Here is a 72,089-nt window from a genome sequence, read left to right as displayed (position 1 = left end):
TTATCACAAGCAGTTTCAGCAGTTTTAGCAGTTTCAGGTAATTTTGCACACTTTGTACTAGGAGTAGAAACATTGCCAACACCAATTATTTTACCATTGATAGTAGGAGGTGTAGCAACATGTGAATCATTAACATTACTAGTGGTGGTAATAGTCCAGACTTTAGCTACATTATTCCCTTTAGCTAGTTTTTCATTTTCTTCTCTATCCCACCTAGCACGCAATTCAGCCATCAATCTTATATTCTCATTAATTCTTACTTGGATGGCATTTGCTGTAGTAACAATATTATTTTCAATATCCTCAGTTTTAGTAGCCATTTTATTAATTAAAGAGGATTGTGACGCAGACATGTATGAGATTCGGTTTTCAGCATTTGAAATCTTAGTTTGCAAACCCGAAATCTCCATATTCAAGTTTTCAAGTTGATTTCCTACATTTTTCAACAAGGTAGATTGTTCATTCATAGTTTTAGTAAACAATTGATTTTGCTCATATTGTGATTGCATAAAGCTCTTAGTGGACCTTTCAATTTCTAGCATCTTTTCCTCATATCTACCATAAGAATTACCATAATCATTACCACTAGCAGGATATGGCCTATAGTTGTTACCCAAATTATTCCTATAAGCATTGTTGTTGAAATTATTATTTTTAATGAAATTCACATCAACATTCTCTTCTTGGGCAACCAATGAAGCTAAAGGAACATTATTTGGATCAACATTAGATCTACCATTCACAAGCATAGATATAATCACATCAATCTTATCACTCAAGGAGGAGGTTTTTTCGACAGAATTTACCTTCTTACCTTGTGGAGCTCTTTCCGTGTGCCATTCAGAGTAATTTATCATCATATCATCAAGAAGCTTTGTCGCCGCCCCCAAAGTGATGGACATAAAGGTACCTCCAGCAGCTGAATCCAATAGGTTCCGCGAAGAAAAATTCAGTCCTGCATAAAAGGTTTGGATGATCATCCAAGTAGTCAGTCCATGGGTTGGGCAATTCTTTACCAAAGATTTCATTCTCCCCCATGCTTGAGCAACATGTTCATTATCCAATTGCTTAAAATTCATTATGCTACTTCTCAAAGATATAATTTTAGCAGGAGGATAATATCTACCAATAAAAGCATCTTTACATTTAGTCCATGAATCAATACTATTCTTAGGCAAAGATAGCAACCAATCTTTAGCTCTTCCTCTTAATGAGAAAGGAAACAATTTCAATTTTATAATATCACCATCTACATCCTTATACTTTTGCATTTCACATAATTCAACAAAATTATTAAGATGGGCAGCAGCATCATCAGAACTAACACTAGAAAATTGCTCTCTCATAACAAGATTCAAGAAAGCGAGGTTTAATTTCAAAGAATTCTGTCGTAGTAGCAGTGTGTAGCAATAGGTGTGCATAGGAAATCATTATTATTAGTGTTTGTGAAGTCACACAACTTAGTGTTTTCAGGAGTATTCATTTTAGCAATAGTAAATAAGGCAAACTAGATAAAGTAAATGCAAGTAACTAATTTTTTTGTGTTTTTGATATGGAGAACAAGACAAGATAGTAAATAAAGTAAAGCTAGCAACTAATTTTTTTTGTGTTTTGATATAATGCAGCAAACAAGAAAGTAAATAAAATAAAGCAAGACAAAAACAAAGTAAAGAGATTGGAAGTGGAGACTCCCCTTGCAGCGTGTCTTGATCTCTCCGGCAACGGCGCCAGAAAAAGAGCTTGATGCGTGCAATTAACACACGTCCGTTGGGAACCCCAAGAGGAAGGTGTGATGCGAACGATAGCAAGTTTTCCCTCAGAAAGAAACCAAGGTTTATCGAACCAGGAGGAGCCAAGAAGCACGTTGAAGGTTGATGGCGGCGAAGTATAGTGCGGCGCAACACCAGGGATTTCGGCGCCAACGTGGAACCTGCACAACACAACCAAAGTACTTTGCCCCAACGTAACATTGAGGTTGTCAATCTCACCGGCTTGCTGTGAACAAAGGATTAACCGTATTGTGTGGAAGATGATTGTTTGCGAAGAACAGTAAAACAAGTATTGCAGCAGATTGTATTCAATGTAAAAGAATAGGACCGGGGTCCACAGTTCACTAGAGGTGTCTCTCCCATAAGATAAATAGCATGTTGGGTGAACAAATTACAGTCGGGCAATTGACAAATAGAGAGGGCATGACAATGCACATACATGATATGATGAGTATAGTGAGATTTAATTGGGCATTACGACAAAGTACATAGACCGCTATCCAGCATGCATCTATGCCTAAAAAGTCCACCTTCAGGTTATCATCCGAACCCCTTCCGGTATTAAGTTGCAAACAACGGACAATTGCATTAAGTATGGTGCGTAATGTAATCAATAACTACATCCTCGGACATAGCATCAATGTTTTATCCCTAGTGGCAACAGCACATCCACAACCTTAGAACTTTCCGTCACCTGTCCCGATTTAATGGAGGCATGAACCCACTATCGAGCATAAATACTCCCTCTTGGAGTTAAGAGTAAAAACTTGGCCAGAGCCTCTACTAATAACGGAGAGCATGCAAGATCATAAACAACACATATATGATAGATTGATAATCAACTTGACATAGTATTCAATATCCATCGGATCCCAACAAACACAACATGTAGGATTACAAAGAAACGATCTTGATCATGATAGGCAGCTCACAAGATCGAGCATGATAGCACAATTAGGAGAAGACGACCATCTAGCTACTGCTATGGACCCATGGTCCAGGGGTGAACTACTCACACATCAATCCGGAGGCGATCATGGCGATGAAGAGTCCTCCGGGAGATGATTCCCCTCTCCGGCAGGGTACCGGAGGTGATCTCCTGAATCCCCCGAGATGGGATTGGCGGCGACGGCGTCTCTGTAAGGTTTTCCGTATCGTGGCTCTCGGTACTGGGGGTTTCGCGACGGAGGCTTTAAGTAGGCGGAAGGGCAGGTCAGGGGGCCACACGAGGGCCCCACACAACAGGCCGGCGCGGCCAAGGCCCAGGCCGCGCCGCCTTAGTATGTGGCCGCCTCGTGGCCCCACTTCTTATCCTCTTCGGTCTTCTGGAAGCTTTGTGCAAAAATAGGCCCCTGGGCATTGATTTCGTCCAATTCCGAGAATATTTCCTTACTAGGATTTCTGAAACCAAAAACAGCAACTGGCTCTTCGACATCTCATCAATAGGCCAGTGCCGGAAAATGCATAATAAGGACATATAATGTGTATAAAACATGTGAGTATCATCATAAAAGTAGCATGGAACATAAGAAATTATAGATACGTTTGGGACGTATCAGTTGTGGAGCTTGTTAACTCCGGCATTGAGGTGCTCTTGTAGCCCTACACAATGAATGGTGTTCACCATCCAACAAGAGAGTGTAGAGTGGTTTTATTATGTGATCATTGTTGAGAGTGTCCACTAGTGAAAGTATGATCCCTAGGCCTTGTTTCCAAGCACTGAAACTCCGTTTATTTACTATTCTGTTGCATGTTTACTCGCTGCCATATTTTATTCAGATTGCTATTACCACTCACATTCATCCATATTACTTGTATTTCACTATCTCTTCGCCGAACTAGTGCACATATACATCTGACAAGTGTATTAGGTGTGTTGGGGACACAAGAGACTTCTTGTATGGTGATTGCAGGGTTGCTTGAGAGGGATATCTTTGACCTCTTCCTCCCTGAGTTCGATAAACCTTGGGTGATCCACTTAAGAGAAACTTGCTGCTGTTCTACAAACCTCTGCTCTTGGAGGCCCAACACTGTCTACAAGAATAGAAGCACCCGTAGACATCAAGCACTTTTCTGGCGCCGTTGCCGGGGAGGTAAGGTAAAGGGTATTCACATCCTCCGACTACTAAGCTATTTCCTAGCACTGTTGCCGGTGTGTGAGTGCTCGAAGATATTTCCTTTAGATCCTGCAATTGCATCTTTTTTGTTTCTTGTTTTACACTAGTAAGGCATAATGGAAAGCAACAGTGAGCTTTTTATTCTATTTCCTGAGTTAAGACATGAATTGTTTGATGCGAAAATTAAAAAACCTATGGAACCTTATTTGCATGCTAGTAGCAATGTTATTAGTATGAATGCAATTAGTGCTAATGCTATGGAGAAGTCTAAGCTTGGGGAAGCTAGTTTTTGTGATATTTTTAGCTTCCCATCTTTAGGGGAGAAAATTTGCTCTGACAATACTTTATCTCCCATATGCGATAACTCTAATGATGCTTGTGATATTTTAAATCCACCTACTGAAAGTATTCCATATAAAATACCTATGAAAATTATTGAACGTGTTATGGATAACCGCTATGAAGGGGATGGAACTGTCCATCCTGGAGATCATTTACTATTTTTGCATGAATTATGCGGGTTATTCAAGTGTGCAGGTATCTCTATGGATGAAGTGAAGAAGAAATTATTCTCTATGTCGTTGTCTGGTAAAGCGGCGCATTGGTATAAACTGCTGAAGGATGAGCATTCTCTTGATTGGAAGGATATTGTGCCTCTATTTTATTCTAAATTCTATCCTCGAAGTGAAATTCACAAAGACCGAAACCACATATATAATTTCTGGCCTCATGATGGAGAGAGTATTGCCCAAGCATGGGAGAGATTGAAGTCTTTAATGCTCAAATGCCCCAATCATGAGCTTCCTGGTAATATCATCATTGATAATTTCTATGCAAGACTTTCTTTTCAAGATAAAACTTTGCTGGATACTGCTTGTTCTGGATCATTCACGCGCAATAAAGAAGAGTTTAAATGGGACCTTCTTAATCGGATTCAGGAGAACGCTGAAGATTGGGAGAACAACAAAGGTAAAGAGTCAGGTATAAATTATGATTATGAATGCATTGAAACTTTTATGGATACTGATAAAATTCGAAATATGAGTGCTACTTATGGTCTTGACTCTCAAGTTGTTGCAAATCTTTATAAAGCTTTTGCCTCTCATTTTGAATTGCCTAGGAAGAATTTTGATAAGTATCATGAACCTTTTAAAGACGCTTGCATGAAGGATCAAATTGTTATTAATGATTGCAATAAGCATGCCCAAACTTCGAAAATACTATTTCTTATAAGCATGTTAATTTTTGTGGAATGCATAGACCTTGTGGAATTAATCAAATCGAAGATGAATATTGTATCCATCATGGGAATGAAAAACCTAGAAAGTGGTCTAGAGCTCTAGATGATCTTGGTAAAAAAAATTGTGCCAGCTATCCTTTTATTTGTGAACTTTGTCATAAAGTGGGTCATTTTAATTTTCAATGCTCCTCCAATGATAATTCGAACCCCATGAGTGCTGCAAATTTGTATTGTGATGATGAAATTACTCCTAATCAGCATGATGAACTTACTTTATTTTTTAGGCGTGAAGAGTTATCAAGAAAAATTTCTTTGTTAGATATTAATGATCTAGATATTGATGATGTCCTGCATGGGTGTCTTTCTTATTGCATTGATAATTGCCATACAAATACTTACATACAAAATATTTTAGAAGATGACACTTTGCCAAAATATGATAGGACCGCTGTGTGCTTTGAACTTATTAATGAAAAGGAGGAATCCTCCCAAGTTTCTTCTATTGTTTCTGGAAATAAAACAGGTTATGTGGAGAAGCCTCTCATCAAGCCTCTCCCCCCTAAAGAAAGGAACGAGAAGAATGAGAAGAAGAAGAAGGGAACGAAGAAGAAGAAGAAGAAGGGGAATAAAAAGAAAGAGGTAACAGCATATCCCCGCGTGTATGAGATAACGATAGGTAACCGTAAGTATGTTGCTGCTGATGATTATTATGATAATGAATCTGAATACAATGATCTTCCTATGCCCTTTACCTACATTAGTGATCATGATTTGAAAGAGCACACTACTTTTGATATTGCAAATCTCGGGAAACTAATTCTGAAAATGATAATGTTAATAATTGCCATAGTATCGATACTATCCATGCTTCCTCCCATAATGATATAGAAAGCTCTAAGCTTGGGGATGAGGTGTTTGAAAATCCTTTTGCTACTGATCATTATATGTTTGATACCTCTCCTTCTAGTAACAATGATGGTATGGTCACAGATGAACATACTTATAAAGATAACTATTCTATTTCTTATGATGACACTATGCCTCCAATCTTTGATGATTATTATAAAGAATGCTATGATATAGGTTATAACTATCCTTATGAAACTTGTCATAGTTATGATTGGATTGCCAAAAATAATTCCCTTAGTATGCAACTTGTTTACCATGTTCAAATTCTTGATAATGATCCTGCTCCAATTACTATTAATGAGAAGAGTTTTTCTTATGCCAAAAATAATGATACTTTTATACATATGAACCATGATAAGAATGTTTTAAGTGATGGATATATTGTGGATTTCATCAATGATGCTACTGAAAGTTATTATGAGAGAGGGAAACATGGTTATATGCATCTTAATAATATTAAGTTTTCCCTCTTTATGTTGAGAATTTTGAAGTTGCGCTTGTATTGCCTTCTTATGCTTGTCACTTTGTTCTTCATGAATTTATTTGTGTACAAGATTCCTTTTCATAGGAAGTGGGTTAGACTTAAATATGTTTTGAACTTGCTTTTTGATGCTCTCTTTTGCTTCAACTCTCATCCTTGTGCGAGCATCGTTAAAATTGCTGAGCCCATCTTGATGGCTATAAAGAAAGAACTTCTTGGGAGATAACCCATGTGTTTATTTTGATACTGTTTTGTTGTGTCTTGGAAGTTGTTACTACTGTAGCAACCTCTCCTTATCTAATTTTATTGCATTGTTGTGCCAAGTAAAGTCTTTGATAGCAAGGTTGATACTAGATTTGGATTACTGCACAGAAACAGATTTCTGTCTGTCACGAATTTGGGCAGGGTTCTCTGTAGGTAACTCAGAAAAATCTGCCAATTTACGTGCGTGATCCCCAAATATGTACGCAACTTTCATTCAATTTGAGCATTTTCATCTGAGCAAGTCCAGTGCCTCTAAAAAATTCGTCTTTACGGACTGTTCTGTTTTGACAGATTCTGCCTTTTATTTCGCATTGCCTCTTTTGCTGTGTTGGATGGATTTCTTTGTTCCATTGACTTCCGGTAGCTTTGGGCAATGTCCGAAGTGTTAAGAATGATTGTGTCACCTCCGAACATGTGAATTTTTGATTATGCACTAACCCTCTAATGAGTTTGTTTTAAGTTTGGTGTGGAGGAAGTTTTCAAGGCTCAAGAGAGGAGGATGATATACTATGATCAAGAAGAGTGAAAAGTCTAAGCTTGGGGATGCCCAAGGCATCCCCTTCTTCATCAACAATTTATCAGGTTTCTTCTCTTGAAACTATATTTTTATTCGGTCACATCTTATGTGCTTTACTTGGAGCGTTTGTTTGTTTTTATTTTCGTTTTGTTATTTTCCTTCTCTGAATAAATTCATGCTCGTGTGGGAGAGAGACACGCTCCGCTTGTTCATATGAACACTGGTGTTCTTAGTTCTATCTTTAATGTTCATGGCGGAGTTGAAAACCGTTTCGTTAATTGCTATTTGGTTGGAAACAGAAAATGCTTCATGTGGTAATTGGTATAATGTCTTGAATAATTTGATACTTGGCAATTGTTGTGCTCATATGGATCATGTTTAAGCTCTTGCATCATGTACTTTGTACCCATTAATGAAGAACTACATAGAGCTTGTTAAAATTTGGTTTGCATGATTGTTCTCTAGAGTCTAGATATTTTCTCGGTTAAGGTGTTTGAACAACAAGGAGACGATGTAAAGTCTTATAATGCTTACAATATGTTCATATGTGAGTCTTGCTGCACCGTTTTATACTTGAGTTTGCTTCAAACAACCTTGCTAGCCTAGCCTTGTATTGAGAGGGAATTCTTCTCGTGCATCCAAATCCTTGAGCCAAAAACTATGCCATTTGTGTCCACCATACCTACCTACCACATGGTATTTCTCTGCCATTCCAAAGTATATTACTTGAGTGATACCTTTAAAATTCCATTCTTTATCTTTGCAATACATAGCTCATGGGAAAATAGCCTTAAAAACTATTGTGGTATTGAATATGTTGCTATGTATCTTATTTCTTATAAGTTGCTTGTTGAGCGGTAACCATGTTTTTGGGGACGCCATCAACTTTTACACCTTTGTTGAATATCATGTGAGTTGCTATGCATGTTCGTCTTGTCTGAAGTAAGGGCGATTTTCATGATCAAATGGTTTGAGTATGCATATTGTTAGAGAGGAACTTTGGGCCGCTAACTAAAGCCATGAATCATGGTGGAAGTTTCAGTTTGGACACAAATCCTCAATCTCTTATGAGAATATTATCTGTTGTTAAATGCTTAAGCATTAAAAGAGGAGTCCATTATCTGTTGTCTATGTTGTCCCGGTATGGATGTCTAAGTTGAGAATAATCAAAAACGAGAAATCCAATGCGAACTTTCTCCTTAGACCTTTGTACAGGCAGCATAGAGGTACCCCTTTGTGACACTTGGTTGAAACATATGTAATGCAATGATAATCCATGGAAATCTAAGCTAATTAGGACAAGGTGCGAGCACTATTGGTATTCTATGCATGAGGCTTGCAACTTATAGGATGTCTTATACATAACGCATATGCTTTATTACTACCGTTGACACAATTGCTTCTATGTTTTCAAAATAAAAGCTCTAGCACAAAAATAGTAATCCATGCTTCCCTCCGCGAAGGGCCTATCTTCTACTTTATTGTTGAGTCAGTTTACCTATTCCTTCTATCTTAGAAGCAAACACTTGTGTCAACTCGTGCATTGATTCTTACATGTTTACCTATTGCACTTGTTATATTGCTTTATGTTGACAACTATCCATGAGATATACATGTTACAAGTTGAAAGCAATTGCTGAAACTTAATCATCCTTTGTGTTGCTTCAATGCCTTTTACATTGAATCTATTGCTTTATGAGTTAACTCTTATGCAAGACTTATTGATGCTTGTCTTGAAAGTACTATTCATGAAAAGTCGTTGCTATATGATTCAGTTGTTTAGTCATTATCTTTACTATCACTTCATTCACTTCATATGCTTTACAATAGTATTGATCAAGAATATGTTGGTAGCATGTCACTTAAGAAATTATCATTGTTATCGTTTACCTACTCGAGGGCGAGTAGGAACTAAGCTTGGGGATGCTTGATACGTCTCAAACGTATCTATAATTTCTTATGTTCCATGCTAGTTTTATGACAATACCTACATGTTTTGTTCACACTTTATATCGTTTTGATGCGTTTTCCGGAACTAACCTATTGACGAGATGCCGAAGGGCCATTGTTGTTTTCTGTTGTTTTTGGTTCCAGAAAGGCTGTTCGGGCAATATTCTCGGAATCGGACGAAATCAATGCCCAACATCTTATTTTTCCCGGAACCTTCCAGAAAGTCAAGGGGGGACCAGAGGGGAGCCCTGGGGGCCCACACGTGTGGGCGGCGCGGCCCAAGGGGGGGCGCGCCCTGATGGCATGTAACTCACACGTTCGTTGGGAACCCCAAGAGGAAGGTATGATGCGCACAGCAGCAAGTTTTCCCTCAGAAAGAAACCAAGGTTTATCGAACCAGGAGGAGCCAAGAAGCACGTTGAAGGTTGATGGCGGCGGGATGTAGTGCGGCGCAACACCAGGGATTCCGGCGCCAACGTGGAACCCGCACAACACAACCAAAGTACTTTGCCCCAACGAAACAGAGTGAGGTTGTCAATCTCACCGGCTTGCTGTAACAAAGGATTAACCGTATTGTGTGGAAGATGATTGTTTGCAGAAAACGATAGAACAAGTATTGCGGTAGATTGTATTTCAGTAAAGAGAATTGGACCGGGGTCCACAGTTCACTAGAGGTGTCTCTCCCATAAGACAAACAGCATGTTGGGTGAACAAATTACGAGTTGGGCAATTGACAAATAAAGAGGGCATGACCATGCACATACATATCATGATGACTATAGTGAGATTTAATTGGGCATTACGACAAAGTACATAGACCGCCATCCAAGCATGCATCTATGCCTAAAAAGTCCACCTTCGAGGTTATCATCCGAACCCCTCCGAGTATTAAGTTGCAAAGCAACGGACAATTGCATTAAGTATGGTGCGTAATGTAATCAACAACTACATCCTTAGACATAGCATCAATGTTTTATCCCTAGTGGCAACAAGCACAACACAACCTTAGAACTTTTCGTCACTTGTCCCGAGTGTCAATGCAGGCATGAACCCACTATCGAGCATAAATACTCCCTCTTGGAGTTACAAGCATCTACTTGGCCAGAGCATCTACTAGTAACGGAGAGCATGCAAGATCATAAACAACACATAGATATAACTTTGATAATCAACATAACAAGTATTCTCTATTCATCGGATCCCAACAAACGCAACATATAGAATTACGGATAGATGATCTTGATCATGTTAGGCAGCTCACAAGATCCGACAATGATAGCACAATGGGGAGAAGACAACCATCTAGCTACCGCTATGGACCCATAGTCCAGGGGTAGACTACTCACACATCACTCCGGAGGCGACCATGGTGGCGTAGAGTCCTCCGGGAGATGATTCCCCTCTCCGACAGGGTGCCGGAGGCGATCTCCCGGATCCCCGAGATGGGATCGGCGTTGGCGGCGTCTCCGGAAGGTTTTCCGTATCGTGGCTCTCGGTACCGGGGGTTTCGTCACGGAGGCTTTAAGTAGGCGGAAGGGAAAGTCGAGGGGGGCACGGGGCCCCACACCACAGAGCCGGCGCGGCCAAGGGGGGGCCGCGCCGCCCTAGGGTTTGGGCACCCCGTGGCCCCACTTCATTTCGTCTTCGGACTTCCGGAAGCTTCGTGGCAAAATAGGCCCCCGGGCGTTGATTTCGTCCAATTCCGAGAATATTTCCTTACTAGGATTTCTGAAACCAAAAACAACAGAAACAAGAATCGGCGCTTCGGCATCTTGTTAATAGGTTAGTTCCGGAAAATGCACGAATATGACATAAAGTGTGCATAAAACATGTAGATAACATCAATAATGTGGCATGGAACATAAGAAATTATCGATACGTCGGAGACGTATCAGCATCCCCAAGCTTAGTTACTGCTCGTCCCGAGCGAGTAAAACGATAACACGGATAATTTCTGGAGTGACATGCCATCATAATCTTGATCATACTATTTGTAAAGCATATGTAGTGAATGCAGCGATCAAAACAATGTATATGACATGAGTAAACAAGTGAATCATATAGCAAAGACTTTTCATGAATAGCATTTCAAGACAAGCATCAATAAGTCTTGCATAAGAGTTAACTCATAAAGCAATAATTCAAAGTAAAAGCATTGAAGCAACACAAAAGAAGATTAAGTTTCAGCGGTTGCTTTCAACTTGTAACATGTATATCTCATGGATATTGTCAACATAGAGTAATATAATAAGTGCAATAAGCAAATATGTAGGAATCAATGCACAGTTCACACAAGTGTTTGCTTCTTGAGGTGGAGAAAAATAGGTGAACTCGACTCAACATTGAAAGTAAAAGAATGGTCCTCCATAGAGGAAAAGCATCGATTGCTATATTTGTGCTAGAGCTTTGATTTTGAAAACATGAAACAATTTTGTCAACGGTAGTAATAAAGCATATGTATCATGTAAATTATATCTTACAAGTTGCAAGCCTCATGCATAGTGTACTAATAGTGCCCGCACCTTGACCTAATTAGCTTGGACTACCGGATCATCACAATGCACATGTTTTGACCAAGTGTCACAAAGGGGTACCTCTATGCCGCCTCGTACAAAGGTCTAAGGAGAAAGCTCGCATTGGATTTCTCGCTATTGATTATTCTTCAACTTAGACATCCATACCGGGACAACATAGACAACGAGATAATGGACTCCTCTTTTATGCATAAGCATGTAGCAACAATTAATAATTTTCTCATTTGAGATTGAGGATATATGTCCAAAACTGAAACTTCCACCATGGATCATGGCTTTAGTTAGCGGCCCAATGTTCTTCTCTAACAATATGCATGCTTAACCATAAGGTGGTAGATCGCTCTTACTTCGGACAAGACGAACATGCATAGCAACTCACATGAAATTCAACAATGAATAGTTGATGGCGTCCCCGGTGAACATGGTTATCGCACAACAAGCAACTTATTAAGAGATAAAGTGCATAATTACATATTCAATACCACAATAGTTTTTAAGCTATTTGTCCCATGAGCTATATATTGCAAAGGTGAATGATGGAATTTTAAAGGTAGCACTCAAGCAATTTACTTTGGAATGGCGGAAAATACCATGTAGTAGGTAGGTATAGTGGACACAAATGGCATAGTGGTTGGCTCAAGTATTTTGGATGCATGAGAAGTATTCCCTCTCGATACAAGGTTTAGGCTAGCAATGCTTATTTGAAACAAACACAAGGATGAACCGGTGCAGCAAAACTCACATAAAAGACATATTGTAAACATTATAAGACTCTACACCGTCTTCCTTGTTGTTCAAACTCAATACTAGAAATTATCTAGACCTTAGAGAAACCAAATATGCAAACCAAATTTTAGCATGCTCTATGTATTTCTTCATTAATGGGTGCAAAGCATATGATGCAAGAGCTTAATCATGAGCACAACAATTGCAAAGTATCACATTACCCAAGACATTAATAGCAATTACTACATGTATCATTTTCCAATTCCAACCATATAACAATTTAACGAAGAAGAAACTTCGCCATGAATACTATGAGTAGAAACCAAGGACATACTTGTCCATATGCTACAGCGGAGCGTGTCTCTCTCTCATAAAGTGAATGCTAGGATCCATTTTATTCAAACAAAACAAAAAACAAAAACAAACCGACGCTCCAAGCAAAGCACATAAGATGTGATGGAATAAAAATATAGTTTCAGGGGAGGAACCCGATAATGTTGTCGATGAAGAAGGGGATGCCTTGGGCATCCCCAAGCTTAGACGCTTGAGTCTTCTTAGAATATGCAGGGGTGAACCACCGGGGCATCCCCAAGCTTAGAGCTTTCACTCTCCTTGATCATGTTGCATCATACTCGCTCTCTTGATCCTTGAAAACTTTCTCCACACCAAACTCGAAACAACTCATTAGAGGGTTAGTGCACAATAAAAATTAACATATTCAGAGGTGACACAATCATTCTTAACACTTCTGGACATTGCATAATGCTACTGGACATTAATGGATCAAAGAAATTCATCCAACATAGCAAAAGAGGCAATGCGAAATAAAAGGCAGAATCTGTCAAAACAGAACAGTTCGTATTGACGAATTTTATCGAGGCACCAGACTTGCTCAAATGAAAATGCTCAAATTGAATGAAAGTTGCGTACATATCTGAGGATCACTCACGTAAATTGGCATAACTTTCTGAGTTACCTACAGGGGAAAACAGCCAGATTCGTGACAGCAAAGAAATCTGTTTCTGCGCAGTAATCCAAATCTAGTATGAACTTTTCTATCAACGGCTTAACTTGGCACAATAAAACACTAAACTAAGATAAGGAGAGGTTGCTACAGTAGTAAACAACTTCCAAGACACAAAATAAAAACAAAGTACTGTAGGTAAAAACATGGGTTGTCTCCCATAAGCGCTTTTCTTTAACGCCTTTCGCCTAGGCGCGAAAGTGTGTATCAAGTATTATCGTAGAGTGGTGTATCGTTATTATGAGCTCCCCCATCCGCAGTGGTACTAAGGGCTTTGTCAATTTTAGGCCTATAATAATACTTCTTTGGTTTAGGTACTTTAGAGACATACATAAACTTTTGCTCCTTACCCACATAAGCTTTCTCCTTATATTTAAGAGAAGAAAATGTTGAACCCAAGGTTCCCATAGCCTTTTCAAGTTCATCAATCCTATTGATTTGATCATCATGGACAACACAAGTTCCTAGGACACTAATTCTTTCATCAATTCCTCCTAAGGATTTATCAAGTTCATCAGTTTTATCAAGTAACATTTCCAATTCAGCTTCAATACTTGGAAAAATTTTCTCTATGGTTTCCAATTTTTTCATAACATCTTCAAGAGAGATTTCAGTTTTAACTTTATCAACAGGGGTATTCCAAATAAACTCTCAATAATGCAACTAGCTTCTAATGCAGGAGTACTTAGGAAGTCACCTTTTGCGAGACTATCAAGAACATATCTATTCCAGACTAGAGATACCAACATAAAAATTCCTGAGTAAAATAATGGTGGAGTGTTTCTTAGTGCATCTATTATGGGCATCGCTAATTCTATACCAAGCATCTCTCAAACATTCTCCCCTCGTTGCTTAAACGTACGAACTTCAACTTCAGGATTACTCATTTTAGTAGTAGTAAATAAAGCAAACTAGATAAAGTAAATGCAAGTAACTAATTTTTTTGTGTTTTTGATATAGCAAACAAGATAGCAAATAAAGTAAAACTAGCAACTAATTTTTTTGTATTTTGATTTAGTGCAGCAAACAAAGTAGTAAATAAAACTAAGCAAGACAAAAACAAAGTAAAGAGATTGAGAAGTGGAGACTCCCCTTGCAGCGTGTCTTGATCTCCCCGGCAACGGCGCCAGAAAAAGAGCTTGATGGCGTGTAACTCACACGTTCGTTGGGAACCCCAAGAGGAAGATGATGCGCACAGCAGCAAGTTTTCCCTCAGAAAGAAACCAAGGTTTGTCGAACCAGGAGGAGCCAAGAAGCACGTTGAAGGTTTATGGCAGCGGGATGTAGTGCGGCGCAACACCAGGGATTCCGGCGCCAACGTGGAACCTGCACAACACAACCAAAGTACTTTGCCCCAACGAAACAGTGAGGTTGTCAATCTTACCGGCTTGCTGTAACAAAGGATTAACCGTATTGTGTGGAAGATGATTGTTTGCAGAAAACAGTAGAACAAGTATTGCGGTAGATTGTATTTCGAGTAAAGAGAATTGGACCAGGGTCCACAGTTCACTAGAGGTGTCTCTCCCATAAGACAAACAAGCATGTTGGGTGAACAAATTACGAGTTGGGCAATTGACAAATAAAGAGGGCATGACCATGCACATACATATCATGATGAGTATAGTGAGATTTAATTGGGCATTACGACAAAGTACATAGACCGCCATCCAGCATGCATCTATGCCTAAAAAGTCCACCTTCGAGGTTATCATCCGAACCCCTCCGGTATTAAGTTGCAAAGCAACAGACAATTGCATTAAGTATGGTGCGTAATGTAATCAACAACTACATCCTTAGACATAGCATCAATGTTTTATCCCTAGTGGCAACAAGCACAACACAACCTTAGAACTTTCGTCACTCGTCCCGGTGTCAATGCGAGCATGAACCCACTATCGAGCATAAATACTCCCTCTTGGAGTTACAAGCATCTACTTGGCCGGAGCATCTACTAGTAACGGAGAGCATGCAAGATCATAAACAACACATAGATATAACTTTGATAATCAACATAACAAGTATTCTCTATTCATCGGATCCCAACAAACGCAACATATAGAATTACGGATAGATGATCTTGATCATGTTAGGCAGCTCACAAGATCCGACAATGATAGCACAATGGGGAGAAGACAACCATCTAGCTACCGCTATGGACCCATAGTCCAGGGGTAGACTACTCACACATCACTCCGGAGGCGACCATGGCGGCGTAGAGTCCTCCGGGAGATGATTCCCCTCTCCGGCAGGGTGCCGGAGGCGATCTCCTGGATCCCCCGAGATGGGATCGGCGTTGGCGGCGTCTCCGGAAGGTTTTCCGTATCGTGGCTCTCGGTACGGGGGTTTCGTCACGGAGGCTTTAAGTAGGCGGAAGGGCAAGTCGGAGGGGGCACGGGGGCCCCACACCACGGGCCGGCGCGGCCAAGGGGGGGCCGCGCCGCCCTAGGGTTTGGGCACCCCGTGGCCCCACTTCGTTTCGTCTTCGGACTTCGGAAGCTTCGTGGCAAAATAGGCCCCCGGGCGTTGATTTCGTCCAATTCCGAGAATATTTCCTTACTAGGATTTCTGAAACCAAAAACAGCAGAAAACAAGAATCGGCACTTCGGCATCTTGTTAATAGGTTAGTTCCAGAAAATGCACGAATATGACATAAAGTGTGCATAAAACATGTAGATAACATCAATAATGTGGCATGGAACATAAGAAATTATCGATACGTCGGAGACGTATCACGCCCCCCTAGTGTGAGGAGGCCCCGTGGCCCCTCCGACTCCGACTCTTCGCCTATTTAAGCCGTCCTAACCTAAAACATCGACACCGATTGACGAAACTCCAGAAAGACTCCAGGGACGCTGCCGCCATCGCGAAACTCCAATTCGGGGGACAGAAGTCTCTGTTCCGGCACCCTGTCGGGACGGGGAAGTGCCCCCGGAAGCCATCTCCACCGCCATCTTCACCGCCATCGCTGTCTCCATGATGAGGAGGGAGTAATTCTCCCCCGAGGCTGAGGGCTCTACTGTTGCTATGTGGTTTATCTCTCTCTTTGTGATCTAGTTACTCTGGTGATGTTATTAAAGTACTCTATTCCTCCTTCATGATGTAATGGTGACAGTGTGCATGCTATGTTAGTACTTGGTATAATTGCAATGATCTATTATGCACTCTAAGGTTATTTAAATATGAACATCGAATGTTGTGGAGCTTGTTAACTCCGGCATTGAGGTGCTCTTGTAGCCCTACACAATGAATGGTGTTCATCATCCAACAAGAGAGTGTAGAGTGGTTTTATTATGTGATCAATGTTGAGAGTGTCCACTAGTGAAAGTATGATCCCTAGGCCTTGTTTCCAAGCACTGAAACTCCGTTTATTTACTGTTCTGTTGCATGTTTACTCGCTGCCATATTTTATTCAGATTGCTATTACCACTCATATTCATCCATATTACTTGTATTTCACTATCTCTTCGCCGAACTAGTGCACCTATACATCTGACAAGTGTATTAGGTGTGTTGGGGACACAAGAGACTTCTTGTATGGTGATTGCAGGGTTGCTTGAGAGGGATATCTTTGACCTCTTCCTCCCCGAGTTCGATAAACCTTGGGTGATCCACTTAAGGGAAACTTGCTGCAGTTCTACAAACCTCTGCACTTGGAGGCCCAACACTGTCTACAAGAATAGAAGCACCCGTAGACACCAGGAGACACGGAGTTGATTCCCGTAGTTCCCTTCCTTTGCAAGAAGGTATGTCTACGTTCGGAGGAGTGTGGTCGCTACGAAAGCCAGACCAACGCCAAGAAGGCTTCACTCAGGTCTCCTGTGAGCACCGCCATGAAGGCCTAGCCCACTTCCACTAAGGGATTTCCTCGAGGCGGAAACCGGGCCTTTACAAGGTTCTTGGGGCACACATCCACAACCAAATTGGAGGCTCCCAAATCTGTAACAACAACAAGAACAATATCAACTACAAACCACTAGGGTTTCTCAAAAGAGGAACACTAGCAAAGGGGCCCTCAAGCATATGAGGGGGAAATGCAAATCGCTTCGGTGAATATGTAGATCGGGGCCTTCTCCTTCAAATCTCCAAAGATCAAGAGCTTTGGTTGGGTGGAGGAGGAGATCTCGTGATTCTTGTGTTTCTTGAAGTGGCTCTAATGGTGGATGAACTTGTGCAATGATTGAGCAGCTTGTCCCAATGGAGAAGAAAGCTATTTATAGTAGGTGCTTCAGATTTGACCGTTGTGGACGTTTTTGTGTAACACAGGAAGTTCCGGTAGGGCCGGAAGTTCTGGCTGGATCCCTTCGCTGCTGAGAAGCTGATGGACTGAGTGTAGGCGGAACTAGGGCAGAACTTGCGGTGACCGGAAGTTCCGGCCAAGTTTCAGCCTACTTCCGGAATCGCGCGAAAACCATACTGGAACATACTGCGAGTAAAAACGCAGTTTTCGGAACTTGACCGGAAGTAGGGCGGAAGTTCCGCTGACCGGAACTTCCAGCCTACTTCTGCCGAGCTTCATCGTGGGAGGCACTGAGATGCTGCTGACAGGAGCATATGGGCGGAACTTCCGCCTGCAGGGGCCGGAACTTCCGCCTGGAGCAAAAAGGCAGCAATGTCTCTAGATTTGTCAATCCATTCCACCAGCCATGTATGTATAATGAAACCATGTACCTGTCTACATCAACACACATAAAAAAGGTACCTGTTGTTGACATCAAACACACAAAACCCAAAAGGGTGGGAAATGTTCTTTCAAATATACAAGATATTGATATTGAGACCGAATGCAAATATTTCTGTTTGGATGTGTAGATATTGAGAATCCAGACATGATATTGAAGTTGAATACCAAATGTTGTTTGGATGGTCAAAGTGAGGTATTACACTTGTATGAGACTTTGATCATTATACTATTTATTACAAACACAATTTTACAACTCGTTATACATAGCAGTTCGACAAACAACAACATACACACTCAACAAACATTTTGACAAGTTCATTTTACAAAACAAATTCACATCACTCTCGCAAGCAACATCACACTCACATCCAAAGTATATTCATATCAATTTAGGTCCTTAGCTTAGGCGCGAGTCAACTCTTGTTGAGCAGGGTTGGGGACTAGACGAGGGGCTGAATGGGGGGAGACCAGAGGAGCGAATGCCTAGCAATGTTTAGGTCCTGGCCTCTGTATTCTGGAGTGGGCTCCGTAGGCCAACTCTGAGAACCTCAATATTCAGCCCGATGCATCACATGAATACCTAGGCCATCCAAACACTCTGATTTCTGGATATTCGGGCCTGCGGGATGCCAATGTCTAATGCCAAGCGTGAAAGCAAACATCCAAACGAACCGTTACGGATTTGGTTTGTGCGGAATTAAACTAACGTTTATTTTACAAGCATAAACCCTAAATATGCTAGGCTCAACTAAGTGCAACAAAAAAAACTAGAGCTAAGCAAGATAGGCAAAATATATATATATGAACAACAAGTGATAGCAAGATATAATAAATACTTCAACCTCGATGGCTATCACAAGGGAAAGTTAACTCGGGCATAGAAATAACCGAGGCAACCGGAGACGAAGATGTATTTTTGTGTTCTCTTCCTTTGCAAGAAGGTACGTTACGTTTGGAGAGGTGAGGATCCCACGAAGGATTTCCTAACACCACGAAGGTTCACCTTCTTCTCCGAGCCTATCCCACGAAGGAATAGCCCCTTTCCTTATGGTTAGATTTTACTCCACTCTGGAGGTGGAAAGCTCCACAACCATTTCACAAGCTCCACGATGGAGAAGCCCGATCCCCTTCACAACCTTCCACGAAGGAGGTCACCGGGACACCAACCAAGCCAACTAGGAGGTCACCCTCCAAGAGTAACAAGCTCACGGTCTCTCACTCGAACTAATCATGGTGGAGAGCTCAACACTATGCAATGATACAAAGCAAGAACACCAAAGGTGTTCAAATCCTTCACACTCAAATCCCACCAAAGCAGCAAATACTAGGATGAGATTAGAGAGGAAGAACAATGAAGAAAATCAGCAAATAACTCTTAGAGGAGAAATGGATTGGTGGGGATTGTCGATCTAGATCCCCTCTCTTAGATCCCTCAAGAATGAGCAAGAATCATGGGGGGAAACAATAGATAGGGCAAGTTCTTCAAAGTCAACAATGGAGAAGAGAGAGTGGAAGAACTTACCCAGCCCAAGGTGGAAGAATGCCTATTTATAGTTTAGGAAAAAATAGAACCGCTGGGTGAGAAAACAGGCAGAAAAACGGCTCAGCCGGCCAGCCAGCCGGTCCACCGGGCCGGGCGCCGGACAGGCCGGCAGCGTCGGCTGACAGGACGGACTGGGGCAGGCGGGCCACGCAGCAGCCAAAAGGGCCCAACCGGGGGGAGGCCGGTTGACCGGGCCAGGCGCCAGTCAGGCCGGCACACAGGCCGGCAGCACCGGTTGACAGGCCGGACTGTCCGGCGGCAACCGGGCGGGAGCCGGCCATGGGCCGGGAAACCCCTGGAACTAGCCCGGTGTGGACGAGTGCTAGAGCCGGTGCGCACCGGATGGGCCGGTGGCAGGCTCGGTGGTGCCGGGCGGTGGGCCGGACTGCTTCAGGCTAAAACATTTCCTTTTTCTTTTAAAAACAGAAAATGCTCCCGAACTCCGATTATCATGAAACCAATTTGATAAAAAAGATAATGACAAATAGAGCCCCATCAGCTCTATCTCCCGACATTCGTTGAGTAATTCACAATGGGTATTTTCTTATGTAGTAGCTGCCCAGTGCCCATGTCCTGCAGCAACCTTGATGCAACGAACCAAGTGGCAAAATGGATGGCCATGGAACAATTCAATTTGGGCATCATTTTTTCCTATAATATTTAACTCAACATCAACCATGCCAAACACAACTAAAACAACCTTAAATAGCCACGAGGGCCAACTTTGTTTTTTTAGAATATCCCTTCTTTTTATAATACATACTCCATATATCCTGTATAGAGTATTAAGGAGTTAGACTTAAACAAACCCCACAGAGTAGTCCAGATACAACTGACAGGCATACTAGGCATATAGCAGAAAGAAAGAAAAAAGGGAAACCATAGAATCTTGACAGAACGTGTATCACACAACATACAACCATGGAAAACACACGCGTCACCGTTCAGGCATGCGCTGTCCAGCAGAGCACATATCTTGTGCATCACATTTAGAGGCGAGAACGAACATGATTGATGCATGAAGCCGCGATTATTGGCGCTGTCGAGCCTATGAAATGAGATGATAAGGATGGGATGCATGTAACCCATAGACAAATTATTAAAGGGCTCTCTATTACGGAAATCAGTTTTGGGTCGTGCGTCCAGATAGTCTCACTATCTGGACCATGCAACTGCCGCTGGATCAATGCGTATCTGTTGTATTGAAGGATGTATTCATCAGGCAGCAGGCATATTGCACAGTTCTCGGGCCCACATATGCATACAAGGTCTTGGACCAGTCAGACGGCAAAGACAAAACAGAACTAGATCCATCGTGTTATTTTGGACCGTGCCGGAGAATTCTAGACCTTGTCCTCCAACCTCATTTAATGAACTGGCCGACCATCCACCCACACATCTTCTTCCTTCGTCCTCCTCCCTCCCAGCTGTGCACATCGATCACCCAAGGAGCCTAGCAGAGCAATGGGTGGTGCTGCTCACTTTGGGAGCCATCTTCCTTCTGCTGGGTTGGGTGTAGAGCTCGAGCGTGTCAAACTGTATTTCCTTGGTGCCTAGTACCCTATCCAGCGCTACCATTTTCATAGCACAAGCCTTCTCAATTTTCCCTCCAAGAGCATTTGTTGTTCGGATTTCAAATCGGTTCCCAACCAAACGCATTGTTCATGCAGCACTACCTCACTCATTAAATTAAGAGGGTATAGGTAGTTTCCCTAAGAATCAAATTGGAATCAACTGACCATTCAGCAGAGCTCACCCACTGCTGCCCCAAAGCAGGTCTGCTTAGTTTGGCCGTCCAGTCAAAGAACTTACTTCGTATTTCTGTCTCGCATTACCCACAAAAAATAATTTGGCATGCACCTAACAGTACTGACCACGTACACAGTTTTTTCATGGGCACAGCATTCTATGCAGAAACTATGTTTACCAGCAATACGGAAAATCTAAATATTAAATATCATAGCAAATTAAAAATTCCAAACAGATACACATATGTCCCTTTTTCAGCGAGCCAACCGTAATCCCATGATTCTGCAGAAAAACATAAAACAGAAAATTACACATGTCATGCCAGCATGGCATCAGCATGTTTGGCGCAGCTCACCCTTCGGTGCCTAGGCAAACTACAGTTTGTGCATTTCGTCACCCTCCTTGGCAGATTTGGAGCGTCCCCGCGCTGCGGACATGATGTCCTTTTATGAGCGCTGCATCTGCAAATTGTGCAGAAGCGTGTGCGCTTAGTAAGACCGTCACAACACTAGCATCTCATAGCCTCACTAGCTCCAATGCTTTCTTGTACACTGAAGAATGTCTGTAAGTGAACGATCTGCTCGAGGCGTGGTCGTTCTCGTAAACTTGCAGGTGATCCGGCAAAACATCCCAAGCATCCTTAGTCCATCTCTTTTACGATGTGCCGCTGAGGTATTTCATCGATTCCCAGGTAGTCCATAACCTGAAAATAGGAATAAGTCAGTGAACGCCGCCAGTAAGATTACCTCAGTCCAGACATTTAACAAGACAGATTTCCTCACAGGCACTAACACAACTTGTTGAATACCTTAATTGTATGGCAGCAGACAATACCCGTGTGCTCGAACCACATTCACGCTCAAAAAATTCCCCACCGTCAACCATCTTCACCTGAAATTCAACCCTGTTCCACTTCTCTCTCTTGTGTGCCTTGGTGTGCTTAGCTACATAATGTTTCCCTTTTTCCACCCCCTCAATGTGATAGTTCTTCCCAAACTGCTCGAAACATAGCATGTGTGTAGACTTTGCTTGCATGCTCCTCTATCGATAGGTTTACATGCAGCACTGCAGAGCCTTTTCTTATGGAAAAAAAAGAAAAAAAAAGAAAATATAAGTCTGGCGAAGATAGGTAAGCAAACACATCCACAATTCCCTCCACGGAAACATTGATAATAGAATGCTGATCACTTTTTTTTCCTCTTCTCCTGATATCTTCATCCTTCCCGCGGTCATGCTGCAACCTCATGCAGTGCCTCACAAACATGTTCATCGCACACCCAGGCGGCACATAGCTTTTGAGCATCATGTTGGCACTCTCACTGCCTTTGAAATATGGTTTCGCCCATTTCCGGCACACCTCACAAATCTGTGTCATGAATGGGTGTGTCTTCAGGTTGTATTTTTCTATCAGCATGTTCCACGCCGTTTCGAATTCATCTTCCATCAGCATGTGGTTAACGACCTTGTGGAAATCAAACCTGAACTCGCTCTTCTTGCCATACAAAGGACCCAAGCACTCTTTCGCCTTCTTAAGCACATGCCATTTGCACCATCTGTGCACAATGCCAGGCAAAGCATTCCTCATTGCCAACTCCATGGCCCTGTACTGATCTGCATTTGCCAGGTGGAAAATAACTCAGACCAAGGGTTTTCACTAAGTAATGAAGTGCTCAAATCAGAATATAGTTGTGTACACCACTGAAAGCTACCTGTTAGTATTGTTTTAGGTGCATTACCAGTACCACACATCACCGGACAAACTCTGAGACGGCCCACTCGAAACTTTCTATCTGCTCATCCGTGAGCAATACACCTCCCAGGATTATGTTCGAGAAATGGTTGTTCACCCCACAAAAAACCCAAATGGCATGTCATAAAGATGTGTTCTGTATGTTGTGTCAAATGTGACTACATCACCAAAATACTTGTACTACATACGGCTTGAACCATTTGCCCACATCAGATTCTTTATTCAACTATCTGAATCTGCCAGAACTCTATAAGTGAACTCTCGATCCTTTGATCTAATCTCAGCAAATACTTGTCTTGTTCACGTCATCATTTGCTTGCTCTTTGCTTATCCGACCACATAGATTCTCCAATGCCCTCTTCGTGAACGGCACAGTCCCGACGCCTCCAAAGAAGCTGCCAATAATGTTGTACACCTTCCAAATATTAATGTTGTTCTCCCTAAGTTGTCTGACCACACCCTTGGTGTATACATATATGTGTTTGTACGATGGCCAGTACACACCTTTTCCGCAGACGTGACAGAGAGTGAGTGATTGTGTCGCACCCGCGGCTCAGTTATGTACCAACCATTGTCGTCGGTCCGCAGCAATCGGATCATTGCCGGGCGCTCACAACGGAATGAACTGGTGTTCTCCCCTGCCGGTTTGCCCTGTATCATTTTCTCTCACTAAATAAGTAAGCAGCTGCTCATCATTTTGCATACACGTAAAACCAAACTCTGCATAGCACAATAGGGAAAGGGTAGCGCGATGCAAATTATTTTGCACTTTTGGATTCAGGCATCTAAAATAAGTCTGACCGCTACATGTTTTCCTGGTTAATCACATGCCTACTTTCGTTACTGCAGCGCCCAGTACTGATTTTTGCAAACAAATTTCAGACAATATTTAAATGACATCTTATCTGGAAATTAAAATCACTGAACTCGGGAAATAGTAATGGAAGCAGTGCTTTGGTCATTGATTTTTTAGTTTGAACAAACAAGACCGGATGGCCCAGCCAACAAATGCAGAACGCAAACTAGTTGAATTCTGTAAATCATCAAACTCTTCATAGAAAGTTAGGCACGAATTTACCGCTTAATCCATCCCGGAGCTTCGGGTTCACTTTTCAGAGTTGACTGATCCGAATCTGCTTGCATGTCTTCCTCACAAATCCTCCTCTTCCTGTTCAGACCAACTCTGGAATTTATGCACGCCACCGACCGTGTTTCGTCCCCAACCTCGCCGGCGCTCTGCGCCCGAGCAATTTATTTGGCGTTGCTTCACTGCCGTGACGCTATCAGCCTCGTCATCTCCAGTCACGTCGTGGACGGCCGCCACAACACTAACCACCGCTTCCGCCTCTATACGGACCACATAGCCAGGATCCACACCACATAGGCAGCAACTTCGGAGGAGTCTCCGAACTCTAACCTGAAGGGGGAGAAGAGAAGTTCCCGTAGTCAGAAATCTTGATCCAGGCACCCTAACCCTAGGCACAACAATGGAGATGCGGTCGGAGGGAGCTACTAACCTTTCCACCGAAACTAGAGGGAAATCCATGGCTCAAGCCTCCAGCAGTGTCCGGCGATGACGCTCCGCCGTGGCCACCCCGGTCGCCTAATTTTTTTCCAGCTGCTCAGTCCTCGTTGACCCCTTCCAACTACCCAGTAAAACCTAACAAAAGGGGAAGCAAAATCTTGGACCGCCAGTCCAGAAATCCAGGCGATTTCCGGTTCGAGCGGATCAAGAAAATGGCCATCAAGTCGCCGAAGGCGGCGCTTGCCTGCCTCATTTATTGGCATACGTACCCGCGCACAGTGCGTTCCGGTCGTCTGTATAACCCATTTTCTGCGCGGCGCGTCTGCCCGACAAAACCTGACAGCACCGATCGCGACGCAATAATGGACGGTCCTGATAGTATGATCATCTGGTAGTATGACCCAAAACGCCGCGTCCTCTCTATTAGGGTTTTGCTTCATAAAAAATATATATAGCTAGGTAGATTAGATGGTTTTCATCACACACGAAATTAAGAAAACTAAACTAAGAGGACTACATCTAGTCATTGCCGTCCTTCGCCTCGCCGTTGCTGGAGCGATTGGCCTCGCCATGGCTTAGAGCGCGTGCCAGTGCCGCTCCGCCTAGCTACAACGACGATGGAGCATGACATGGAGAGGGCACCCGGCCTATCCGCCGTCTAGTGGGTATATCCTCCTCCGCATCCCTCGGGGGCCGCCTAGCTGACTCCATGTTCGAGTCTCAACGGTCCCTCATCGGCTGAGCCTCCAACTCCACCTCCTTGCTCTTCGCGTCCACCTCGTGCGCTTGCCGGTGGGCGTCCGGCAAATCGAGGATGTCCAACATGGAATTTTGATCGGCAACCATGAGCCGACAGGCAGACTTGTTGCAGTGGGCGATCTCGAAGGACGCGAGCAGAGCCGCCTGCTCATGGCTCGTCCCCCCGGGTTGTCTACCTTCTCGTCGAAGTCGTAGATGCCATCGTCCTCGTCCATTTGTTTCAAGTGTGGTGACATAGTTTAATGGTGTTGCATCTAAGCATGATGCTTCACGTCGACAGCAGGCTCCTCCGACACCAATGCCTCGACGTCCGCGTACATAGCGAGACCCCATGTTGCCTCGGCTGCAGCCTCCACTTCCACCCCCGGCGCCGCCTCGCGGTCCTTATCTTTCGAGTACGTGGCGTGAAGCGGAAAGCGCTCGCCCGCCAGGTGGGTGATCTTGGCCCAAGTGATGATCTTTCGGCGAGGCATGGCTGCTAGCTAGGGTGTTTCCGTCCGTCCCGTGGAGCCGTCCTACTTATAGCTCACGACCATGGTGGGAAACAAGTGGCCGCAGGCGGAAACCGTGCGGCCATGAACGAAACGACGACGGGGCGGTTGTGTACGCGACACGCCAATATTAGCTTCACTGCATCGTTCATGGAAGGAAGGGAGAATAGAAAATGTGTCGTCCAGTTGAACGCACCCATCCCAAACAAACCAGAAGAGAACACGAGACTCTTTAGTGTCTACGGACACCCGAAATGGACTAAAACAAACTCCGCCGGAGATGGGAGGCGGGCGATGTGAACCCGGGTGCACGTGCACCCATTATAAAATCCAAAAAATGTTATTTAAAGTTTTGGATTTTTTTATAAAAAAATGCACGCATACATATCCTATGTTGACACTTACCTGTGCAGATTTTGGCATAACAACGACCATACGTGACCTACGCATAAATGTGAAATTAGGATTTTCTATTTTCATGAACAGTGCACAACCAATCATTATACTGTCATTTAGACATATTGTCATTTTCATGTAGGCCACATATAGTCATATTTTTTCGTGAAAAATTACACAAGTAAGTATCAACATAATATGTACATAATTTTTTTCCAATTTTTTAAGATTTTCAAATTGCATTTTTTTTGCAATATTAAAGAAGCCGGGTGCACTCGCATCTAAGTTCGTGCTTGTATTTTCCGTCGGAGATGCCCTTACCTCAGAGCATCCCCACTCGTTGGCGCTCCCCACGCCCAAATCCGGCGAAATTTTCGTCCGGATTGGAGGAAGATTTGGCGTGGGGAGGAGTAGTTTCCCAGTCGTGTGCTCCCCAAGCGGCGTTTCTCGGGGAAAAAGAGGATGGCTCGGGGAATCCGGACGAAAGAGGAGACACGTGGGCGTGGGCGGTTGGTTTAGCTTCATCCGGAGTCCCCGAGCGCTCCCCGGGGGGCCGGGGATGGCGTGGGATCGCCGGATGAAAATAGGCCCAAATCCGGACCAAAACGAGGAACCGGGGGCGTGACTGGGCCGAATTTCGCCGTCCGGATGGAAAAAAGTGGCCGTGGGGGGCTCTGTGGGGAGACGAGTGGAGATGCTCTCACCGATTCCTTTTCTTGGTGGCTGTAGGCTAGGGGTCTATCAGTAGCAAGACAAAATTGTCCGTCATGTCACTTCGGACCAAGTTGAAGGCTTGCTCGCCTCGGCCGCCATTTTAGGGCATCTCCAGCGACCGACGCATTTTAATGTCCGTGAGCGTCCGTTTGCGTCGCGCTGCGGACGTAAAAATAACCGTTTTTGTCGACGCGTCCGTTTGCGTCTGGGGTCTGCTCCAGCGGGGCGACGTATTTTTTTTCCTTTTTTTCTCTCCTCTCCATTTAAACATAGTTTCAAATATAACATTTTGAAAAATGATTTTACACAAACTAACACATAGTTTGGAACATGGTTTACACAAACTAACACATAGTTTGAACCATGGTTGACACAAATATAATTTTTTTTTTAAAAGCCAGTTGTGTTGATTTTCGTATGTTCGCTGCCAAGAAAGAACATTCAAGGGCACCCAGTCACCCAAACTGGAAAATCCAGCGGGAGGAGATGGTGCCCTTGTTGGTTCTACCGATGAAGCGAACATCCGTAAACCTCGACTACCGGCTTCGTCCGGCCCGTAACCGGATTCGCCGCAAAGAAAGAACACTCAACGTTCTAACTATCGGTGTCGGAGCCGGAGTCGTCGGTGTGGTAGTGCTCGCGGCAGGCTGTGTCGTCGAACACCTTGACGATCATCTCGCCATCCCCTCGTAGAGGAAGGTGAGCCGGCAGCCGGGCTCGAGGTCGAGGTCACGGGCGAACTTGTCCCACCCCGTGTGCAGGTACATCTTGCCCTGCCCGTCGAGCATGACCTCCACGGTCCAGCGGCAGAAGATGCAGCTGGCCTCCCGTAGCTGCAAGTGCGCCGGCTCGACGCCGTCGACGAACTCGGCGAACTTGTCCGGTAGCCGCTTGATGGCGAGTGGGTCGTCGTCGATGCGGAGGAGGAACTCGAAGGAGCGCTCCTCCTCCGAGGACGAGGAGGGCGCAGGCGACGGCGAGCATGGGGCCGTAGCTGCTCCACCACGGCGGCCCCTGCCCCGGCCACGGGGGCGCCCAGGGCCGCGGCCTCGACCGCCTCGCCGGCCACTAGGACCGGCCATGGACTTCCTCGCGGGCTTGGCTGCGTCGCAGGAACACCTAGGCGGTGCTACGCTCGAGCTTTGTGGCGGCTAGGGTTTCTTTGGAGGAGTGGATGAGGAAGAAGAACGCACGGCCCCTTTATATAGGCCGGCGGCATGCGGTGGCCACGGACGCGTGGCGTCGCCATTAACGTGGTTGGCGGAGGTGGGCGGCCGCTCGGCAGCCGAGGCATCGTCGCCATTAACGTGGCGCAGAGTGCCGAATCGACGCAGCTTTGCAGTCGCTGGCGCGTTTGAGAAGACGCATCGCCAGACACGAGCGGACGTTTCCGGACGTCCGCAGAGACGCATCCGAGGCGCATATTTGGGCCAGGTTTGCGTCTCCGCGGACGGCCCGGTTACTTTCCGTCGCCCCGCTGGAACAGGTCCCAGACGCATTTTCGGTCACGGCGAACGAAAACGATCGCTGAGGTCCATTTGCGTCGCGCGGGTGGAGATGCGCTTAGAAAGAGCAGGCAGTCCACGATATGACGACGACCGTGTCACTCTAGCGACACCGCAAGAGGAGCCGTTGCCGATGTTTCGTCGAGGAATGGTCTAGATCGGTTGGCCAGCAGGCCCGATCGACTCGAAGGACAAAGCGAGTTGTCAGTCCTTTTCTTGGTGGATGCAGGCTACAGCCAAGGGGTTCAGAAATTCAGTTCCACTCAACATTGACGGGAAGAATTAGGGTACGACTACGTGGAGGCCGACCTACCTGAAGGAAAGCGTCTGTCCGGAGATTGAACGAGCGTTTGACATGTGTCATACGTATAATGCAAGCGTGCGACGACAAGGAAGTTACGCGGGCGACAGCGCATGCGAGAAGTACCTTGCTGAGGTCCAATTATGTGCTGCCCCTCTCCACCCGTGCACAAGTACGTGCCCTCCCGCCGCGGGGTACGCATCCAACAAGTGATCGATCAGAACTACTTACCTAGCTAACAAGTGAATTGATCGATCAGAACTACCTCGCGAGCGAGTACAATCGTGCACACGACCGAGTATAGTCGAGAAGATCAACGAGTACAGTGGCGCAGATGAGCGAAGTACAGATCAGCAGTACACGACTCGAAGATACTGATGACACGCAGCGAAGTATGATTCACGACAGACGAACGAGATACAGGTCATGACACGAACAAGTACAGTCGAGCAGACAAGCGAGTACAATGGTGCACACGAACGAGTACAGTCGCGCACACGAGCGAGTACATATACAGAAGTACAGTGACGCATACGAGAAACTACTGGTACAGAAGTACAGTTAGGCACACGAGGAAGTACTGGAACAAAAGCACAGGTACAATAGCGGACACGAGTAAGTACAGTTACTGACTAAAGGGAAAAACTGCATCAAATGCACTAAAAACAGAAGTACTTATCAGTGGAAGCACGAGTACAGTTAGGTACACACCATGATTACAACCATACTAGTATTGAAAGTACGGAAAAAAAGTATGTCGAAACCTATCAACATGAGATCTAGTTTTGAAGATCTCGACACGAGGGCCTCAAAAGTGAAAACGTTTCGTACTTTAGACTTACGGTTCTCAAGATATTTTATTTTAAAAAAAGAATATAAAAAATAAAGGGAAAAGCCCATACAACGTAGCCCCCTCTGCCTTCTCTGTCACCCCTCATCCCTATATTGCTTTCCCTTGCGACACGTTTCGAGCAGGGAGACCACTTTCCTAGAGATTTCCTGCCACCACAACACGCCACTTGTCGCGTGCGGAGCGAGTTGCCTTACCTTCGCGAAGGTTAGTCTTTTTTTAACGATTTCGGAGTTTTGATTTTCGAGCCTTCCTATATTAGCTCCGTTCCAAAAAATAATCCCGATAAATTTGATCAAAAGCTAAGTTTGACTAAACTGTGGAGTTTTCCTTCTTTAGGCCTTTCAGGGCCCATCATATATTTTTTTAGTTTTGATCTTGCCTTGTGTACTTTCTTGTGCGCTATTGATCACTGATAACTTTACCATTAAAGAGAAGAGGTAACCAGAGCCTAATTTTGGGTTGCAACAAAATATCAGCATTCACGTTTTGAGCTGCTACTTGGCCTTAAAACCGACCTACCAAACGCCAGAGCATAAATCTCTACGGGCTAAAAAAAACTCTTCATGGCCTACCAAACAACAAGCCATTTCTAGCACGTGGCCTGTTTAAAACGTGCAGGACGGGTTTTTTCAGTGGTGCAAAAAATCGGCCCACCCTATCAAACATGCCCTAGTAATCGTATGTCTAGCCTGCTAGCTTTTGTCGAGTCTGTTCGGGGTATCTTGTGGTGTCTTTTATCTTGGAGAGTATTAGGTTTAGGTTAGACTTAATCACCTAACTCTTCATGCATAAACTTTCACGTACCATGAACTTGAGCCATTAATCCTGACATCCCCTACTACTTTCTTATCTTCATATGACTCCACCTGCAGTTCTTCCTTTTCTTTGGCATAGTCTTCTCAATTCTTCTCCACTCATTTTTTTTCCCTCCCAACTCTCCGGTGTATCTGTTCAACATCAACACACGATCATTAAATTAGCAATATCCGACAACTGGTGTATCATCATCCTTGGTGCATCTCGCTTTATTTTATGTGGAAGTGAAAACTCACATATTATGTGTCACATATAATATTTATATAGAGCACTTGTTCATTCAGAAGTGTTGGTCGATATAGGCAAAAATAAAACTAGAAAATAAATATACCTCCAAAAATTAAAATAGTTGTGTGGTATATTAGCAAAGATTTGATCCTTACAAAGGATACCCTTATAAAGCACAACTGACATTGGAGTGCCAAATGTGAATTTTGTCAAAATGATGAAATAATTAAACAATTATTTTTTTCCATGTTAGGTTGCCCTTTCTTTATGGCCAGTCATCCACTGGTGGAAAAACAGGCTTCGGGTGAGCCCCATAAGTCGCGATGCTGCAGGAACCGCGACTAATGGTACCTTTAGTCGCGGTTCGGGAGGAGAACCGCGACCAAAGGCTCCGGGCCCGGGCGCTCGGTGGCCAGCCGGTGCACGTGGGGGTCTTTAGTCGCGGTTGGCCGTGCCAACCGCGACTAAAGGTGCTCGAAGGCCTTTAGTCGCGGTTGGCCGGGCCAACCGGGACTAAAGCCCCTCCCTATATATACCCATCCAAGCAGCCAACACTTAGCCATTTGGTGCCATTCTCTTCACAAGCTTCACAAGTGGGTGTTAGGTTTGCTTTTGGTTCCTCTTATGCACATAAGGTGTTTGATGAAATGCCCCAAGAGCATGAAACAAACATGATATGAAGTGTTGGAGCCACACTTGAGCTTTCTCATTTATTTTTTCCTCCTCGATCGCGGTTAGCAACTTGAACCTTTGATGTGTCGTTGATAAAATGTGCATGTGTGTGTAGTTCATTGTTTAATTTATATTGTTTGTAGCTAGTTAGTTTAACAAATGCATGATGGTTAATTATATATTTTATATTATAATAATGCAGATGAATCGACAATGGATGTACGGTAACCGACTCTCCGGCGAGTTCAGTGCGGGTTTGAAAGATTTCCTCGTAGTGGCTAATGCGAACAAGCAGTGGGGGTTTTGTTATCTCGTCCATGTGTTAACCGTAAGAATCGAAGGGTTACTCTTCCTCAAGAGATGTTCACATGCACCTGCTTCGGCACGGTTTCATGCCAAGCTATAATTGTTGGACCAAGCATGGAGAAAGAGGGGTTATAATGGAAGAAGATGAAGAAGGGGATGATTTCATCGATGAAAGCTATCTTGCTCATTTCGGTGATACTTTCATGGAGGATGCTGAAGGTGAAGGGGAAGGTGAAGGGGAAGGTGAAGAAGAGGCACGTGATGATCCCGTTGATGATCTTGGTCGGACCATTGCCGATGCACGGAGACGCCGCGAAACCGAAAAAGAGAGGGAGAATTTGGATCGCATGTTAGAGGATCACGGGAAGGCGCCGTACCCCGGATGCGATGATGGTCCGAAAAAGCTGGGCTGCACACCGGATTTGCTGAGATGGAAGGCACGAGCAGGTGTAGCCGACTCGGCATTTGAAAACTTGCTGAAAATGTTGAAGAATATGTTTCCAAAGAATAACGAGTTGCCCGCCACTACGTACGAAGCAAAGAAGGTTGTCTCGCCCTCTAGGTTTAGAGGTTCCGAAGATACATGCATGCATCAACGATCGCATCCTCTACCGCGGTGAATACGAGAATTTGAATGAATGCCCGGTATGCACTCGCATTGCGTTATAAGATCGGAGGCGATGACCCCGGTGACGATGTTGAGGGCCGGAAACCCAGGAAGAGGGTTCCCGCCAAGGTGATGTGGTATGCTCCTATAATACCACGGTTGAAACGTCTCGTTCGGGAACAAAGAGCATGCCAAGTTGTTACGATGGCACAAAGAGGACCGTAAGTCGGACGGGGAGTTGAGACACCCCGCAGATGGAACGCAATGGAGAAAGATCGACAGAGAGTTCAAAGATTTTGCAGCTGACGCAAGGAACATAAGATTTGGTCTAAGTACGGATGGCATGAATCCTTTTGGCGAGCAGAGCTCCAGCCATAGCACCTGGCCCGTGACTCTATGCATCTACAACCTTCCTCCTTGGTTGTGCATGAAGCGGAAGTTCATTATGATGCCAGTGCTCATCCAAGGTCCGAAGCAACCCGGCAACGACATCGATGTGTACCTAAGGCCATTAGTTGATGAACTTTTACAGCTGTGGGGCAGACCTGGTGTCCGTGTGTGGGATGAGCACAAAGAAGAGGAATTTGACCTACGAGCGTTGCTTTTCGTAACCATCAACGATTGGCCTGCTCTTAGTAACCTTTCGGGACTCGTCAAATAAGGGATACAATGCATGCACGCACCGCTTACATGAGACCGAAAGTGTACATTTGCCAAATTGTAAGAAGAACGTGTACCTTGGGCATCGTCGATTTCTTCCGAAAGGTCATCCAAGTAAGAAAGAAAGGCAAGCATTACAACGGCAAGGCAGATCACCGACCGAAGCCTCGCGGAACACACTCGGTGCTGAGGTATTTGATATGGTCAAGGATTTGAGAGTCATCTTTGGAAAGGGTCCTCGGCGGACAATCGGTTCCGAAGGGAGCTGACGGGCACGTAGCCATGTGGAAGAAGAAATCTATATTCCGGGAGCTAGAATATTGGGAAGTCCTAGAAGTCCGCTCTGCAATCGACGTGATGCACGTTACGAAGAATATTTGCGTGAACATCCTAAGCTTCTTGGGCGTGTATGGGAAGTCAAATGATACAAAGGAAGTACGGCAGGACCAGCAAAATTTGAAAGACCCTGATGACCGGCATCCTGAACGGTTTCAAGGTCGTGCCAGCTACGCTCCGACCAAAGAAGAGAAGGTCATCTTTTTTGAATGCCCGAGCAGTATGAAGGTCCCGTCGAGATTCTCGTCCAATATAAAGGGAATAATCAACATGGCGGAGAAAAAGTTCCAAAACCTGAAGTCTCACGACCGCCACGTGATTATGATGCAATTGCTTCCGATTGCTTTGAGGGGCTCCTGCCGGAAAATGTTCGAGTAGCCATTGTGAAGCTATGTGCATTCCTCAATGCAATCTCTCGAAGGTAATCAATCCAGAAGTTCTACCACGGTTACGTAACGATGTGATCCAATGTCTTGTCGGTTTCGAGTTGGTGTTCCCGCCATCCTTCTTCAATATTATGACGCACCTCCCGGTTCACCTAGTCGATGAGATTTCCATTCTCGGTCCCGTATTTCTACACAATATGTTCCCCTTCGAGAGGTTCATGGGAGTATTAAAGAAATATGTTCGTAACCATGCTAGGCCGAAGGAAGCATCGCCAAGGGCTATGGAAATGAGGAGGTAATTGAGTTTTGTGTTGACTTTGTTCCCGACCTTAAGCCGATTGGTCTTCCTCGATCGCGGCACGAGGGGAGACTAAGTGGAAAAGGCACGATCGGAAGGAAATCAATGATATGTATGGACGGCCATTCTCCGATCGAAGCACACCACACAGCTTCGACCAATTCCAGCTTGGTGGCTCCGTACTTTGAGAAACACAAGAATATTTTACGCTCGGACAACCCCGGGAAGCCCGAATCCTGGATTAGGAAGGCCCACATGGAGACTTTCGGCAGCTTGGTTGAGAAAACATTTAATGAGTGACAATAAGGTTGTAGATCAGCTGTACATGTTGGCCAAGACACCATCTTCGACTATAACGACTTTCCAAGGGTACGAGATAAATGGGAATACATTTTACACGATCGCCCAAGATAAAAAGAGCACCAACCAAAACAAGTGGTGTCCGCTTTGATGCAAAGAACCGAGAATGGGCAAAAGGTCACATATTATGGTTACATAGAGGAGATATGGGAACTTGACTATGGACCCTCCTTTAGGGTCCCTTTGTTCCGGTGCAAATGGTTCAAGCTAACAGGAGGTGGGGTAAAGGTGGACCAGCAATACGGAATGACAATGGTGGATTTCAACAATCTTGGTTATCTTGACGAACCATTCGTCCTAGCGAAAGATGTCGCTCAGGTTTTCTATGTGAAGGACATGAGTAGCAAACCGAGGAAACGGAAAGATAAGAAAACGATCAGGACATCATGCGATGATCCAAAGCGCCACATTGTTCTTTCAGGGAAAAGAAACATCGTGGGAGTGGAGGACAAGACAGACATGTCGAAGATTATAATATGTTTGCTGAAATTCCGCCCTTCAAAGTGAACACCGACCCAAGCATTAAGTTAAATGATGAGGATGCTCCATGGATACGGCACAATCGTAAGCAAGCGGTGGACACAAGGGAAGAAATGATGTGTAATAATTTATTGTACCAAACTTTGTTGAATGAATCATGTGAATTATATTACCCGTGATGTGTTTGGTGTCCATTTTCGAATGATTCAATTGACTCGAGATAGCACCGATGATACATGAAATTTGGAGTGACTAAGTCATACTCCCGCATGCATACATGAAATTTGGAGTGACTAAGTCATACTCCTTCATACAGAAATTTGGAGTGACTAAGTCATACTCCCGCATACATGAAATTTGGAGTGATTTAGTCATACTCCCGCCTAGGCGTATAATATGCATACTCGTAGTCTTCATAGCCGCCGCCGTTGTACCGGTAGTCGTCGCCTTCTAAGTTGCCGGCGTCGCTGCCGTCGCCGGCTGTCGTCGGCGGCGCTCGTGGCTCGAACCGAGGGTAGCGCAGCGGGGGATATCGCCGGCCGTGATGTAGTCCATGACGCTCGCGCAGTCCGGCCGTACCACCATAGCCGACGGCCGGCCTCGTGGAAGTTTCCGTGAGGCGGACCGTCCTCCTCATACCTCGGCGAGCGCCCTCTCACGCCGATTGATGAAGAAGGCGTCCCAAGTATGCTCGGTTATCGGGATGCCAACGGGATTCATCCGCCGCTCCGGCGTGAGGTCGAGGTAGTAGTGGTTCGTGATGGCCGCCCGGCGCGCAGCACTCGAGGGACCGGGAGGGACCGCACGCCGCCGGCGCTAGGCTCCAGCCTGCAGGGACGCGGTAGTCCGGAGGGCAAGGGTAGTTCGAGGCGCAAAGCTCCTCCACCCGCCGGTAGGTTAGAGTGGGTGCGGTGGAAGCCATGAGAGAGTGATGAGAGATTGTAGAGATGTGATGTCTGGCCAAGGCGGGCTACCTATATGTAGTGACAAATGGCGGGAAAAATGGGAGCGGGAAGACAGGAGGCGGGAAGAAAGAGGCGGGGAGAAAGTGGCGGGAAGAAATTGGCGGGAAAAAATTGAGCGGAAGAAAGAGGCCGGAAGAAATTGGCGGGAAACAATTGGCGGGAAGAAAGAGGCGGGAAGACAGGGAAGAAATGGCGGGAAGACGAGGAGGGAAGAGGGGTCGACGGAAAGAGGCGGGAAGAGGGGACCAACGAACTTTTGAATTGAATTAGTTTTATTTTTATGAATTTTTGATAATTTGTATTTTTAAAATTTTGAATTGAATTAGTTTTATTTTTTCTGAATTTTTTGATATATTATTTGTATTTTTAAGATTTTGAATTGAATTAGTTTTATTTTTATGAATTTTTTGATATATTATTTGTAATTTTAAGATTTTGAATTGAATTAGTTTTATTTTTATGAATTTTTTGATATATTATATGTATTTTAAACATTTTGAATTGAATTAGTTTTATTTTTCTTAGTTTTTTGATATATTATTTGTATTTTTAACATATTGAAATGAATTAGTTTTATTTGAATTAGTTTTATTTTTCTGAATTTTTTTGATATATTATTTGTATTTTTAAGATTTTGAATTGCATTAGTTTTTTTTTCTGATTTTTTTGATATATTATTTGTATTTTTAAAATTTTGAATTGAATTAGTTTTATTTTTCTGATTTTTTTGATATATTATATGTATTATATGATTTTCAAAAAAGAAAAGTATTTTCAAAAAAGAGCTTTAGTCGCGGTTGGCCTGGCCAACCGCGACTAAAGGTCCTTGCGCGCGGGAATATATAGGTACCCCTTTAGTCGCGGTTGGCGACCCCAACCGCGACTAAAGGGGGGGTCCCTATATATTCCCGCAGCGCGAACCGCCGCGCCACAGTTTCTTCTTCCTCCGCCCGAACCGGCTGATCCGAGACGCCGCCGCTCGTCGTCATCGTCTCCGCGCCGCCCTCGTCGTCTCCACGCCGTCGCCGGCGTCATCGTCTCCGCGCCGTCGCCGCCATCGCCGGCTCCTCCATCTTCTCTTCTCGCCACGCCCGTAAGGATCCAATCCAAAACGTACCGCCGCCGCCCGTGCCGCGCCGTGTCGCCGCAGCCGCCGCGCCACTGAGAGGAAGGGGCGGCGCCGCACGAGAGGAAGGGGCGGCGCCGCACGAGAGGAAGGGGGGCGGCGCCGCGAGAAATGGTCCGGCGCGCCGCCGGCCAGAGAGAGGCGCGCGCCGGCCAGTACAGGGGCGCCGCGCGCGCGGCGCACCCCGGCCAATTTTTTTTCTTTTTTTTTTAGTTTTAGTTCTTGTTAATTTCGAAATTAAAATTAACCTAAAATTTGACTAAAAAAAACTAAAAATTGAGACTTAAAAAACTAAAACAAGACTTAAAATTTGAGACTTAAAATTTGAGACTTAAAAATTTGAGACTTAAAATTTGAGACTTAAAATTTGAGACTTAAAATTAACTAAATTGAGACTTAAAAAAACTAAAAATTGAGACTTAAAATTTGAGACTTAAAATTTGAGACTTAAAAATTTGAGACTTAAAATTTGAGACTTAAAATTAACTAAATTGAGACTTAAAAAAACTAAAAGAATAACTACAATTTGACTTAAAAAACAAATAATTGAGACTTAAAATTTTGTGTCAAAAAGAACTACAATTTACTTAAAAAAATTGTATAAAAAAAGAACTAAAATTTGACTTAAAAAAACTAACGCGCGCGCCGTCGTCCTTCCCCACCGGCGCCGGCGCCGCCTCGCGCACGCCACACAGACAGGGGGAGAGGGAGGCCGGCGGCCGGCCGGGGGCGCGCGCCACACACGCACACATGCAATAGCTAGGGCGGCGCCCGCCGGCGCACCCCCGGCCCCTCCAATCTCTCCCGGCGCACACACGCGCTCTTCTGCGACACCCTCTCCCACCCCTTCTAGCTCGCCGGCCCCTCCTTTTGGCACCGCCCTTTCGCCACCGCCACCGCCCCCTTCTTCACTTAATTAATTTGTTTTTACTACATGTTTTCAGGACCGACATATGGCGGACGATAGAGCTGACCCGATTCTCGGACAACTATGATCCGGACGTCGAAGACCATATGTTCGGCATCATAAAAGGCGATATTCCATATGTGCCGACCGGAGAAGAAGAAGATGATATCTCTTCTTATCTCGAACCTTGAGTGTGAAGATGAAGGGCGCCGTCAGCAAGCACATGATGCCGAAGAAACGTCGATAAACGACGATCTTCAATTGGAAGTAGCAACCACCTCCGGCGCCGAGGTATATATATATACATATTGAGCGTCTGGTGATACAACTAACTGATTTGAATAAATGTGTGTGTACTAACGCGCGCGACTCTCTTTCTTATTTTAGCCCTCGGCCGGATCGTCGAAAAATGGAGTACGTCGTCAAAGCGTGGCGCAACCAAGACGATGAAAGCAGGAGAAACATGCACCATCGATGTTGTCGACGAAGAAACCGGCAGGCCGCCGGAGCCCAGCAAGAACGCCACCAAGTTTGTCGGCCAATGCGGAGCCGTTGTTAGAGACAACGTCTTGATCACCCGCCAGGAGTGGAATGAGCCAAAGAAGGCACGTGTTGGTTTCACTTTTGTCGATAAGAGAGAAAAAAAGATTGCTTCAACAAGCTTATGGAACATTTCGTTCTACCTCCGAATACCGCAAATACGATGAGGAGGGTAACAAGATTGCGGAAAACAAGAAGAGGCGCAAGCTAGTCAAACAGATTCGCTCTTTCTAGGATGGCCAACGCATTCCGGAAATACAAGCAAAATCTAGCCCATGACTTTGTCAACCAGGGCAAGACTCCGGATTTCAAAGGACAATATGAGAAACCGCAACATGATTGGCCAGAATTTGTGAAGCAAAAGAAATCGGAGCAGTTCCTTGAACTATCGAAAAAAATAAGGAAAATGCGGCCAAGAAGGAGTACAATCATAAAATGGGGCCAGGAGGGTATCGCTTTGGCAGCCTAAGTGGGAGAAGATGGAGAACGAGCTGAGGGCGCGAGGAATCCGTCCGTGCACGGAGGGATGGGACCCAAGGGCCAAAAGCCGGTGGTACGGGCATGGGGGATCGCCGAACCCGAGACAGGGGAGTGTGTTTATCAGGGCAAAATAATTACACCCACCCAAAAGCTTATTGAGGCAATGAGGGAGGCTCAAGAGGGAGGATCAGGTTCAACGGAGAGAACGACGCCCCGACAAAAGCCCTCGGGAATCCCGAACACGGAGGACGTATACGAGGCATGGGGCCCATTCCGTGGAAAATAGGGTTCCCCGCAACGATGACCCGTACGGTTACGTAAGCCGTAAGAGAAAGATGGATCGGGATGCGGATGTTGTGGCGAAGTTGGTAACGGAAATGGATGTGATGAAGAAAACCGTGAGTGTACTAGTCGCCGAAAGAGATGCAGCTCGGGCGCAAGATGTCGAAGATCATCCAATGGATCTCGGAAGCCAGCAGCGGAGAAGAAGCAGCGTGGCTTCCACGGAGGCCTCACCGGCCGGTGCACCGACGATCGAAATTACCGCACCGGAGCCTCCGGTGGTCGAAATTATCGCACCGGAGCCTCCTCGCTACCCCGTGGACGATATAAAGGAGATGAAAGCATGTCATCCGTATTATCCTATCGGGAACATGTCCATGAAGGTAGCCATCGGCAAGTGCTTTGCCACTGGAGCACTCCACCACAACAACCCCATTCAAGATGGCTATGCTCGTGTGACGGTGGAGGAGATAGTCCAAGGGTTTGAGGACCTCGGACATTGACATTGCTACACCCGAAGGGGTGAAAAGACTTGGAGATGTCAAGCGCCGGTTCATTCTATGGCGTAAGAAGTTTATCAAGTTTCCAGGCGAGGCGCCAACAAGTCCACCCCCCTACGGTGGTGGTGGTGGCGGTGGCGGTGGCGGTGGCGGTGACGGTGGCGGTGGCGGCGGTGGTGGTGGTGCTTCACCTAATACACCTCCTTCACGTCAGCCGACGCCGCCCCCCAGTCCTCGTCCGGCGGGTAGCGGACGCCGCCCCCTAGTCCTCGTCCGGCGGGTGATCAGCGAGACACCGCCCCCAATCCACCTCCGGCGAAGAAGCGTAGCGGTCCCGGGTTATTAACCCGGACCCTTATGTACCTAAGAAAACAAAGATACCAGAGCCATCACCGAAGCCTCTCATCCCGAGGCCTTGGGAACTTAGTGTCGAGGAAAATGCAGCGGCCGTGGCTGCTCGAGCATGAGAAATGGAAGGAGGAGTGCAAGAAGAAAAGAGAGGGCGAGCCCAAGCCGTATATTCCGACAAGCAAAAGCAATGGGCTAAGTCATTTTTGAACACACCGTCCCAAGCCGCGAAGAATCCGCCTCGACGACTATTTACGTGAACTTCGTAGGCAAGCACTCGCGTTCAAGAGGAACCAAGAGTTGGCGGAGAAGAAAGCCTTGGAGGACGAGGCCGAGTCAAAATTAGAAAAGGGGAAAGAAGTTGCCCAGCTCGGGGAACAAAGTAAACAATCGATCGCCCCGCTCATAGTGCAAGCCGCCGATCCGGATGCCCCCGATATCATAGCAGCTGCGGCAGCACATGGATTGACCGTAACGAGTGCCGGAGAACAAGCGGCCGAGTTAGGTATCACTCTTCGTGCACTCGCTAGGCCTTGATGAGGCGCCAATGAAGGACGTAGTATTTACATATGTGAAGAATGGCCCTCTCGTCGAGCCCGCGCAGGAAGAGGATCTACCTCGACAAATGAAAGGTCCGCTAAATTGGTACAAGGGTTACATAAAACATAAAAACGCCAAAGAGTATATCTATGCGGAAGTTAGATATGAGCATCACTTCAAACATTACCGGGTACAAATTCATCCGAGTGAATTGTTCCAGCCTGTTCAATCTGCGCGACCTCGACAAATCTATCATCGGCTGCTACGTTCGTAAGTGATTTATTAATTTCTACCCCATCTCGTTCATTGCCTCGCACCGTCCTAACTATCTTGTTGTGTACGCTATTATGCGAATGAAGAAGCGGGAAATGCGAATAAGGAACATCCATGATGTTGGGTTCATTGACCCACACATCGTTAATTCACATGTGTTAGAACACCACCCCGCCGACGTGGAGGATGACCCGTGGCGGTTTATTAGAAAACAAAGCAACGTGAAAAGTGATATTCTATTTCCTTACCATTTTGGGTGAGTGTTTCGTCTCGAGCACATTCTCTTTTGTTTACTCCATGCATGGTATGTGGCTAATCGATGAGTTATGCATGACTGTGCATGTATCGTGTCCGCAGGTTCCACTCGGATTCTTATGGTAATTAAAGTTCGGACCTCCTCGGCTCTCGTCCACGACTCTCTGAATATGGATCCGGCGCTTTGGGGCGACATGAGAAAAATGATGCAAAAGTAATTATTTTCATTCATTTGCGCTCTATATCGATCGGCCTATTTCGTTCATCATTTCCTAATATCAAGTAACTAATTAATAACTCTCTTGTTTATTTAATTTTCTTTGCCTCGTAGGGTTTGGAGACGGTTCGTAGATACCAAGGTCGGTGAATTCAAAAAAGAGCTACATTTTAAAATGGCAAGTGCGGACGACTGGGGATATTCAGCCACCGGGGACCAATCTATGTGGATACTATGTTTGTGAGAGGATCCGGAGATACCGCAATGAGCGGGACCGGACGTGTGAGAACAACATCCCGAGGAATAACCTCCGGAAGACGCTTAGTCCGAAGCTCGCTTCCGACCACTTCAAGAGGAACTAGCTGGATGGTTGGCGAGGGAAGTCATCGATCCTAGAGGAGAACACTATTACGATGACGTAGAACTTTATATGCACCAGAATTTGTAACTAACTTGTTCAAAATTGTATATGGTCATCCGATATTGAATATATATTGTATATGGTCATCCGATATTGAATATATATTGTATATTCCTCTTGAATTCTTTTTGGTTCTAATTTCAAATTTGTTTGAAATTGTACATTCATATGCATGTATGTATACAATACCGTAGAATATGTGAAACTCCTTCAAAATTAAAACCCAAAAGAAATAAAACAATACAAATTAAAAAGAAACCAGATTTAGGGGGAGGGGGCTAAAACCCTAAACCTCGTGGAGGCCTTTAGTCGCGGTTGGCCGGAAGAACCGCGACTAAAGGTCCTCCGCCCTGGCGCTCGCCCGCGGCCCACGTGGACGGGCCTTTAGTCGCGGTTCGTAAGGAACCGCGACTAAAGGGGGGCCTTTAGTCGCGCTGCTTTGGTCGCGGTTGCGCCACCGCGACTAATGGCAGTTGCCAACCGCGACCAAAGCCCTTTTTTCCACCAGTGATCCAAGAGGATTTTAGCTCGTACCCACCAAGTAGTGTTGTAAATATTTTTTTGTCTCACATGCTTACATGGAATATATCACAAGTATATATAGAGTTCTCAACCGGGTGGGAGCATTTGCCGTAATATAGTCGTTTCGCCTGTATAAATATTATATGGTTTTTAGTGATGTGGTTTCTTCTACTTTGCAGGTCATCTATTGGTGTACTCACTTGCTCCGTTAATGATAATCTATATAATGGTAGAGAACAAAGACATGTTTACGAAGGTGTATACACGAGTAGAAGGAGCGGCGAGGGATATTTTTATCTCACATGGAGTGGAAGCGTAGTCTTCGGGTCGGCCCTGCTCCACCTTAGATTGCAACATTCTTCAGGTGCCTTTCTCTGAAGTCATTCTCACAGCTAATCGTGGTGTTGACGAACTCACAAATCCTACGCAGGGCTAACTCAGAGAAGGTTTCCATATCAATGCAGAAAACCACAAAATCACCAACACAACTAGTACAACCATCACTTATTGAACAACATATTCAACACGATACATATTAGTCTTACCGCTGATGGACTCAACCCAAGTTTTTCACAAGCGCACACAAATTTCTTAATCCGTCCTAGGTTCGTCATAGTCAATGCACAACTAGCAACAATGATGGAAAGGTGCGCCGTCATGCCACCATAGACTCATGGGAAACCGGTGCCTGGCAATAAATAATGTTGACCTGGCTTGTCAGATCCAACGTGGTCGCGGGTGCCGGCACCCCCACACCATGGTCCCTGTGTGTTGGGGCTGGTGTGGGTGTGTTGGCTATTCTACTAGGTATATGAATAGCCAACACGCAAGACAGAGAACTACCAGGGCTGCTGGAGGTGACTGCTCTTATGTCTAGCGGTGGCTACTAGTTACTGAAGCGAGTAATAAAGAAGTTTAAGGTTTGTAACAAGACCGAGCCAAGCTCGGTGATAATAGTAATCACTCTCACGACATGATTGAACCCAAATACTTAGCTCCCACCGCGCCCCAAAGAGCCGCATCTCCCTTTATCTTAGTTACAACAACGTACGGCATGGTGGAAACATTTCGTAACACCCTAGAGTTGCGTTTGTTCCAAATCTCCCATGAGGTAAGCATGATAAGGGATGCAAAGGACTTCCTCCTAGCGCCTTTTTGGAAGATGAAGTTAAGCCACCAATCTTTGACCGAATCAAAATTGCTCCAAGAAGAAGCGTCAACGATGTCGATACCCAACTAAGCCAAGATTGAGTTCCAAATCCTCAAACAGTAGCAACATTTAAAGAGGAGATGTGCCGCGGTTTCGGGGTCCCTCTAGCAAAGTTGACACACACCACATTTCGGCCAACCACGCTTATGGAGGCTATCGGCCGGTCACACACGGTTTTGCAAGATAGGCCAAGCAAAGAGCTTGCACTTAAGCGGAGCCCAATTTCTCCAAACCACCTTTGGCATGTAGGAGTTGATCATGCCCTCGAACTGAGCCTTGTAGGCCGAAGCCACCGAGTAGGATCCCGAAGCCGTGAGTTTCCATGTAATATCGTCGGTGGTCCCATTATTTAGTTGCACCGGGCACACCCTTTCCCAAAGGTCCACAAACTCGGCTAGTTGGTTCGTAGTGATGACCTCATTAGTCTTGATTTTGGCAATCCAAAAATCATTGTTGATATCTGACGAGGTGTCACCTCGGCAATGTTCATGGGTATGGACTTAGGGTTTCGGGGAAAGGTGGTGCGTTGGTGGTTTCGTCGGTTGATCAGACAAACAAGTCTATTCGACAGATTCATTAAGGCTAAAGCGCCGTAAACGAGAATAATTTAGGGTTTACATCAATGAGTCGATGTCCTCCCGATGGCTTCTCCCAGTCTTTCTATGTTTCTTGCCTAACTAGAAATATGTCGGCCCCTGTAGTGGGCCTTTCCTCATCATGTGGGCTTCAGCTTCTATCATCACGGGTTTCCCAGAATATGCACCAAGGTAACATAAACCATAGGCCCAATTAAGCATACCCATATCAGTTCTTCCTCTTTGAGATGGAAAAAATGGATGGCCCAATATCTTTTGGCATGTTTTGGTTCCTCCCCCAAGCCATGGCGCATGCCAAAAACTCGCGGTGCGTCCGTCTCCGATGGTGATGGTAGCAGCCGCATCAATCTAAGTTTTGGTGGGATCTTTCCATTGTAGCCAAGACCACTGAAGTCTCAAAGCTCTTGCAAATTAATCAAGGTCCATGATGCCAAGCCCGCCCATATCCTTTGGCCGGCACATGGTCTTCCAATTGACTTTACATTGCCCTCCCGAAACCTTAATGCTCGAGCAATACGGAACTCTGAGAATATCTCTGCAGTGAAATTGTGCACCGAAGACAGGCCGCGCGATCGAGCAAGGGACGGAACATGCGTTCAGTTGGGCGATTGGCTGCCTGAGTTTTGTTCCTAGGTGAGAGTCTTATCTGCACGGTGCGCGTCATTCTCAGACAGACATGAACCACTGCTTTTCTAGAAGATTGCCAAGCTCCCAACCGCAGACGAGAGCAATTTGTTAGCATGTCATGTCAAAATCGGATGGATGGTGCGCAATTTTTTTTCTGCTTCCTTCGAATTATGGAAGCCCACAAGACTGGCGCGCGCGCTGTTATGGCCGGGTTATCGTCGCCCTCGTCTTCAGATAGTGACCCTGACCTCCCAGTCTTTTTCATGGTGGCTGCAGGCTACAGGCTACGGTTGATTAGAAAGGATGACAAATTCGTCGGTCACGTCGGCGCGCGGTCCCCTAAGGGCAAAGGCCCTAATCCTTTGGACCAAATCAAGGAGCTGAGAAATCGCAGTCAGGGTGAACAAGTGCGTCCCTTTGGAAAAGGCACAGTTCAGAATCGATAAAATCATGACATGACCTAACAACAAAAGGTCTTTGTGTGAAAATTACAGTACGTTGAGAAAAAAATCTTGGCGCGAACTTTGGAGTTACAGATCTTGACACCATCTAGACGCGTTCCTGTCAATTCAAGGAACGTACGATCGACGTCGCTTCTCTTGCACTATCCAGCTCCGCAAATGAATAATTACAGTAGCACTTGGATTAAGCTAACAGACGAATGTTTAAGCAGCTGTTTGAAACGATGTGCTGCTTTGTACATGCAGTATGATGATACGATACAGGCCTCCAGGTTTTGGTTAGTTCCTCTTGTTCTTGGAGCCGAAGCGGAGGACGAGGTAGAAGAGGACGCGGTAGAAGACGGCCCAGCCGAGCAGGTAGAGCACCATCCACCACTTGCGGTCCTCCGCCAGGCTGATGGCGAGGTTGTCGAGGATGGTGTCGCCGTCGAGCGGCGGGACCGTGGAGAAGATCCGGTGGCCGCGGAACTCGTTCAGGAGGAGGCCCTCGTAGGGGTACTTCATGGTGGAGACGGTGTTCATCCACTTCCACCCCCTCGGGATGCTGTCGCTGTCGACGAAGTAGCCGCAGAAGAGGAAGAAGAGCGCCGTGAACGCGATCACCGCCGCGTACCTGGGTTGGAAAATCGGAGAATCAGGACGGTGGCTACTTGGATCGTATTTCTGGCCCAGCCCACTAGTCATGTTTTTCCTGGCTCTGATGGACTGGGCTAAAATATAGCCGGTCTTACTATATGAACTGAACTTGGGCTTTGGCCCAGATCAATAAATTCCCCAAGTATTTGTACTTACCCCAGGATGAAGTTCGGCACGATGGAGCTGATGAAGACGACGAAGGAGTTGGTGGAGAGGAGGGAGGCGTAGAGCATGACGAGGAAGTAGAGGAGCTCTCCGTGAAGCCCGATTGCCCACCATGTGATCAGGGCGTACACGGCCGACTGGAGCAGGAGGAACGGCAGGTACGTGATGACCCCGGCCACGACGTACGCGGACGCCCGGTACGCGTTGTGCGAGGTCTCCCTGATGAAGATGAACCGCTCCTGGATGAAGGCCGGCACGGCGTCGTTGGAGGAGAAGAAGAAGACGCAGACGGTGAAGATGAAGAAGCTGAGGCGGTTGGTGATGCCCTGCGTGTTGTCCTTGGGCTTGGTGAACATGGTGGCCATCAGGAACCCCATGACAGTCAGCACCATCAGCCGCGACAGGAACAGCTCCGGCGTGCGCCAGATGTTGGTGAAGTTGCGCCGCATCAGCACCCACACCTCCCTGGCGTACGAGTTTGCGAACTTGCCGCGGTGCCCCAGCGCGTTGACGCCCACGCCGGGGGCGCCCGTGGCGGTCTTGCGCTGCGCCGGTGACAGGTAGTCGGCCTCGTTCACCGTGTAGACCGAGATGCTGCTCAGCGGCGTCGGCGTCCCCATCACGATCTCCGGCCCGTACCTGTCGGAGACAAGCTAATATTCATGCGACCGAGCCGGCATGCAAGCATATCATATACTCCTGTTTCTTGGGCAAGTATGTATACCTGTTTTGATCTTTCTTGGGGCGCCGGGACGGCGTGAACGGCGTGCCGCTCCAAGGAGACTTGGAGTGCTGGCTCCTGAGGCTGTGGTCGAAGTCCTCGCCCCCGGGCCCGATCGGGGTCGCAGGGATACTAGACACGAGGGAGAGCCCCTCGGCGGCGAGCTTGCGTGGCTTGAGGCCGGTGAGGCAGAACTCGGCGAGGGCCTTGACGCCGAACTCGGACTGGTCGTACTCCTGGATGACGTCGAGGAGGTTCTCTATGGAGTTCTCCCCTTTGGGCACCTTACGGCCCATGCGGCCGAGATGCGCGGTGACATCCTTTGGCCCGCCGCTGTACATGAGCTGGCCGCGCGCCAGGATGATGAGGTGGTCGAGGAGCTGCAGGATACGGGACGACGGCTGGTGGATGGTCAGCACCACGGTGCTCCCGGCGCACGCGATGTCGTGCACCTTCTCGATCACGCTGTGCGCGCTCGTCGAGTCAAGCCCCGACGTCGGCTCGTCCAGGAACAGCAGCGCCGGCCCGTGGATGATGTCCACGCCGATCGAGACTCGCCGCCGCTCACCACCGGACACACCCCTCGTGCCCTCGTCCCCGATGTACGTGTTTCTTGATGTCTGCACATGCAAAGGCACCATGATCGACTGATTGTGTCACTGTCACCAGATACAACAATTCTTTCAACATAATACTATGTAGTTGCAGAGTGCAGGTTTCTTTACCGTGAGGCCGAGCTGCTCGATGAGGTTGTCGACGCGGAGCTTCTTGTCGGCGGCGGAGACGGTGGAGCCGAGGCGAAAATCGGCGGCGAACATGAGCGTCTCGTACACGGTCAGCATCGGGAAGAGGCGGTCGTCCTGCATGACGTAAGCGGACGAATGCTTGATGACGCTGGGGCTCATCTCCACGCCGTCGAGCGCCACGCGGCCGTCGAGGCTGGTTATGCGCCCGGCGAGCGCGTCCAGGAACGTCGACTTCCCGGCGCCGCTGGGACCCATCACGGCGGTGACGCAGCCCTTGGGGGCGTACCCCGTGATCTCGTGGAGCAGGTCCACGTCCTTCTTCTCCCACTCCCCGCCGACCCCTCGCTGCTTCTTGACCACCGTGTATGTAAGGCTGGTGAACTCCAGCCCACCGGTGAAGCCGTACCGGCTGCCGCTTTTCGCCATTGCTTTCTCTGGCTGGGCCATCTCCATCGCCGCCTCCAGGTCTCGGTGGCCGCCGCCGTGCCGGTAGTTCGGCTGCGCCATGCTGCTCTAGCTAGCTACTGTCTATGTGCAAGTCGAGTATGTTGTTTTTTTGTAACCATCCAATGCGTGTGCATATAAAGCTTTGGCCGTTTTATTAGCACGCCACTACAAGCTTGGAGATTTTGTCCCGTTGGTATGAGCCACTATCGGGCGTGAGAAATGAGGATGGACAATGAGATGTCATCGGGCTGAACGTTGGTAAGGTCAGTTTTTGGTTTCGACCGCCCACAGGTGATTGGCAGTTTGTCCTCGACAGTATCATGGACTCATAGTGAGATAGCAGCTATTTTTTTGTTGGACATTGCTTCTGGAATGCTGAAATTTTCGAGCTTATTAAGTTCGCCAAAGGAAGGGTGCCAGGTGTATGCAGTATGTGTTTTGTATCTGAAGCCTAACATCAAAATCTATTGGTGTTACTGCAAAACATCTTGAAAAGAATTGAGAAGATGCCCATAGAGAAGAAAAAATCTCTAAAATGAGGAGGAGGCAGAAACGATGGTGGAGACACCAGGGTACTTCCTCCTTTTTTATCTAGCTTATGTTCTTGGTTTACTCAGAGTCAAACTTTTTCTCAAGTTTCACCAAAAATATTTTTTTTATCAACTATTATAATAAGAAATGCACAGAATATCAAAATATACTTCATGGCGGTTGTACTACTATGGATTTTACATTGTATATGTTGATGTTTTATTGGAAATATTTGGTTAAATTTAACAAAGTTAGACTTTAACTAGACTAGAACGAATACTAATTGTTAATGGAGGGAGTAGTATAGAACGGCCCTTAAGAGTCCTAGGATCTCCGATGGGCGTGGGTAACTATGTTTTTTTAATAGAAAAGTCTAATATTCACCCAAGGGACGCCCGCTCCACGTGTCCAATTCTGTGGTAAGAAGGCAAACCAACCACGCATACCTAGGCCGACCACTTCCGGTCCTCCTTATCTTCTCCTCCATTGGGATATCTTCATCCGACCGAGGATGAATGGAGGGAGTAGTATAGAATGGCCCTTAAGAGTCCCGAGATCTCCGATGGGCGTGGGTAACTACGTTTTTTTATTTATAGAAAACTCTAATATTCACCCAGGGGACGTCCTCCCGTGACCGCCATTTTCGCATGCTCCACGTGTCCCATCCTGTGAGAAGGAAAACCAACCGCGCATACCTAGGGCGACCACTTCCTGGTCCTCCTTATCTTCACCTCCATTGGAATATCTTCATTTGATTGAGGGTGTTGGCCCAGAGGACGGGGAGGCCACTGCCTCCATCCGACCGAGGGTGTCGGCGTAGAGGACACGGCTTGGTTTGTAATAAATATTTTAAAAATCATTTTACTCATACTTATAATGATGTGTGCAGGATGGGAAGGATGGTTTTTCCAAAATTGGAAAAAAAATCTCCTTAAAAGTTTCAAAAAATAGAAATAAATTTTGCATGTACATATTATGTTGATACTTGTGTAAGTTTGCACGAAAAAATACGATTGTATGCGGCCTATAGGAAAATGACAAAATGTCTAAATGACATTATAATGGTTGGTGAGGTATTGTTCACAGAAATAGGAAATTGAAGTTTCACATTTTTGTGTAGGTCACATATGGTCGTTTTTTGTCCCAAAATCCACACAAATAAGTATCAAAATAATATCTACATACGTGCATTTCATCAATTTTTTATAAAACTTCAAAATAGTATTTTTAAGAACTTTTATTATAGGATATTTTTCCTGATGTGTGCATCACTAACTGATGCAGAGATTGGGAAGTGAAATTCTTCCCCATAGCAACATAGACTTGGACGATACATGCTGCAACATTTATCCTAGGATCTATAAATCACATCATTTTGCACCGCAAAACCTCACGGGCGGGTCTGTACGTGCGGAGATTGCTTTTCCACAGCCAGCTGCTGGATATTACAAATTTTATACGGCTGAGAACTAACTTCGTGCTTAGTTAAGTCCGTGATTCCTATTAGTTATAAGTTGCAATATGAGTTGCAACTGAGATTTGATGAAATCATGTGAAATATTCACACTCATTTTGTATATATTGTTCAATGCTTGACGCGTACTTGGTTTACATGGGTGCGTGTGAACCCTTTATGAACAGAAAATTTGAAAAAAATGCTAAAATAAGAAAAATACGGCATAAATCATGCATGCCAAGTATGCATATGCATGCATGCGCATGCTAAGTTTGAAATTAAAATACAAAATTATGTATCTTGTGTACAAAAAGATAAAATAGTCACGCAAAAATATAGGAATTGGACTTTTACTCCCCAAAGAAATAGAAAGTTTATTTTTCTTTTTGCATGCAGACCACATACAATCATATATTTTCTAGAAATTTTGCACGGGTAACTATCAAACTAATTAATATGTATGTGTGATTTATTTTAAAATTGTCTGAAACTTAATACTCTGTCCAATCCATAATAAGCGTCGTGATTTTGGTTCAAATTGTCAAATTTAAACTAAAATCACGATGCTTATTACGGATCGGAGAGAGTAACATTTTTGTGTTTGTTTTAAAAAAAACTGGGTCCACCTAGACCCACGTTCTCCTTGCTATTTTCGGTTCAATGCCACACTACCTCCAAGATTTGGCCGATCTGCTTTGCAGCTTGTACCCTGATCTTATGGAAATCATTAAACAACAGTCTCCGAAACGACAATACTACACGCAAATTTATACCAAGCTGATCTTGTGGAAAACAAGAAATAACAAAGCGTCCAAACGAGTCGCCCATACTGATTTATGGAGGACCACAGCTTTGGACGACTCGTTCTACCAAACAGCACGATGCAATTATAGCCTGAGAGGCAAAGTGGGGAACTTCAATTTCTTTTTAGTTTATCAGGTCTTGCCTGTGTGTAAATAACTTGTAAACAATCTTGAAAATGCCATGATAGGGGAAGAATCCATAGCCCGACCTCCACGTCCTCTCCAGGGCGGCCCGGGGAAACCCTAGCCCCGCCCCCGCCCCCTTCTCTCAGGCTCCTCCCCTCCTCGTCGCCGCTGGATGACTCCACCGGGCTAAGCTCACGTGGAGGATGGCGGCTGGGCCTCTTCATGCTCATGTGGCTCTGCCTTGGTCGGGGAGGCCCGCCCTCCTGCATGGCAGCCAGTGTGGCATCCCTTAGTGGTCAGGTGGGCGTCTTGCGTACCCGTGGATCCTCCTGCTGCACCTCCGGTGGTGGAGCTCCAACTTCCTCTGCCCCGGTTCGGAAGCGTTGATCTCGGGTGCTTTCTGTGGCTTATGCTTGTCCCCTCGGGGTGGGGTGCCAACCTGACGAGGGTTAACCTCTCGACGATGCCCATAAGTATGGATATGGGTTTTAGGGAAAATAGGTACACTGGTGGTTTCATCGACTTGTCAGAAAAACGAGGTATTTGACGTATATTGACTGGAGAATAAAGTCACCGAGATTATATTGAACCTAGGCTTTACAATGCTGCGTCGCAAAACAAAGGTTCTGGATCCCCTCCCCAATGGCACCTCCTAGCCCTCATATAGTGGGCTAGGTCTCAAAGTCCAAACCTAGGCCGGTTACTGTAAGGGTACATTGCCCCTATGTGTGGTTTTGGTAATTAATGACAACCCCTATGGACTAATGTTTTCATTGAGTTTATATGAAGGAATATTCCATAGGTACTACTTGCTCTCCACGTGTTGGATTCAAGTATGGATGCCATGAAGATAAAGGTATATCTTGTGTATTGGCATCAAGATCATCGGTATGAAGATATATATATATATGTGATATGATCAATAAGAAGAAATGAAGATGGAGTTCTTATGTGGAACTCAATATTAAGCCATGCTCTATCTTATGTGAGTATGTGAAGATACAAGGTTGAGTTGGGCAAGTTCAAGATGAGCGTCTCAAGTGAATCACATACTTGAAGCTTGCCGTCCATTTGATGATAATGGACTTGTGAAGATGTGTATCAATGGAGCTTTCCCATCATAGTGTATGGGGGAGCATTTGTGAGTCTTCACGAAGCAACATTGGTCAAGAGAGGCATTCCGGATTGAGTGAAGCTTGAAGAGTTATCATCAAGATCAAGCGGGATGCGCAAGGCAAAGGTGTGACCTTGCTAGGTTTTCCTTTTACCGGTCTCAAGGTGGATGTTGGGAGACCGGATTATAGGATAGATAGCCGCACTATTAAGAGGGGCTTTCGGTTGAGTAACTTGATCACATCGTCTTAGGGAGCTCAACTCTTTGCATACTTTGCATATCCTTATTGCTTCTTGGTGTTTCTCTATGTGAGGTTCTTGAGCTTGTTGCTAGCTTTACAACAAGCCCAAGTTCATCGAAAACGGAGTTCGCATGCATCTTCTATTGCGTTTTCGAGGTTGGGTGATTTTACCGGTTATTCATGGTATAAGGTTCTACCCTTTTATATTCATGATAAAATCCCCTCCTATAATTTCTTGAGTTTGCACTTTCTATTAGATGGCATTTGTTATTATCTTTCCAACGGAATTTGTTTCATGTCAATCGGAGTTCGGGAGCAATAGTTATTAAAGAAAAGGTAAAAGAAGAAAAAGAAAAAGAAAAAGAAAAAAGGGGACGGCTGCCCGGTTGCCGCCCGGCCTGCCGGGCCGCACGCCGGCCCACTCGGTCGACCGGGCGGCCACCGGCCCACACACCGGCCAGCCCAGCTGCCAGTCCGGTCCAACCGGAGGCCGCCCGAACCGGCCTCGCCCTCAGCCCGCGGCCTGGCTGGCTCCGGCTGCCTCCCCGGCCCAGCCGGATCCGCACCGGGCCGCCTCCACGCGCCGAGGCCCACGCGGCTTGGGCCGCTCCCCCCGCGCGCCTGAGGGAGTTCTGCCGCCCAGCGCGCCTCTGCCCAGCCCCGGTCGGTGGGCCGGTCTGACCGGGCAGGCCACCGGCCTCTCCGGCCCAGGCTCCGGTCGGCCGGCCTACTGGCCGGCTGGGCTGTCTTTTTTGGGCGTTTTTTATGCGTTTTTCACCCCGTTTCTTCCCCAACGGTTATTTCTTCTTCCCCCACTATAAATACCTTTCTCCTACCTTGAGACAAGAACTTCTTCCCCTTTCTCTCACCTCCATTGTTGTATTTGAAGAAGTTGCTCTCTCCCTTGATTCCTCCAACCATTCTTGCTCATATTTGAGGATTTGAGAGAGGAGATCTAGATCTACAATTCCACCAAACCATTTCTTCTCTAAGTGAGGGAATCTCTTGGGATCTAGATCTTGGAGTCTTTGGTTGACTTTCCCCTTGTTCTTCCTCTCCAATCTCATCCTAGCATTCGTTGCTTTGGTGGGATTTGAGTGTGAAGGACTTGAACACCTCCGGTATTCTTGCTTTGCATCATTGCATAGTGTTGAGCTCTCCACCACGATTTGTTCGAGTGAGAGACCGTGAGCTTGTTACTCTTGGAGGGTGACCTCCTAGTTGGCTTGGTTGGTGTCCCGGTGATCTCTTCGTGGAAGATTGTGAAGGGGCCCGGGCTGCTCCTTCGTGGAGCTTGTGAAGTGGTTGTGGAGCTTGCCATCTCCGGAGCGGAGGAAAAGCTAACCATAAGGAAAGGGCCATTATCCTTCGTGGGTGTGGCTCGGAGAATAGGGTGAGCCTTCGTGGCGCGGGAATCCTTCGTGGGACCTCCACTCCTCCAAACGTGACGTACCTTGTTGCAAAGCAAGGGAACACGGGAATACATCCTCGTCTCCGCGTGCCTCGGTTATTTCTATACCCGAGCTCTCTTTCCTTGTGATAGCCATCGTGCTTGAAGTACATATATCTTGCTATCACTTGTGCTACATATATCTTGTGCCTATCTTGCTTAGCTCTAGTTGCTATTGTTACACTTAGTTGAGCTTAGCATATTTAGGGTTTGTGCTTGTAAACTAAACGATAGTTTAATTCCGCATTCTTACAAGACAAATCCGTAAGAGTTTGTAATTGCCTATTCACCCCCCTCTAGGCGACATCTCGATCTTTCAATTGGTATCAGAGCAAGGTCTCTCCTTGTTTAAGGCTTCACCGCCTTGAGAGTAAAGATGTCGGCTAGTATAGTGCACAATGACACAATTGTCTTTAATGGCACAAATTATCTTTTGTGGAGAAATTGCTTGCTTTGTAAGCTTCGGACCTTGTGTCCACATATAGAGCAATTTCTAGATGTCGGTTTTTCTCCTCCGATGGATTCTCAAAATCTATCTTTAGAAGATGAGAAAAACTTACATCTTGAAGCTCAAGTATCTAATGAGTTTTTATTCTCTTTGAGACCCGATTTTCGTAGGTTCTTGATATATATAAAGCGAAAATCGTCTCATGAGATGTGGATCAAGCTTAAGGAAATGTTTGGTGGATCCACTTCTCAATTGGTCGGTGGTGACTCCGAGGAGCTCTCTTCCCCTTCACATCATGAAGAACTCTAAGTTGCTTCCACGTCCGGTCGTGATGAGTTATCATCTTCTTTCACTTCACCAACGTGTAGCAAGACACGAGGTAATGATATGGTGAGTGGTGAGGAAAATTGCAATGTTGATATTGTGCTCAATAATGATGATTCTTCATCTCTATCCCATTGTAATGCTTCCTCTTTGGATTTAAACACATCTAGCATTGAAAATGACCTACATGCTTGTGTTGATAGTCCTTGCATATCATGTGTAAATTGCTTACATAGATCTCATGAAGATATGCTTACCTTGTCTTGCTCCCATAATCAAAATGCTTATATTTCCTCTAGTTGTTTGTTGACTAACAATGTAGAGGAAACCGAACACTCTATGGATCAAGACATGATTTCAAATGAGGATTCAAGAATATCTTCATCTTCATCCTCCGGTATGCACATGTGCCTTATGGCAAATGGATCAAAGGTATCTCCTACTTTGACTCCTAACACTTCCTCTAATGATGAGAGTGATGATGATGATAATGATGAAGAATATAATACCTTGGTGCATAATATGGCAACGATATATGCTTCTCTTCATGGTAATAAAGAAGCTCGTGCTAATCTCGAACACTCTATGGATACCTTGAATAAATATAGGGAAACCATAGTGAAGTTGGAGTCCCATGTTGAAAATGAGGAAATGAGATTCACTCTCCTCAAGCATGAGCTAAAAGATGAGAAGCATACTAATTTTATGCTTACACAAAAAATTGAATCCTATATGCATGAAAATGAGAAAACTATTGTTGATGCTTGTGCTACTAACTCTAATTCTTGTGAAGCATCTACCTTAGAGGAGAATGTTGAGCTAAGGGCTCAACTTGAGTTGCTAACTAGCAATTATAGGGAATTGGAAGAAAATCATAAAAAGCTCTCAAGCTCTCATGATGATCTTCTAATTTCCTATGATGGGCTAAAGTTAGCTCATGAGGCAAGTATCACTAAGGTAACATCTTGTGAGCCTCATATGGATGTTAGCACAATCTCTACTATAAATGTTATATTGCCATGTGCTAGTCCTTGTAATCCATCTAGTCAAACTAGTGATACACCTTGTGTTGGATTACTCACTTTGCCTTGTTGCTCTAACAATGAAGCTTCTACTTCCTCTAGTACTTGTATTTCTACTAACCATGTAGAGGAAATCAAAGAGCTCGAGGCCCAAGTCCTTTCTTTGAAGAAAGACTTGGAAAAGCGTCATGAAGGGAAATCCGCACTTGACAAGATGCTAAGTATGCAACAATCCCCCAATGACAAGAGTGGACTTGGATTCAACTCCAATAACAAGAACAAGTCCAAGAGCAAGAGCAACAAGAAGAAGGGCCAAGATAAAATCAATGATCCGGCCAAGTTGGTTTGCTTCAAGTGCAAGGTTGAAGGGCATCATGTTAGATCATGCCCATTGAAGAAAAAGAAGAAGCACTTGAGTGAGAAACAACAAGGGAAACGGCCACAAGGTAAAGGTCAAGCTCATGCTCGACCTCAAGTTGAAGATAGGCCACTTCCCAAGAAGAATCAAGATATTGTTCCCCAAGAGAAGAAATCAATAAAGAAGAGAAAGGGGAACACTTGCTACTTATGCCGTGAGAAGGGGCACTTTGCTTCTTCTTGCTTAGGTGGTACCTTATCTAACCCTATAATTGTTGATGATGATTATTCTCTAGGGAAGGATAAGGATGGCAATGTGTTTGCCAAGTTTGTTGGAACTCAAAGTGGTTTCAAGAAAAGAACCATTTGGGTTGCCAAGCCTATTGTGACTAACCTCTTAGGACCCAAATTGGTTGGGGACCAACAATCTCAAACTTGATCAATAGGTACAAGTGGAGGTCATTGGAGACTTGGCTACTTCATGAAGAATTAAGGGATCTTCATATATTATATTTTTACCAAGCCAAGTCGTATGGATTATCATCTATATCTTATATCCAATGTTCCTCTTTGCGGTAACTTGTACTTCAACTCTTCATGTTTATTGTAAGTTACTTGCCCCCCTTTGCATGTTTGGTTTTGTACCAAATATGTGTATGTATGTGTTGTGTCTTACTTGCCTATCTTGTGTATTCAAGTATGTTTGTTTGATTCATCATATACTTGTGTATTGTTTTGAGCCTAATGCATCGTGATGATATCTTATTTGGCTCTCTTTGAAGTGATTAATGGAACATCCCATTTTGGGGGAGTGATATGCTTTGTGCATCGCTCTTTCTTTAAAATGTGTGTACATGGGTACCACCACTTGGTATTGATATTGCAAGATTATCTAGTCACTATGTGGTGTGCCATACTCATGAGAAATTCAAATTCTAAATATCCATTAATCATCTCTAGTTGAATTTTAGATTGCCTCTTATTTAGAAGAAATGTTTTATCACATTATGGGGGAGTAATATGTTTTGTACATATCACAAGCCTAGAAAATGTGAACATATGAGGTTTTGCCACTTAGAGTTGATGCTCTTAATTATCTTGTTCCTAGGTGGCATGTTTGCTCAAACAAGCTCTATTCCTAATAAAAATATTTTACTACTCATCTTGTGTGCCCTTGTTTGAATAAGTAATTCTTGGTGCAGTTTTTCCTCAAATACATATCTCTATATCTTATTTGGGACACCGTTTGCTTCAAGTTATTCTAATCATTGCCGTGCGTGATTGTGTGACTAGTTGAAGTTATCAAGAATCTTCATCCGTGCATAGTGCCTAATTCTATATACTTATCCTATGCCTTTTATTGTGAAGTTGATCCTTACTATCATTGTCAATACTCCACCGGAAATTATTTCCAATATACTCATTGTCTTTGACAATTGATAACCTTGTATGTGGTTGAATTTTGGATCATCTTCACCTTGGATTGTTTCTTACTTCCTTTTCTTATTTCCAAGAAATCTTTATATCTCCCATATGGCTTCCTTGTCCCTTTGAAAAATCTTTTGATAAATCCTCTTGATTCATATCAAGTGTTTGTTTTGGAATACATAGCTTTTCTTTACGGTACATTGTGCCATTGTGAAAAGTGAGGGTTTGGTTTATTTGTTCGAACCTTGCTCTTTTGGGGAGTTTGCTATCTCATTCCTTCTTACATATTTCATTAGCTTGAATGAGATAAATCTTTGAGCATGTTTGCTTTATTTCATCCTCTATGCTCAATGGTTTCTTCTTAGTTCATTTGTTGAACTTTGTTGAACAAATCTTTTGTGGTTTGCTTCTTAGATATAACTTGGACAACAAATTTGTTTTGTGGCACCTCTATGCCTTGTTTAATTCTTTTGGTGTTTTGTCCAAAGTATATCTTTCTTGGATCTTTAAAAGTTTTGGTGCATGCTTATATGTAATTTGTTTATTCTTGTAGCATGCTTGCTTTCTTTCGATCCATTATGTAGGATATACTCCATCAAATCCTAAATGGCTAAGATGTGCATGAAATTCAAACTTCATCTAAATATGCATATGTTTATATGGAGTGTGTCCTATATATTGTGGTTAGTCTAACCATGTTGGACCCAATAAGTTTGGGGACCAAGATGTACTTGAATAATGTTTTAGGTACATTGGAGATGCAATGGAGGCTTGTCTCATCTATAAGGAAGGTGTTGTCACCATATGAGGATTGGAGTCAAGCTAGGATGATCGATGAACTCTTATCTACTACATCAAGCCATTGCCATCTCGGTAACAAGTATCTTATTCATGCACTCTCATATAGCATCCAACCTCTTGTAGGTTGTATCTTGGCATGAAATTATCTATTTCAAAAATATTGCGGTTCTTGAAAAACCCTTTTAAAAGTAAAAACTTCTTATTGAACATTTGAGTAATTTGAGAAGATGCATATGATAGGTTATATATATATCATATTGTATGATTCACCTATCACAAATATGCCCTCTAGCAATTTATTGCATATCAATTCCTCAAAGAGCTCTTGTGTGCAATATTGATGAAATTGCAAAATAAATCCATATTTATGATACTTGTTGCCTTTCTCAAAACACTCCAACTAGCTCTACTTCCCTTATTGTTAGTTGTGATGTTTTTGATGTTTAACTTGGTTGAAGTTCATTCATATACCATAAGTGAAAATTGGAGCCATAGGCTATATATGCTTCTTAAGCAAACATCCTTTGGTATATTTTATGACTTCATCTTGGATATCTTGTCTTATCTATTTTGTTAACCTCTTGTGTGTGCATGTTTCTTTATGGATCACTTTCTCCACTTTAGAAACTCATATACATAAGAGCGTTAATCCATCACCTTGATATCCTTGTTCTTTGCCAACTATCTTCTTATCCTTTTGATTTTAGTGTTATTGGTAAAGAAGATTTATGAGTGCTTGGTTTATTTGTTTCTCTTCATGCACTCATATCTCGTAATTGTTGGACTCAAGTTGTTCTTGATAAGCATATTCTCTTTATCTTTGTTGTGCTCTAAATGATATATAGGGAGTAAGGATTCCATGTTTGTGCATATTGTATTCAAATGCAAACATTATAAATTGTGCACGAACCTTGGGGAGCTTTCTTATTTTTAGAGCACTATATCTCTCTTATCATGATATCTTTGTTTGTCCAAGTGGATCTTTGATTGCTCATTTCACCATGTTATCTTTATGCAATCTTTGATCCTCAATATAGTTTGACTTCCTTCAAGTATTCATCATTGGATATGTGCACTTGATTCCACTCAAATTATGAGAAGTGCACACTTTGGGGAGGATCTCACATTATATTGGCCTTCTACATTTTTCACCCATTTTGACAATCGATGCCAATGGGGGAGAAGTTTAGAGGGTTTTAAGGGAATGGTTTTATACTTAAGTCTGGTTTGTGCTTAAGTGTTTTGCCTCTCATGCATTCCATATTTATATGTCTTGCATGGTTGTATATATATAGTGGAAACTATCCCAAAGTTTATTCTTGACAATGTATGCAATGAATTCATGTTCATCACACGTGCATACATTGTGGGGGAGTTTTCTCTATATATATTGGTTCTACTCACATCCATTGCATTTGTTGTAGTTGTGTGAGTAGAGCCGGTTTTTGATATGGGCTAGTAGCTTTGTGTTACTTGACCATATCAAATACAACCTCTTGTATACAACTTATTCTCGGATAACTTGCGTACTTGTCACTAATATTCATCATATAAACCCTCTTATTGTGATTGTCATCAATTACCAAAATGGGGGAGATTGTAAGGGTACATTGCCCCTATGTGTGGTTTTGGTAATTAATGATAACCCCTATGGACTAATGTTTTCATTGAGTTTATATGAAGGAATATTCCATAGGTACTACTTGCTCTCCATGTGTTGGATTCAAGTATGGATGCCATGAAGATAAAGGTATATCTTGTGTATTGGCATCAAGATCATCGGTATGAAGATATATATATATATATATATGTGATATGATCAATAATAAGAAATGAAGATGGAGTTCTTATGTGGAACTCAATATTAAGCAATGCTCTATCTTATGTGAGTATGTGAAGATACAAGGTTGAGTTGGGCAAGTTCAAGATGAGCGTCTCAAGTGAATCACATACTTGAAGCTTGCCGTTCATTTGATGATAATGGACTTGTGAAGATGTGTATCAATGGAGCTTTCCCATCATAGTGTATGGGGGAGCATTTGTGAGTCTTCACGAAGCAACATTGGTCAAGAGAGGCATTCCGGATTGAGTGAAGCTTGAAGAGTTATCATCAAGATCAAGCGGGATGCGCAAGGCAAAGGTATGGCCTTGCTAGGTTTTCCTTTTACCGGTCTCAAGGTGGATGTTGGGAGACCGGATTATAGGATAGATAGCCGCACTATTAAGAGGGGCTTTCGGTTGAGTAACTTGATCACATCGTCTTAGGGAGCTCAACTCTTTGCATACTTTGCATATCCTTATTGCTTCTTGGTGTTTCTCTATGTGAGGTTCTTGAGCTTGTTGGTAGCTTTACAACAAGCCCAAGTTCATCGAAAACGGAGTTCGCATGCATCTTCTATTGCGTTTTCGAGGTTGGGTGATTTTACCGGTTATTCATGGTATAAGGTTCTACCCTTTTATATTCATGATAAAATCCCCTCCTATAATTTCTTGAGTTTGCACTTTCTATTGGATGGCATTTGTTATTATCTTTCCAACGGAATTTGTTTCATGTCAATCGGAGTTCGGGAGCAATAGTTATTAAAGAAAAGGTAAAAGAAGAAAAAGAAAAAGAAAAAGAAAAAAAGGGGACGGCTGCCCGGTTGCCGCCCGGCCTGCCGGGCCGCACGCCGGCCCACTCGGTCGACCGGGCGGCCACCGGCCCACACACCGGCCAGCCCAGCTGCCAGTCCGGTCCAACCGGAGGCCGCCCGAACCGGCCTCGCCCTCAGCCCGTGGCCTGGCTGGCCTGGCTGCCTCCCCGGCCCAGCCGGATCCGCACCGGGCCGCCTCCACGCGCCGAGGCCCATGCGGCTTGGGCCGCTCCCCCCGCGCGCCTGAGGGAGTTCTGCCGCCCAGCGCGCCTCTGCCCAGCCCCGGTCGGTGGGCCGGTCCGACCGGGCAGGCCACCGGCCTCTCCGGCCCAGGCTCCGGTCGGCCGGCCTGCTGGCCGGCTGGGCTGTCTTTTTTGGGCGTTTTTATGCGTTTTTCACCCCGTTTCTTCCCCAACGGTTATTTCTTCTTCCCCCACTATAAATACCTTTCTCCTACCTTGAGACAAGAACTTCTTCCCCTTTCTCTCACCTCCATTGTTGCATTTGAAGAAGTTGCTCTCTCCCTTGATTCCTCCAATCATTCTTGCTCATATTTGAGGATTTGAGAGAGGAGATCTAGATCTACACTTCCACCAAACCATTTCTTCTCTAAGTGAGGGAATCTCTTGGGATCTAGATCTTGGAGTCTTTGGTTGACTTTCCCCCTTGTTCTTCCTCTCCAATCTCATCCTAGCATTCGTTGCTTTGGTGGGATTTGAGTGTGAAGGACTTGAACACCTCCGGTGTTCTTGCTTTGCATCATTGCATAGTGTTGAGCTCTCCACCACGATTTGTTCGAGTGAGAGACCGTGAGCTTGTTACTCTTGGAGGGTGACCTCCTAGTTGGCTTGGTTGGTGTCCCGGTGATCTCTTCGTGGAAGATTGTGAAGGGGCCCGGGCTTCTCCTTCGTGGAGCTTGTGAAGTGGTTGTGGAGCTTGCCATCTCCGGAGCGGAGGAAAAGCTAACCATAAGGAAAGGGCCATTATCCTTCGTGGGTGTGGCTCGGAGAATAGGGTGAGCCTTCGTGGCGCGGGGAATCCTTCGTGGGACCTCCACTCCTCCAAACGTGACGTACCTTGTTGCAAAGCAAGGGAACACGGGAATACATCCTCGTCTCCGCGTACCTCGGTTATTTCTATACCCGAGCTCTCTTTCCTTGTGATAGCCATCGTGATTGAAGTACATATATCTTACTATCACTTGTGCTACATATATCTTGTGCCTATCTTGCTTAGCTCTAGTTGCTATTGTTACACTTAGTTGAGCTTAGCATATTTAGGGTTTGTGCTTGTAAACTAAACGATAGTTTAATTCCGCATTCTTACAAGACAAATCCGTAAGAGTTTGTAATTGCCTATTCACCCCCCCCTCTAGGCGACATCTCGATCTTTCAGTTACTCATTACATGTCGGTTTACCCGATAAGGACCTATACTTGCTTATTCTATATAGTTCCTGGGCTTCAACTTTCCTCCAGACCTCATGGGCCTTGCGTGCTCCTTTCTGGATCCGTACCAGGGATAGCAACGTTGAATACCCAATATGGTATACCCATGCCACGGCTCCTCCTGCTATATGGATCCTCTTGGCACGAGTCAGTGGCCTAATGGCTACTGATGGCTCGTCAATGGTGCCCTAGTGGTGGGCGTCAGATTTGGTAGGATCTGGCCCGACGACTTCGCCAGCGGCTATGCATTCGTCCCATCAGGTGTGTGCGGGCCCGTGGAGGCCTTGAAGCTCCAGTCAAAAGTATGCTCAGCTATGACCCACCAATGGTGATGGCGCCCGCGGCGTCGTTCTCCTCATTGAAGGCAGCGTCATGGAGTTTTGTTGACCTCCACGTTCAAATTAGGCTCTTCGGGTTAAATTTTTGACACAGTTAGATCGGGTGATGGACGTCATCTCACATTACTTACCTCCTTTGGGGCGTCATCTAGAAGATCTCGATCTCATCTGCACTTCTTGTGCGTTGTACGCACCCAACAACATGGTTGGCAGATGACCAACCAATGGTGCGGGAGTTTCGTGTGGTGGCTTGTGTGGCGATGACTACGTTGACGAGTGATGGTTAGTTGGCTTCCTAGCCCGGCCTCTCCGAGTTTCTTTATGTTGGTCTTCGCTTGCTATGGAGTCGGAACTGCCATTTTCTTGGAGCCTCTTCATTTGGTCATCGTACGATGACCAGCAAGGGGTTGTCCAGGCGAACTTCTTCTTCGGTGTGGCATGCATCCGCAACTCCGGAGCTTGTCATCAGAGTCGGAGCTGCCATCTCGTACACGAGGAGCCTCCTATTTGGTTTAGGCCGGCTTGAGCTTCACAGTGCCACTTCCGCAAGGTCTTCTTTGTTGGTCTCTTCTTCCGGGAAGTCAGACTTGTTGCAGAGTGATGACGCTGGTGGGCAATCTCAATACGCTTTTGTGGCGTGTGTGCATCTTCTGTGGGTATATATGTGTACCCAACGGTCAGCGAAGGTGTTTGTACCGTTGTTTGGCCGGTTTTCCATTGATAAACCGGCTATATATTCTTCTTCCCTGTAATAGAGGGAGAAGCTAAAAGAAAAGGAGACAAAGAGAGGATAATGGAGCACGTAGCGGCTTCATGTCCACCACAATATGGCGAGAAGAAACTGAACTGCAAAAAACGGCCCCTTCCGTCCGGAAAGGCCAAAATCCCAGGAGGCGCTTTGCCTCGAAGCACTGATGGTGATGAGGTAGTCGGTTATCAGTCCGGGCAACAGTTCCCGCAATTTCGAATCCATGGCGCCAGCAGCGACGTCCCCGTGCTCCCCGCGTCTCCTGCTCGCCTCGTCCGCGTATCCGCCTCCTCCCCGTCTCCTCCACGCCGCGGTCCGCCCCTTGCTGCCCGGTAGCCGGCGCGGGGGCGTGCGCCTTCGGGTTCGGTGCGGAGCGGCGGACGAGGAGGCCGAGGCTCGGCGGGGGGAGCAGCTGAAGGCGTCCGTGGAGGAGATGGCGCCAGGCCTCGACCTCGTCACGCTCGCCGCCTGCCTCGTCGGCCTTCTCACCGGCGTCTCCGTCGTCCTCTTCAACCTCTCGGTACCCGCTTGCTAACCGACTGACTCTAGTTTGATTCTTCCCAAATTTTGAAATAGATTCACGAGTCCGTGCGAACTTGTATGTACAGTATATGGGTTGGTTGCTGAAGCGAATATAGCAAAGTGTTAACTGGTAAACTATTAACCATGTTCCTCAGATATATACTTCTCCTTCCCCTTAAAAATGAGGGCCACCTTCCTCATCCCTGCCAAAGTTCTAGCCCGATTAGGTTTGTATTAATAGGGTTGGATGGACATTGATGCTGAATATAGGAATGCACAAAAATATTTGAGACTCAGAATCATTGTGCTCATTTCTCCAACACACATGGTTAATTCCGAAAGCCTAACTATTTCTGCCACCTCAAATTACGATAGCCCCATGAAATGTCCAAATTGACAAAAGAGCCGTGTCTAGCTGGGACACGATGCCAACACTGGTCCACCTGGGCCTAGGATACTACCAGCTTGGAAGCAACCATTCCTAGCTGAACAATTTGATTGCTTGCTATGGCTATTGACGCCTTAAAGTTATATGGGTTGAATTCTGAATTTGGAATTTGTTAGGAAGTTGGGTCAGAGTATCTGTTTAGACTGCCTCATATACATGAGAGGGAGTTGTGCCAATGAATAAACCAAGCAAGGTAACTCCAAACTCTTTCATGTACCCCCCCTTTGGTTCCCTTTCCTACCATTCGAGTATTCGACCTGATTCACGGTGCCTGGCCAACATGGTCTTAGGCTGAAAATGTGTCAAGTTTATCATGACGAGATGTTATGCCACGGTACAGGATGTGACACCCCGTCTTTGGTAAGGGTCCAAATTCCGGATGCTGCAGGTGTTCATCAAAATATGGATGAACCCGAAGCTGCAGGTGTCAAGTCCAAATGATACAGTTTGAAAATTTGGCATTTTGGGTACATTTTGCTACCATGAGAAGTCAGTGTTATATTCATACTGTTAGTTTAAGTATCTGCTGGACAGCGGCACGATTGCAACGCAGATGACTCCAACACCACCCACGGTGTCTCCTCTGTGATCAGGAGTTGGAAACCATACCGTACCTGCTGACGGCTTGCCCCTTCTCCCGTCAGGTCTGGCACGTCCTACCTTGGCTCCGTGTGCCCTGCCAACCACCGGAGCGACAAGCATTGCTGATCGAATGGTGGCACGGCGTCAAACGTGAGACGCTGAAACCAATGCGCAAGCGCCTGGCCTCCATCACACTTCTAACAAATGCGTCTTCGACGGTGCCCAACCTACTGACGACGCCATTGTCTCGCGCATCAAAGATGAAGCTGCGCTTTTGGCTAGAGCCGGTGCCCCCGGTCCGAGATAGCTTCTGCCGCAGACCTGCGACGTTCACTGAGCTGTATTTCTTTACTTCCTAGGAGTCTTGTAAAACTCTCTCTTTTCAATGAAATGAAACGCAAAGGCTTTTTGTGTTTTCTCGAAAAAGTTTAAGTATCTGTTATTGCTGCTTGAGATGTTAATTTGTATTCTTTTGTCACAGGTTCATGAAATACGTGACCTGCTTTGGGATGGCATACCGTTACGAGGCGCTTCGTGGTTGAGGGAGGAACCCACTGGTGAAATTTGGCAGAGGGTGATACTTGTTCCAGTCAGTGGAGGCATCATAGTTGGAGGGTTGAATACGCTAAGAAGTTCTATCAAAACGAACTCAGATGGCACTGTATCTAATATAAAGGGTGTATTTAGGCCATTCTTGAAAGCTGTGGCAGCATCTTTCACGCTCGGAACTGGCAACTCTTTGGGGCCTGAGGGACCCAGTGTCGAGATAGGTTCTGCTATAGCGAAAGGATTTGGAAATGTGTTTGGGTGGGAAGGGGGAAAGAAGCTGTCTCTTGTGGCAGCTGGGTCAGCAGCTGGCATTGCATCGGGTAAATTTGTGATCCCTTCTTGTTCATATATTTTATCGCAAGGTTTTTGCTATAGATATGATGCATTAACCATGGGGTAACCGTGTAAGCATGTGATATTTTACCTGACTTATTCATATTTATTATTTCAAATAATTTTGAACCAACATGTTATATAATCATCAGAATTCCAGTTCACTGTAGAAAATTTTCTCCACGTATATTTTCATTTCGATGCTTTCCTATTGCAATTAGCCTACCACAATTTGCGTGGGAAAAAGGATTTGATGTTGCTGTTGTTGTTGCTTGCCTATTGCAATTAGTAATTACTTAATTACCTATACTCTATAGGTTTTTGTACTGACCAGCCAAATGCTCGTGCGCCACTACAAATATTTTCTACATCGATTGAGCTGTTGCCCTTTTGTCATCATAGTCTTTCACTTTTTGCGAACTAATTTTTTTACTTATAATTATATAATAATCTAAACAATTAATCAAAAGTTAACAATACATGTCTACTACATAAAATATATGATAATTATGGTAATTGATTTCTTGCCAGCTAAAGAGGTAATCTCATAAGGGTGAATGGATCGCCACCAACTTCTGATCTTTATAAGAGTGAAGATAGCTATAACTTAGCTGCATGGTTGCATCGCTTGGTGGAATTTATGGGACATGTTCCTATGTCACATTGTCACCTACCTTTAACCAGCAGCAAGTATTAGATTTACCTGTTATGGTTTGTTGAGAAAAAAAATCACCTGTTATGAGTACTCTGAAATGATCAACATGTCCAGCAGACAAAGTAAAAAAAAAACTGCGCCTTCTGCTTTCTGATTCCATCTTACTCATATTTTCAGGTGATTTCCTTGTATTTTAGGTTTCAATGCTGCTGTTGCTGGGTGTTTCTTTGCGGTGGAGTCTGTTTTGTGGCCTTCATCTGAGGCTTCTTCATCCCTTTCCAATTCAACACCTATGGTGATCCTCAGTGCAGTGATAGCGTCTGTTGTTTCAGAGATTGGTCTTGGTTCTGATCCTGCTTTCACTGTTCCAGAATATGATTTTCGCTCTCCGACTGGTACCTTGTCTTCACTATAATTGATATTTGCAGCTTTCTGTATGAATACAGAGTATATTCTGCGGTATTTGCGGTTAGGTGTCACATTTCTTATGATGAATTATCTTCTGTTATAACTTCTTCCTACTGCATAACACTTCCCAAATAACTAATATGTCAAAATAAAATATGTCATGCCCTCAACCAATTTATTTCGAAAAGGAATGACCAGCCTCCCGGCTCTGCATCCTCGGATGCACACGGCCATGTGTTTTATTACAAGATAGCATTAAAATAGGACACCAAACGAAAAACTCTGAAAAGTTGCTAAAGTTGGATCAGTTGGCTCCCAGTTGCGCAGTTTGGTTCTTGAATACCTGATTCTCCTAAAGCCATCTGCTGTTTTACAATTTGTTTGGCCTTTTATAGTCATATAAGCCCCTACAAATTACAATCCTCCCAATTATAGGTTGGTCTTAGTGACTTCAAATGGTATCTTCTTTTTACAATTTGTTTTCTATGATCCAGAGAATGAAAGTATGAGGATATTTATACATGACTTCATAAATGTCAGAACTTCCTCTGTATCTCTTGCTGGGCGTCTTTTGTGGCTTGGTTTCAATCACACTATCTAGGTGTACAGCACTAACTATGGACACGGTTGAAAGTTTACAAAAGGCAACTGGATTACCGAGGGCTGCATCCCCTGCCTTGGGTGGCCTTATTGTTGGTCTTCTAGCTCTTATGTACCCCGAAGTTCTGTACTGGGGCTTTGAGAATGTTGATATTTTACTGGAATCACGGCCTTTTACGAGTGGTCTCTCAGCATCTGTATTGGTTCAGCTCATTGGAGTAAAAATATTGGCGACATCTTTGTGCAGGGCTTTTGGATTGGTTGGGGGTTATTATGCACCATCCCTTTTTATTGGTGCAGCTACAGGCATGGCATATGGGAAGTTTATGAGGTTTACATTTACTGGATCTGAAGCACTGTTTCATGTCCCTTTCCTAGACGTGGCATCACCTCAAGCATATGGCCTGGTAATATGTCCATCAAAGCAATCTTATCTTTCTTCTGGGCAACTACTCCTTCCATTGTTTCTTGGAGAGGACCAGTAGATCTCAAGAATCAAACTTTGTAAACTTTGCAACGGAGGGAGCACTTCGATCTCTCTCTCTCTCTCTCTCTCTCTCTCTCTCTCTCTCTCTCTCTCTGTATGTACGGCTAATAATACTCATATGTGGTGGCATTCCCATCTCTCCTGATTATTTTGTAGTCACTGCTCAGCAGTTTTTCATTTTAACTTTTTGCCAGTTGTACTCTTATGTTCTGCTATACTGCTGAGGATATTAAGCAATCAATGCTACCATTGTTTATGCGTGTTTTCCTTTTTCTCATCTTTGCAGGTAGGTATGGCAGCTACACTTGCCGGTGTATGCAAGGTGCCTCTGACATCTGTCCTTCTACTGTTCGAGCTTACACAGGACTATCGTATAGTTCTACCTTTGCTTGGTGCTGTTGGACTATCATCTTGGATTGCTTCTCCTCAAAGGTTCTCCACGAGCAGTAAGGCCAAGCTGGATTTTTCGGAGGAGAAAACAAGAACTCTCTTAGAGGGCAAAATTGTGTCCTCTCAAACTCAACAAGCCACTTCTGCGGATAGTTCTGATTCTACCGCAGACTTATGTAAACTTGAAAGCTCACTTTGTGTCTATGATGCCAGAGATTCTGACATGCTGGAAAATCTTAATGTTGCCGAGGCTATGAAAACTAAATGTATTTCTGTCTCAGTGAAAACTTCAGTAGTCGAGGCACTAAATCTTATGCTTGCGGAGAAGCAACCCTTTGTTATGATCACTGAGAGCAATAAATCTCTAGTAGGCTTGCTAACACTAAAAGATTTCCAAGATTTCTGCAGAACTTCTAAAACCACCAGGATGCAAACTGAGGTGAGAATAACAACCATTTTCCACTGGTTCATTTCATCAATTTCTTGAACCTTGATGGTTTTAGCCTATCAGATATGCCATTGTCTTATTCATGGACCCTTCTTTCCGTTAGTATTGGTTTCAAGTAACAGAACACCACCTGCCTCAGTTTCATTTTACATATACTAGTGTATGTAGTAGAATTTAGTTGCTTCCATATGCCTTTTTTTTAGAGAATCCATATGCCTATTCTGGATTTGCTTCCATATGCTTCTAGATACAGAACCAAAGGGCACCATACTCAGTCTAACCCTTTATTTTTAACTGATACTCAGTCTAACTTTTTTAACTGATACTCAGTCTAACGTGTACACCACATTACAAATATAGCATATGTAGTAGTTGCTTCCATATGGCTGTTTGGATTCAGAACCAAAAGCGTACGGTACTCAGTCTAACCCTGTACACCACATTACAATTCAGATACATGAAATAAGCAACTCACAAACCATCACATAATTGAAGGCTGTGTGCACCACTTTGATGCAGAGGCTGGGGCTAAGCTTCCCATTTCAAAAATAAATAAATCACATAACAACTAACAAACTATCATCTTAGGACCTTTAGATCCTTCCCATATACAAGTATTGCCCTAAAGAATAACCTAGGCTCTGATCCTATGGCGTCCTAATTATTTCTAGCTTGGTCGGGTTCTATTGATTAGTGATTACTTGGATTGGGTCGTCTATGGCCTTTTTTTTTTTTTTTTTGGTTTTGCTACCTGTCATCCTTCAGTGAAAGTAGGATCCTTATGGAATGGAGTTAGTACATGAGTCCCTTAGCCACATCTCTCCATGTCCTAATAGGATTGCTATATCTGTCATATTTATCAACATTGTTTTGGAAAGGTATTTCTCAACGCTGAAGTTTTGATTCATGTTTACTTCAAACTTCAAAGGTTTTACATAAACAGTGGGAATAAGTTGGGATTCTTATTTTCTTGAGAGGTCAAATGGTAATTCAGAGGATGTTAAGTTTGCCTAACTTTATATAATGTCTGTTGTCAATGGCCATTAATTTTTGTACATTCTCTGTTAATGCTGGAACAGGTACAGGTACAGCTACAGGATTGTCTGGTATCTCATGTTTGTGGAGACGTTAGGTGTAAAATGTGGTCTGTGACACCTCAGATGCCACTTACCACAGCTGAAAAGATTATGGATTCTCATGGAGTGGATCAAGTTCCTGTAGTTTCAGAACATTCTGATCATCAGGATGGAGGACTCTTGATTGGTTTTGTCGATAGAGAGTGCATCACCATTGCTCGAAGGTAAAATTAAATATTTTGAGAATTCCCTTTCCAGATTTCAACTGTTAGTAATGAGTAATGTGACGTATTATTTGCATTCCAACTTATAATCAACAGTGTTTTTATTCCCTTCGATGTTATGTTCTCTTTCAGAGCTTTGGCAGCAAAAGAATTTTTCAGTTCCACATCTGAGATAAGAAAGGAAGAGAGATGATGCAGACTGACTTAGTCATTTTCCTGACTAAGTCAAGAGCCAAGGAATCTATTTGACTAGCTTTGATTGGTAACTTTGGTTTATTTATTGCAATAGCTCTATTGCCAAAGAAGATCAATCTCGTTCTGCCAAGTGATAAGCTGTATCATTCTTTCCTTTTACAGAGCAAGGAGTTTTCAAGCAAGAGTTCTCCCAAATACAGTAGTGGATAACACCAATAAGTAGCTGATACCAAAACACATTTCAAGGCAGAAGTCTCTTGAGAATGCAAAACGCCTGCATCAAGAATGTGATTTAGAAAGTGAATGCCCTCATTCTCTGTATGTGCACGGGCAAGCGCAAGTGCATGGCTGAGTTTTGGTTGCAGGAACGTGGTACAGGTTGTTTATTCATTAGGTCCCAGAAACTTGCCTCTAACTTGTGTATACCATTGTTCACTTTTTCTTGTGCAAAACAACATGGATTATGTTCATCTATTATTGGACCAGTGCACGGGCACTTGAATAAGAAGCTGAACAGTTAGGCAATAAGAGCAAGCTATGTCACACTCACTTTTCTTTTTGTCTATTCCGTGTTAGTATGAATTAATGAGCTGAGTTTGCTTAATAGGTCTGTTTGGTTGGCAGAATCTTTTGAGTATTACGGTTGAATCAATGCAGAGACCAGGGTATACCTCATTTTCGAATAAAAATGTGGTGCATGAGTTGTAACATGTAATCATGTCACATTTGGTTGAAGAAAAGCTACATGGTCGATTTTTTTTTCTTTTATAGTGTAAGGATTGAAACTTTGCAATAAATGTGGTTTGTGCATTGTAGAATTGAGTATTGAATCTATGATAATTGGTGATTACATCGAGTGTCTCGGGCTGTTTATATAGTAGAGAAGACTTGAAGGGCAAGAAGCTTAGTAGAGATAGAATTGGAGTACAATCTTAAACTACCAAATATAGGCTAGATGTGATATACTCTAACACCCCCGCAGTTGGATCGGTAGTAACGCGGACGGTCCAACTGGAGAAGAAGCCGAGTACGTGGTATAGCCTTGATGTCCAACTGGAGAAGAAGCCGAGTACGTGGTATAGCCTTGATGCCGATGTAGCCGTTGTTGTCATGGCGATGGTGCCGTGTTTGATGTAATCGCCTTGTAGAATGTAGTTGAGGTAGATGGTGTTTTGGTCGCTGTCGTCGTTGATCCCGGGAAGACGCTCGGAAGGAGGAATTTGTTGTGGTAGAAGTAGTAGGAGACACGCTGCATATCTTGTAGAACTCGGGAGCGCGCCGGGATGAAGGCATGCACCAGTGTTGCCAGTACCGGACGTGCGAAGAAAAGAACCACCATGAGCCATGCGCGCCATAGTTGGATGGAGTAGTAGAGAAGGCCTCCGTGATCGATCGGTGTGTAGAAGTTGTCCGCCGATACGTCGGAGTAGACGAAAGAGCTTCAAGAAGAAAAATTAAGCACGCACAAACAAAAATAGACTTCAACTCTGACGGCAAGATCGGTGGACGAAGACCTGAAGTATTTGTTGAACTAGATTCCGGAGATTAAACCCAGGTTCCGCGTGGATTGTCGCGGTGTCGAAGAAGATCCCCATTGGTGTTGACGATGACCGTGAGTGTTGGCGACGATGCGGTTGCTGGCGATGATGACCCCGGATGATGCAGGTGTTGACGGCGAGAAATAGATCGGCTTGGTGCATATCGTCGATGTAGACGTGCAGTACTTGTAGCTTGGCTTGGCGTTGAGAACGAAAAATTTGCTAAAACTACGGAACAAATCTAATGCGGATGAAAAACTAGCTACGAGATCGGATGTCCCCGGTGGAGATCATGGAGATCAATCTCTCCGGGTGCAGCAGAAGCGGTCCCTAGGCTGCGGAAAGAACCGATCTGATACCATGTAGAATTGCGGAAATATAATTGTATTGATATGCGGTAATTGATGATTACATTGAGTCTCTTGAGCTATTTAT

General features: G+C 44.8%; 2 protein-coding genes across 3 annotated transcripts; one reads left to right on the top strand and one right to left on the bottom strand.

Annotated features, from left to right (window-relative positions):
• Positions 1 to 45,330: 45,330 nt before the first annotated feature.
• LOC124667803 (ABC transporter G family member STR2-like) lies at positions 45,331 to 47,992 on the bottom strand. The gene is made up of 4 exons (XM_047205046.1): positions 47,465 to 47,992; positions 46,716 to 47,359; positions 46,010 to 46,657; positions 45,331 to 45,830 (listed from the first exon to the last, which is right to left on the bottom strand). The coding sequence occupies exons 1-4, from the start codon at positions 47,990 to 47,992 to the stop codon at positions 45,497 to 45,499; spliced, it is 2,154 nt and encodes a 717-aa protein (XP_047061002.1). The 3' UTR covers positions 45,331 to 45,496.
• A 15,311-nt stretch (positions 47,993 to 63,303) lies between these two features.
• LOC124667233 (chloride channel protein CLC-e-like) lies at positions 63,304 to 70,644 on the top strand. 2 transcript variants are annotated; one of them, XR_006991201.1, is made up of 8 exons: positions 63,304 to 63,719; positions 65,233 to 65,620; positions 66,486 to 66,683; positions 67,237 to 67,703; positions 68,070 to 68,612; positions 69,701 to 69,921; positions 70,054 to 70,183; positions 70,279 to 70,644. XR_006991201.1 is itself a non-coding variant. In XM_047204539.1 (7 exons), exons 1-7 carry the CDS (start codon positions 63,423 to 63,425, stop codon positions 70,112 to 70,114), a joined length of 2,175 nt encoding a protein of 724 aa, XP_047060495.1. In that variant the 5' UTR covers positions 63,304 to 63,422; the 3' UTR covers positions 70,115 to 70,644. The 2 variants fall into 2 exon arrangements, 1 of the variants encoding a protein (XP_047060495.1); XM_047204539.1 differs by having other exon boundaries at positions 70,054 to 70,644.
• The last annotated feature ends 1,445 nt before the right edge of the window (positions 70,645 to 72,089 follow it).

Source organism: Lolium rigidum, chromosome 6, assembly GCF_022539505.1.
Source record: "Lolium rigidum isolate FL_2022 chromosome 6, APGP_CSIRO_Lrig_0.1, whole genome shotgun sequence".
Classification (NCBI taxonomy): domain Eukaryota; kingdom Viridiplantae; phylum Streptophyta; class Magnoliopsida; order Poales; family Poaceae; genus Lolium; species Lolium rigidum.
The sequence above is the reverse complement of the archived record's forward strand: the minus strand, read 5'-3'. Positions and strand labels throughout refer to the sequence as shown.

Bases quoted from the DNA above. Each gene is read 5' to 3' on its own strand.
- LOC124667803 (XM_047205046.1), bottom strand. From the start codon at position 47,992: ATGGCGCAGCCGAACTACCGGCACGGCGGCGGCCACCGAGACCTGGAG. The intron at 47,360-47,464 runs GTAAAGAAACCT...TTGCATGTGCAG, and splicing joins TCGAGCAGCTCGGCCTCACG to ACATCAAGAAACACGTACAT. The intron at 45,831-46,009 runs GTAAGTACAAAT...TTTCCAACCCAG, and splicing joins GTGCCGAACTTCATCCTGGG to GTACGCGGCGGTGATCGCGT.
- LOC124667233 (XM_047204539.1), top strand. From the start codon at position 63,423: ATGGCGCCAGCAGCGACGTCCCCGTGCTCCCCGCGTCTCCTGCTCGCC. The intron at 63,720-65,232 runs GTACCCGCTTGC...CTTTTGTCACAG, and splicing joins TCGTCCTCTTCAACCTCTCG to GTTCATGAAATACGTGACCT. The intron at 65,621-66,485 runs GTAAATTTGTGA...CTTGTATTTTAG, and splicing joins AGCAGCTGGCATTGCATCGG to GTTTCAATGCTGCTGTTGCT.